At 37.1% G+C, this 72,089-nt stretch overlaps 5 protein-coding genes and 1 pseudogene across 6 annotated transcripts; all 6 read left to right on the plus strand.

The window, feature by feature from the left end:
• Positions 1-13,682: 13,682 nt before the first annotated feature.
• On the plus strand, positions 13,683-17,183 carry LOC143579486 (transcription factor bHLH130-like). The gene is made up of 6 exons (XM_077062779.1): positions 13,683-14,158; positions 15,011-15,285; positions 16,284-16,454; positions 16,557-16,622; positions 16,712-16,780; positions 16,908-17,183. Exons 1-6 carry the CDS (start codon positions 13,810-13,812, stop codon positions 16,956-16,958), a joined length of 981 nt encoding a protein of 326 aa, XP_076918894.1. The 5' UTR covers positions 13,683-13,809; the 3' UTR covers positions 16,959-17,183.
• A 6,837-nt stretch (positions 17,184-24,020) lies between these two features.
• On the plus strand, positions 24,021-27,268 carry LOC143579487 (ras-related protein RABA4d-like). Its single transcript, XM_077062780.1, has 2 exons — positions 24,021-24,770; positions 26,622-27,268. Exons 1-2 carry the CDS (start codon positions 24,544-24,546, stop codon positions 27,049-27,051), a joined length of 657 nt encoding a protein of 218 aa, XP_076918895.1. The 5' UTR covers positions 24,021-24,543; the 3' UTR covers positions 27,052-27,268.
• A 5,330-nt stretch (positions 27,269-32,598) lies between these two features.
• On the plus strand, positions 32,599-34,349 carry LOC143579488 (cytochrome P450 93A2-like). The gene is made up of 2 exons (XM_077062781.1): positions 32,599-33,536; positions 33,624-34,349. The coding sequence occupies exons 1-2, from the start codon at positions 33,042-33,044 to the stop codon at positions 34,248-34,250; spliced, it is 1,122 nt and encodes a 373-aa protein (XP_076918896.1). The 5' UTR covers positions 32,599-33,041; the 3' UTR covers positions 34,251-34,349.
• A 16,727-nt stretch (positions 34,350-51,076) lies between these two features.
• Positions 51,077-52,721, plus strand: LOC143579490 (cytochrome P450 93A3-like). The gene is made up of 2 exons (XM_077062782.1): positions 51,077-51,929; positions 52,013-52,721. Exons 1-2 carry the CDS (start codon positions 51,354-51,356, stop codon positions 52,637-52,639), a joined length of 1,203 nt encoding a protein of 400 aa, XP_076918897.1. The 5' UTR covers positions 51,077-51,353; the 3' UTR covers positions 52,640-52,721.
• Positions 52,722-62,075: 9,354 nt separating this feature from the next.
• On the plus strand, positions 62,076-64,286 carry LOC143579477 (cytochrome P450 93A3-like). Of its 2 annotated transcripts, XM_077062776.1 has the most exons (2): positions 62,076-63,247; positions 63,338-64,286. In XM_077062776.1, exons 1-2 carry the CDS (start codon positions 62,509-62,511, stop codon positions 64,030-64,032), a joined length of 1,434 nt encoding a protein of 477 aa, XP_076918891.1. In that variant the 5' UTR covers positions 62,076-62,508; the 3' UTR covers positions 64,033-64,286. The 2 variants fall into 2 exon arrangements, with proteins under 2 accessions (XP_076918891.1, XP_076918890.1); XM_077062775.1 differs by having other exon boundaries at positions 62,078-64,283.
• A 3,615-nt stretch (positions 64,287-67,901) lies between these two features.
• LOC143579491 (cytochrome P450 93A3-like) overlaps positions 67,902-72,089 on the plus strand; it is a 6,974-nt pseudogene continuing 2,786 nt past the window's right edge.

A 72,089-nucleotide genomic window follows, 5' to 3' on the forward strand; every position in this document is an offset into this window, starting at 1 on the left:
GATTACGCAAACAAATCACCGGCTCACTATTTGATAGTTTTCTTTGTCGCTGCCAAGCTTAACCTCGCCGTCGCTGCCGATAGTGCACCAACCACCGCAACAGGAAGCCCCGCACCACCATCGTTGTCGTAGTGCACCGCCGTTGCCGTAGTGCACCGCCGCTGCCCCGGAAGATCGTATACTAGCATCGTTCGCTGTACCTCGGTGTCTCAACCGGATATTTATTAACCGAGGTAAACTTAAATATTGTCGTTGTTGATTTATATTTAACTTGATTGTTTAGACTCGTACTCGTATCGTATGTAACCGGATCCTGTACGGTTTCGTTTTTGGTGATTACTCGTTTTATATACTGCTGTGTATTCATATATTAATGTGATTAACAATTATGAAACTAATTTAATTAAACCGGGTTTAATTATTAAACCGTTGACTGATCACCACTGGAACCCAACAGTGGTATCAGAGCCTTGGTTACAACATACGAGTCGAATCCGGTCTTTTCACCGGATCTACATCATAAACTTCAAACTAGTTGAAGTTTTTGATCTAGACAAGTTTTTAAGCAATCTTGTTTTGGTCAATTTTTATTTATTTTATTTGACCAAAATATTGCTCAATTTTATTTTTATCGAATATGTAAATCTGGTCCGACCTTGTTTGCTTGTTTGAATGGTTTTTGGTTTTTGGCCATATGGATGGTTCAAAAGTTGTATTTATTTTTCGGTTTTATTTTATGGTTTTTGGCCACTAATGATGGTTTAAAATTGTAATAGTTAGGGTTTGGTTTTTCATTATAGTATTTTTAATATTGTAATGAAGAAGACCCGAAGGAAAACCGAGGACGAGCTCGTGGAGTTCTTGAAGTCAGTGGGAGTTAGCAAAGATGACCGGATGCACCAGGAGTCCATCCTTGTGGTTGTTTGTGTTGTGACCCTTTGACCCGATTGGTCTTGCTAATAGGCTCTAGCAAGACCAATCACCTTTTTGGCCATTTAAGATTTACATATTCTTGTTAGCTATTGTGGTTGTTTGCTTTATTATAATAGGTCATAATACCACCGACCTAATATCAAATATATTAAAATAAATTTTAATTAACCAATAAAGTTTTTGCAAAATTAAACTAAATTTGATTTTCCAAAACCTTATAACTTAATAGTTCTCTATTAACTTAAAATTGGTTAGACGTATCGCGACAAACTTAGTTTTTAATAGGTTATTTAAAACTAAGCGTCCTGAGAGATGAAAGGGTTCATCATTTATTGTCCCGATAATAAATACAGTAAAATTTGACTTTTACTCTATCTGGTAATTATAAAATTAATCCCAATTTAAAACCAATAGTTTGTGCCAATCCTACAAGTCACACTTGAGGCATACTGCAAAATTTCGAGTGTTTGGAGCTAAAGCACCACATTTGTTTTCTAGCCTATCCCATCATGGTGAAAGCGTTTCGTTGACACATCCGACACTTTCACACGTCGCTGTACTAGGACAACTATTACTTTACTCTCATGTTACGTGCTAAAGCTGTCTGGAGACTTAAAGTAGGCAAAGATGAGGCTAAACGTATCTATACAGACAATCGTTTCCCTATAGGCCTCATAACCGATAGTTGTGCTCTATTCACAATTGACAATCGTTGTCAGTCTGCCTAACCACTTATTAATGTTGTGTGCTACAGTTGCCTTTAATAACTGGAAGCCAGATTCTCATACTCTTATTTCATTAATGTTATTGGGTCATTAATAATAGGATTACAACATCGAAAATACTAATTAAATTTACTTTTGCTTTATTAATCAGATGTCATCAAACGATAAAACACCCTACGCACTTAAGACTATCCTTGAGAAGGATAAGCTAAACGGTACCAACTTCATCGAATGGCACTGCAACTTAAGACTAGTTCTTACAATGGAAAGAGCCTGTATGTTCTCGATGGACCTGTTCCAAATGAGCCTGAAAACAACATAGCCGCTGCTCGAAAAGCTCTTGACAAGCATAGGGATGACTCGGCTGAGGTCTCCTGTATTATGCTAACCACCATGACTTCTGAGCTTGCTAAAGGCTTAGAAGACTTTGGTGCCTATGAGATGCTGGAACTACTCAAGGGCATGTTCCAGAAACAAGCCCGTCAGGAACGGTTCGATAGCATGAAACAACTCATAAGTTGCAAGATGGCAGAAGTGTCTCCCGTCAGTGCGCATGTTCTTAAGATGAAGGGGCACATCGATCAGCATAAGAAACTTGATTATCCCATGCTTGATGAGATGACATTGGATTTCATCCTCAATTCTCTCCCCAGCTCTTACGACCAGTTCGTAATGAATTTCAATATGAACGGCTGGGTAAAGACACTATCGGAGCTGCACAACATGCTCGGCTGAGATGAACATTCCTTCTAGGACCAATCAAGTTCTGATGATCCGATCTGCTGGTGTAAAGAAGCCTAAACCCAAGAATCAGGGTTATAAGGGAAAAGGCAAGAAGAAGGTTACTGTTGCTGCCAAATCTGCCACCAACACTAACAAGAAATTTGCAAAGGCACCACCGCCGCCTCCTGAGGAGCGCCAGTGCTACAAGTGCAACAAAATGGGGCACTGGATGCGTAACTGCCCCGAGCATCTAGCTGAGCTAGCAAAGAGGAAGGCCAATGGTGAAGGCTCTTCTCGAGGTATATCCATATACGTTATTAAACTTTTCACTTTCCCTAGCAACACATGGGTATTTGATACCGGATGTGGTTTCCACATTGTTAATGTCTTGCAGGAGCCTGAGAAGTGGAAGAAACTAAATAAAGGCAACATGGAACTCATCGTTGGAGATGGGAAGAGAGTACCAGTTCTGGCAACTGGAGTTTTTCATTTTACTTGTCCATCTGGCCTAGTTTTTCTTTTGAACAATTGTTTGTATGCTCCTAGTTTGACCAGAAACATCATTTCATTTTCATTGTTGCTTGAACAAGGTTTTAAGTATGTTTTTAATGGCATGGCTATTTCTGCTTACTTAAATGATATCTTTTATTTTGAGGCTAAACCTCGAAATGGTATTTATGAGATTGATGTTCAACCTGATAATAACGTATATCATCTTTCAAAACGTATCAAGACTAGCATCAATGATACTTTTCTATGGCATTGCCGACTTGGCCACATAAGCAAGGCAAGAGTTAAAAGACTCCAATCCGAAGGAATTATTGAATCCACAGGACCGGACTCGTTTGATGATTGCGAATCTTGCTTAGCTGGCAAACTCGCCAAAGACTCCTTCACTAATAAAAGTGAACGAGCAAGTGATCTGTTAGGACTCATACATTCTGATGTATGTGGACCTTTCAGAACCATGACTAGAAACCATGAAAGATACTTCGTTTCTTTTATCGACGATTATAGTCGATACGCTTATGTTTATCTTATGAAACACAAGCACGAAACTTTTGAAAGGTTCAAAGAGTTTCAAAACGAAGTGGAAAAACAACTTAGAAAAACCATTAAAATTCTTCGATCAGATCGAGGTGGAGAGTATCTCAGCTCAGAATTTATCACTCATCTAAAAAAGCATGGAATTGTTTCACAGCTCACTCCACCTGGCACACCCCAACATAATGGCGTGAGCGAGAGGAGAAATCGAACTTTGCTAAATATGGTTCGATCGATGATGTGTAGAACTAACTTGCCTCACTCCTTTTGGGATCACGCCTTTATGACCGCCGCCCGCATTATCAATGTAGCTCCAACCAAGAAGATAGACAAAACCCCATATGAGATATGACATAAGGGAAAGAAGCCCAAATTGTCTTACCTTAGCGTATGGGGATGTGATGGTTACATCTCAAGTGAGTCTGATGACAAACTTGATCCCCGTGGCGTAAAAGTTGTTTTCGTCGAATACTATAACCAAAGCGGTTAGTACTTCTTTCATCTTGATACAAATACGATTTCTATCAAGAGGAAATGCCACTTCCTTGAGAAGAAATTTCTCAATCAAGGAACTGGAGATAACATTGTCGATCTTGAAGAAATTCAAGAACCACAAACAACTGCTGAGGAAGTTGGAGCGTCTGATCAACAAGTTGTTGTTGCTGATACATCAGACGTGAACACGAGCGTTCACAGAAGTAGTAGGACTCCCGTACCAAATTCTAAATACCTATGGTATTTAGATGGTCCCGAAGTCTTATTAGTATCCAAGTCTGGCGACGAGCCTACTAACTACAAATCTGCTATCTTGGATCCAGAATCCGAGAAATGGCAATATGCCATGAACGCCGAGATGCAATCCATGCAGGATAACCAAGTTTGGAACTTGGTTGAGCTACCCCTCGATAGTCGGGCAGTAGGAGGCAAATGGATTTTCAAGAGAAAAACCGACATGCATGGAAATGTGCAAACCTATAAGGTATGGCTAGTCGCGAAAGGTTTTTACTCAAACTCAAGGTGTTGACTATGATGAAACCTTCTCGCCCATTGCTATGACTAAGTCAATAAGGATATTACTTGCCATAGCCGTGTACAATGACAAATGGATGTCAAAACCGCTTTTCTTAATGGACATCTTTCTGAAGATGTTTATATGGTTCATCCTGAAGGTTTTGTCGATCCAAAATATCCTAATAAGGTTTGCAAATTGAACAAGTCCATTTATGGACTCAAGCAAGCGTCTCGAAGCTGGAATCTTCACTTTGATGAGAAAATCAAAGAGTTTGGTTTTGTCAAAAATGAAGATGAGCCTTGTGTTTACAGAAAGGCTAGTGGGAGCACTATATCATTCCTCATCCTGTATGTGGATGATATACTGATCATTGGAAACAACATTCCTATGCTTGAGGAAGTTAAGCACTGGTTGGAATCTTGTTTTGCAATGAAGGATCTTGGTGAAGCTGCTTATATTATGGGAATCAAGATCTATCGAGATAGATCTAAGCGGCTTCTAGGGCTAAGTCAAAGTACATACATAATCAAAGTCATGACACGCTTCTCAATGGACAACTCCAAGATAGGAGCTGTTCCATTGCTATAGGAATCGTTTTAGCAAATCGCAATCTCCGACAACGGACATTGAGACAAAGCACATGCAAGCAATTCCATATGCTTCAGCGATTGGCTCTATCATGTACGCTATATTATGCACTAGACTTGACGTATCGTAAGCGTGTTTGGAGGAATGGAAGAGGAGCTCACTGTAAGGTGTTTCACTGACGCTGACTTCCAGAATGACCGAGATGTTTCTCACTCATAATCTGCTTGGATGAAGAAATTCATAGCCAACCTCGATCTGGTTCCAAATATAGGAAATTGATCGACGTGATATGTGATTACACAGGTGATATTGCTCAAGCCAAAGAGCCCAATTTTCATCACATGGCCAAGCACATTTTTAGTTCCACTATTTACGAGAAATACTGGAACAAGATGATAAGCAAAGTAGACACAGATCAAAACCTAGCAGACCCGTTCACTAAGCCGATGACTCAGGACAAGCATGGCCATCACAGGGATGCTATTGGTCTTAGATTAGCTAGTAATTTGTTTTGATTTAGTATTTGGATGTATGAACATCTAAACAGTTATACTTTTGAGTTCACTTTTGATTTAATGTTAAATGCAAACGTTGAATATTATAACTGTGTTCATTTTAATACGTTTAATCCATGAATATTGTATTCTAAATTATCCGTATTCGGTCAGACTCGTGGGAGCGATTCTGAATTAAGACTATTCTGACTTTGGACTCAAAGGGTTGACTTCCAAACTCACAGACCTCATTATGAATGACGTTGGATGTAACTCGCATCAAATCATCTTCATGGATCTTAGTCATAAGATGCATTTAATATTGGTATGCTCATTTAGTATCCTTAGACCTGAGGTACATATTAGAACTTTCGTTTACTAAAGGTATTCTTTGATCAGTGTCAACGGTTGTCGCGTAACTGCCAGTCATAAAGGCATTGGTTGGGAGTATTCTGAAGTTCAGTGGGAGTTGTATGTAATCAAGATGGGATTCTGTACTCTTACATGTTATGTAACAGTTAGACATCTTGGCGCCTTCGTTGATTCAAACTGGTAAACTGTGAGGCCTCACCCAAACTTACTGTGTGTTTGATTGGACCACTTTGACTCGAGAACGAAAACGATAATGATTGAACGCAATATGAGATTGATCTGAACTATGTCTCAATTGTTCAATTGGTGTCTTATACAGAAAGGATATATGACAACGATTACCATAAGTTCATTATCTTGCAATAGTGTATTCCAAGATGTTTTTGGTTAATGAATTTAAAATGTCATAACCTGTTAGGGGCAGCCATATGTAGCTAGAGTACCGCTGGCTGTCAGCGTTGAGAAACTTAACCGAATCCGTCCAAGTGGGAGAATGTTGGAATTATGGACCGATTCGGGTAAGTCAATGGGGGCCAACCGGGTTATGACCCGTAAGAGTTACACCTTGGTTAACGAACAATAAACCCGCTTAACTAGCTTAATCGGTAATCACGGACGATTAACGAATAAAATTACATTTATGTAATTATCTAGTATAATTATATAAATCTAATTATGACTGAAGTCACTGAACCATTATTTATAATTGTTATAAATAATATTATAAGGTTTATTTACTACTTAAATAAACTAGTTCGGGCCTTTAACGAGAGTTGAAACGAGTTGGAGTTGGGCCCAGTTAATATTTAAGATTAAGATAATTATCAAATGATATATATAAAAGAAAAAAAAAAACCTAATTCTTGGAGAACAAGCAGAGACCACCGTCCCCAGGTCCATATAGGCTCCAACATTATTGGAGTTAAAAGTGTGATTTTTGTGATTAAGCAAACAAATCACCGGCTCACTATTTGATAGTTTTCTTTGTCGCTGCCAAGCTTAACCTCGTCGTCGCTGCTGCCGATAGTGCACCGACCACCGCAACAGGAAGCCCCGCACCACCATCGTTGTCGTAGTGCACCGCCGTTGCCGTAGTGCACCTCCGCTGCCCCGGAAGATCGTATACTAGCATCGTTCGTTGTACCTCGGTGTCTCAACCGGTTATTTATTAACCGAGGTAAACTTAAATATTGTCGTTGTTGATTTATATTTAACTTGATTGTTTTGACTCGTACTCGTAACGTATGTAACCGGATCCTGTACGGTTCCGTTTTTGGTGATTACTCGTTTTATATTCCGTTGTGTATTCATATATTAATGTGATTAATAATTATGAAACTAATTTAATTAAACCGGGTTTAATTGTTAAACCGTTGACTGATCACCACTGGAACCCAACAGTTGGATGAGTCCATTGATTCTTTTACCTCCACCAACTCCATCGAGTGCCCCCCCCCCCCCCCCCAAACTCCACTGAGTGCATGACGTGCACGGATTGGAGCAACGAGAATGACAAGTTGAATGACATTTTTAACTCGTTCATGTCGTGGGATGAGCACATTGATTCCCCCCCCCCCCCCCCCAACTCCACCGAGTGCATGGTGTGCGTGGATAACAGTTTGGATGACATTTTGAACTCGTTCATGTCGTGGGATGAGCTCATCAACTCCACCGAGTGGTTCCTCTGACAATGATAACAAATGAAAAGTTTTTAAAAGTATACACCAACATAATGAAAATAGCTTATGATAAAGTATCTTACAATCATATAAACACTATGTTTAGATATAGAAATAGTTATGAGAAACCGCTAAACTTATTCTCAACAGTAATTATTTATTCTTGGTTGTTGATGAAGTACTTTTGTCATTTAAGACCATTCATTGGATGATTAAACTTGCAACCATGGCCAAACAAGCAACCACCGTTGTTTTCATAGTAATGACACATTTGTTAAACATACACGTACACTATGTTAACCTCTTTTAGTATTTTTATTTAAACTATAATTATTTTCGAATAGATGCACATGACATAAAGAAACCTGGACTACATACAAATCAAAGTTTAGAAGCCACAAAGGATTTAAATGCATATCGGTCTTAATGGTAGACCAACATCATTGAGAGTTACACACGGCTCCCTTATGGTTATGGTTACACGTTTTCGATTCCAAGCCTTACTAATTCATAAAAACACAAAGTAACTGAATTTAATGACTCAATTGGGTATTGATGTTATATGGAGTACATTTAGGTTGAGGATTAAAAAGTGTGTACATGTTTGTCATTCTAAAAAAAGACTTCCTTTCATCATCAAGTTAAAAAAAATGTGAGAAAAACTAAAAAGAAAAAAAAATAATATAATAGTGTGAATGTGTGTGTATAGTGGTATCCCTCCCCATAAGATTGAGGGTTCAAGTCATATGGTGAAAAACTCGCTCATCTATCATGAAAAGCTTAAAGGAAAAAAGATAAAAATAAGAAAAAAGTTTGTTTTAAATTGAAATTTCATTTTCCAAATTTCGTCGACTGCAAACAAAATGATCATAATTATCCAGGACAAGCAAAGAGGTTCGTAAAATGAAATCTCAAAATTGAAAACGTTAAGATTACCATGTGTTAAATTGCACGTAATACTTTGTGATATTAATCCTATGAACAATCATCATGTTATTAACGCTTTTGTGTTCTTCATTACCCTGCATTATGAAACCGATTACAAGTGAGCCTGCTATATTCGTGAAAAAATCGGAAGCTTACAATAATAAAATCCAAACGGATTTCTCTCTCAGTAATAAATCCGCACAAGATAGCAAGATTACAAGTAACGAAACAAGATCTAAAGAATGCTTACCCTGAGATGATGTTTGATCTTCTCCTTTACCATTGTCAATGAATCGTTACCATTTAGGGTTGTGGACGGCGATGGCGGCTGTTATAGATGATGCTAATAAATTGTGAAATGGTGAATTAGGTTTACAATTGTGCATAAAGTGTGATGTGATATTTAATAGTTTAGATTGTGGGCTACTAAATAAAATATATCTTTTTTGGGCTTACACGGCAAGTCCACGCTAAAAATGAATACTTACATATACAAAAAGTTAATAGGCTAAGAAGAGGGGTTCAATCCAATATCACAAAGGCCACACTGAAAAATACTTGTAATAAACAACACTACCTATCTAATAATCAAAGTACATAATAATATATCATTAATATTCCATTGTTTGTAATTTTTTGTTAGTGCGGTCCCAAATTTTTTAGGCCCAAATCCTTACTTATTTTATATTTATAACTAATAACTATCAGGTGACATCCACTATCACAAAGAGTTATGTGACGTTTAAAAATGTACTATTAATATTAACTAGTTTTCATTCGGCGCGTTGCGCCGGGCCAACTGAGATACCCATACCGAATTCGGTCGGTTTTAGTTACGCTCATTACGGTACCGGAACTAAAAAACTCGTATAGCTTACAATAGAAAAATAACATATTTAAAATGACGTTTATACGGTCGGTAAAACCTGGATGTTGTGGTGGCGACTCGACAAGAATTCAGTCGGTCTAGGTTACAACACAGTTCGAACGATGTAGGTTGGTACATTTGAGCGTTGTGGTGCGGTGGCAACTTGACACATATTTGGTTGGTCACAGTTACAACACATTTCAAACAACATTTATTCAATCGGTAAAACCTAGACATCACAAATTCAATAAGTTTTGGTTACATTCGTTACGGTACCTGAAATTAAAAAAAGTTACATATTAAAAGCAAAAAAGAGAAAAAACTTACTGCGATATAAAAAAAATCTTTTGAACGACCATTGCTAGAGTGTAGACCCATCCAAGAGAAACAAAAGCATGTAATAAAAAACAGACCAATGCTAGAGTGTAGACCCATTCAAGAGAAACAAAAAGACCCATCCAAGAGAAACAAAAACATATAACAAAAACGTATCAAAAAACATATCAGTAGTTGATGAGATTCAAACTTGAGGCGCAACTATTTTAAATAAACCCAACAACAACAACCATCAAGTCAAATATACATTTTTTTGTTTGAACATCAAGTAAGTTACTTAAATATCAACTAATTATGGATTTTAAGATTGTGGCACCAAAATGAAATATTTATCTTATATATAATATATAATTTCAAAATTCGAGAGATCACACATTCACACTCGTCCTTGCAGTCATTGTATTCGTAAGCAATTGAAAAGAAAATAATAAAGAATATAAAAATTGGTAAATTCATGTGACTTGAAGTTAATAAATTAGTAATAGAGTTTGGACCAGGAAACGAGTGACGTGAGAGAAGATAAGATAAAATGGATACTCCGTGAATCGGATGCTTTCTCTCTCAAATCTCAATCACACTCCTACTCCTCCTATTCGGTAACAAAACGGCGCCATGACGTCATCTTCCTTCCTTATCCCTTCCTTATATTGGCTTGGCTGTCCTTCACTACACCTTTTTCCTCTATGTTCGTTATACTAATATTTTACCACAAATAATATTATTATACACACATATCAAGCTAGTGAACGATATTTCATTTTACAAAGTGTAATGTTTTTCCAAAATGTAACACGTCACCTCAAAGAAGTGACGTATCACATTACGTAATCAACGTATCATAACATCAATAAATAAAATCTAAGGTTTACATATATATTGTGGAAACATTTTAATATCATGTAATTAGCAGGTTAAAATTGTGGAAACATATTTATTCGTATTAAGATGTTAGCTCTAACTAAGACATATTTAAATCATGTAACCTGAGCATGTTATGTCATATGTGTTAACTTATTTTTTTTATCTAAACAGGCTGACATGTAAATGTATGCGGTTTGTGAATAGGTTGCAAAAGAGTTGTAAACTAGTCTAAAAACGTTGGTGGCTTGACCTTACAACATATATAATTCTTTTTATTCTAGTTTATTTAAAAGATTAACCCGAACACAACTTGTTTATTAAATATGTTATATACGAAAATCCAAAGACCGGTTATCTTTATACCTTCTTCCTTTGGTGTCTATAATTATCAATCCTAGTTACAATCACTTATCATTCTATCATAAACCGGGATCCAAGAGAGAAAAAGGGGGGGGGGGGGGTTGATATCATGTGTATTATTCAAATGCAGAATAACATACGTATGAGTCATTCTTATGATGGAATGAGCCTCAATGCTCTATTTATTGTGACATCTACTCTAATTAGGATGCTTTATCCGAAAATACTTGTATTGTTCGCCTCGTGACGTATAGGAGATGGCAATTTACTATACGTCAAATTTTGTTTTCTTGTTATGTACTCTAATGAATACATGTGTTTGATCACTTACATTTGTTTGCTCATGCTTGATCACTTACATTTGTTATCGCTCATGTATGATGATCAATACACGAATTGGCCTTGTCATTAGTTGCTTTAGTGTTTATACAGAGTTACGTACAATACGTCATAACATGTCATGTGTGATGTTAAATTAAATTTTCAGATCTAAATATAATACCAAATAACTTTGGTACTCCTAAATTACATTTACAAATCATGCAGATTGTTTTACCATGTGTATAACCAGCATCAACATCCTCACAAGTCACAATTTGCGCCACTGGTTCCATTCTCCACCAAATTACAATCAAGAATATGTGAAAACATATGACATATGGAGTATATTCCAATCTCTTTTTCGCCTAATGAGCTTGTTAAATGATAATTTTAGAATTAGAAGAAGCATATAACCCTTTATTTGGCACATTCAAATTCGAGCCCACCCATCCCATCATTAGCCGACCATCAGTCCCCAACAATATTGGAATCGTGACATAAATATACTCCGTAGGTTCCGGTGTGTTAATAATCTTTTGAGCACACACGAAACCATTTACACACGTGGAAACCAATTTTTCATAGCCTTGACACATATGTAACAGTATGGAACAAAATCGACGAGCCAATACAAAACCATTTTCGGCACAACTGATTTAAAGACCACCTATTCCAACAAACCATTTACCATCAATTTAACAAAGAGGTTCATACAAACCAAGCCACTTTTAACAATATCTTTTACAGGGGCGTCTTCGAGTTTTTGAATACATCGGTCGAGTCGAAATAAAAAGGCCCGCAAGCCTTAACAAATAACGAAATATACAAAATTTTATTAACGACGATTAATGTTATAACAATAAACCTAAAAAATTTATAGCATTAATGTAACACCCTAATTTTCGAAACCCTAAAATTGAATGCTTATATGATTTGTTAATACAAAATTTTTGGGAATTAATATAGTTGATGTAATATAAACCTAATTTTTTGAACTTGTTTAAAGAATTTGGAATGTTATTGAAATAAAAGTTATTAAGTTAAGGATGAAATAAAACTAAAGCAAAACTAAAAGGACTAAGTATGTAAATAGTAGATTTAATTATGAAATATAGATGAAGAGCCATTTCTGTCATTTCTTCAAACTTGTCATCACCTTTAAATTACAATCGTAAGTTTTAAGGTGATTCCGGCAAAGGTTTACCGGTGATTCCGGCATGTTTAAAACAACAAAACTACAGAATCGACCAATGAACGATGCGAATTAACTCGGGATCCTTTACCGGAAAATCTATATACGTATATAAAAGTTTTGGCTCTCGAAAATAACGTGCCCTGGTCGGAGGTGCGGCTCGCACACCCTCCAGGCCGCCCCTGATCTTTTATAACGTTCTACTATATCAATGATATGTTGTCCAATTTTTTAGAGTGATGTGTTCAAAAGCTTCAATTTAAAAGGAGGTATTGGCTTATGTCCCATTTGAGAAAAAAAAAAAAAAAAAGAAAGTCTTAAATTAAACTATAATGTTTTGTTATCCAAAGATGAGTTTCCTCCAATAAAGATGATTGGATGGGTCAGTGATCCGAATTAGCTGTTAAAATGAAAAACGTTCTACTATTTAACATATCACCATGAGCGTAGCTTAGTTGGGGCCAGGGGTGGCCCCGGTCTCCTTTTTTCGTTCGGTAGTGTAAATTTATCTTTTTACGGTCAAAAATTTTTGTACATAGTATAAATTTACCCAATGTTGACCGAAATTTGAGTCTGGCCCCCTCCATTTTTTCGCTTGGTAGTGTAAATTTATCATTTTTCTGCCTAAAATTTGTATACATAATGTAAATTTACCCGTTTTCGATCGAAATTTTGAGCCCGGCCCCTCGGTATTTTTGCTCGGTAGTGTAAATAATTCTTTTTCGGCCGAAAATATTTATACATACTGTAAATATACTTGTTTCCAACCGAAATTTTGAACCCACCCCCTCTAGTTTATGAATTTTTTTATACATAAAGTCGGGCCCCTCGACGTGTATGTCCAAGCTTAGCCACGACATATTACGTCACACATGCCGGTATTTACCGACTTAGTTTATCGCTACTTTGACTAGACGAATCCATAAATCTTTTCTACTTTTCTGATCCTAAAATGACCCATCAACCTTCCCATAATACCCCTAACCTTAAAACAAAATCACAACACTAGCCATTCAGTCATCGTTATCAATGATAACTTCTGCTTATTAGCTTAGTTTAGTTCCATCGCAACAGAACAACATATTAGCTTAGTTTAGTTCCATCGCAACAGAACAACAACAGACAGAATCAACCAACCTCTTCAGATCTGCAAACCCATCCCCACACAAAAAAACCTCATCCATACTTATATTAATTACTTCATCCACAAGTTTCATATACCACCAAGCTTACAAACCAAGCAGTTATTCATTCCATTTCCATCATATATAAAAGTTGACAACTTCATGATTCTCAAACCATTATCTGTTGTTCCATAATAATCGCCACCCATTAATACAATTTATATATCTGGATTTGGACCATACTTCTCTAATGAATTTTGATATGAATAATAATAATAATCAGAACAATAACCGGCTGCTCAGATTCCGGTCTGCTCCGAGTTATGTTCTCCAGAGCTACGTGAACGATATCGAGAAAACGAGAGACGTGAACCATGAAATGAATTATAACTTTGTTGCTCAGAGTTTGCAAGATCTGGAACCCGAGGTGGACCTTAAATCGAATTTGATGAGTTCGCAATTGTCGGTTAATTATCCAAGGCAAAAAAGTACTACAAATCAGTTTGGAGTTGAGAATTTGGAGGCGAAATCGGGCTCGAATCTGTTCAGACAAAATAGCTCGCCTGCTGGATTGTTTGCTAATATCAATCCACCAAATGGTGAGTAACTAATTGTTATTGTTGTTGTTTTTATTACTGATTTTGTTGTTCAGTTTCAGTTTGTTTGTGTGATTGTGGTTTTGTTTGGATTTTGCTACCATTTATGGTAATAGCGGTTGGAGTACAAGTTACTATATTTGGGGGTTGTAACTGGTTTTGACTTTCTAAAAGTCAAAATTGTACTCCTAAGTTACTGATTTTAGAGTTTTTAATCAGTAATTTTTTCCATTCGTGATTTTAAACTATTCTCTTGATTTTGCAAAGTTGATACAATTTGGGTTTTGTAATAAGTTTTTTACTTATGGAAGTAAACATTTGACTCCAACTCTTGTTTCGAATTCAAGATTGATTTAGAGCTTGTGATTTTCTTTTACCATTTATGGTAAAATATCTTTTATAGTAAAAATTTCTATATATGGGGGTTGTCTTACACTCTTATGATCTGTTTTATCACCTTCAAATTGAAGTTATGTAACCGACTTTGATTTCGAAAAGTCAAAATTAGACTCTCAAGTGATATTTTACTATTATAAATCAGTAATCCTTTACACCCATGATTAGAACATGCCCTTGTTTTAAAAAAAAATCATTCGAATTAAGTTCTGTTATTTGACTTTTGAAAGTCAACATTTGACTCCAGTTTGGTCAAACGGATCGGATTAGGCGGGTTCGGAATATGATTTGGGATGAATCGATTCAAGAAAAAGGGTTAATTTGGTTCGCGTCGAAATGGTTCTAGTCAGGACGGGTTTCGGGTCAAAACGAGTTGATTTGAAAAATGATTTTTGAAACTATTGTACATTGAAGCTTTGCCTAAAAACGGTCTCATTTGTTTTGGCAACGAATATGCAGGTTATGGTGGAATGAGAGGAACAGTTGGTAATTACCGATTGGGAAATGTTGGAAACAGTGGTGAAATAAGTCAATCTTCAAGCAGATTAAAGAAACAACTAAGTTCATCATCGGGGGTCGGGATACTGCCACGAATATCAGAACTCGAGCCCGATGCCATTGACCCCGGTGTTCTCAACGAGTCATCAGATTACCCGTTTGGTTCGTGGGAACACGAACCTACTTCACAGTTTATTGACAGCTTTGCGGGACTTAAAAGGGAGCTAAACCTTCCGGTAATTGTTTATCTAAAGTATACTCGAAAATGGTGGGGTCGGTGGGTGACGGGTAAAAACGGCTTGTTTTAAAAATGGGTATGGGTCGAAACGGGCAACATGCCACTCAAAGTCATTCAACTTTCATTAGGTGTTCTAATCCTAAATATATTTTCTTATGGTGTATAAATTATAAAATAAAGTGAGGTAAATGAAATATATATAAATCTTGACTTTAATATTTTTTGTCCAATTAACTTGAAGTGGGAGGTAATAGTGAATAAAGAAAATTCACTAAATAATAACAAAGTATCATAAGTGTTAATATAACTGCCTCAGTTAAACCACTTGGGCTAGCTTAAGTGGTCAGCCAAATGATGGGTAAGAACTTGATACTGGCTGGCCTCTCATGTTCGAATCTTGATGGTGACACGAGTTTTCTATTAGAGTGTCCCTTTCCAGAGAGCTTGCTCTTGTGGGCGGACAACTCCTGTCAAGTGGCAGGGGGCTCGAAATTTTCTCGTGGAACGTCTAGCCAAACTCGGATGCCAAGCGTGGGCCCGGTTAAGACAACATAGTCTTGGCCCGAGTGGGGCGGTTGGGGCTCTCTCAGAGAGCTGTGGCTGATTATTCAACCACTATGAAAGTCACCGTTCAAAAAAAATTACTGCCTCAGTTAGTTTTAAAAAAAGTTGTCGTTAATAAAGAAATCATTGGAACACCTAATAAAAATTGAGTTTATTTAGAGGGACAAAAAAAACTTTAGTGAAACGCTTTTGGTTACTGTTGTGTGAGTTAGCCGTTTTTTATTAACAATTAGATTGTCATATTCTGAAAATGATATCATTTCAGTGAAATTTAAATTTTGTAGGAAGTCATTTATTTTTTTTGTAGTTAAATATTAAGCATAACTCGTATTGATGATCATAAGTTCTTGAGTTAACTGGCAGAAGTTGTTACTGTCTATTGTATGATATAAGTTAATGAAGTTGTTTATTTTTCATATTACTCATTTTTAGAGTGCTGATAACGCGGGAAATCAACAACCAATGTTGTCACACCACTTGAGTCTACCAAAAACCTCTGGAGAAATGGCTGCTGTCGAGAAGTTACATTTTCAAGATTCGGTCCCGTGCAAGATTCGTGCAAAACGAGGTTGTGCTACACATCCAAGAAGCATAGCCGAGAGGGTAATTTTCAAAATCTTGACTTTTTGGCTTTCGGGTCGAGTCAAAATCCTGACTTTTTGACTTTTGAGTATTGGGTCATGACCTTTATGGTGATTTCTTTAGGTTCGAAGAACACGTATAAGTGAAAGAATGAGGAAATTACAAGAACTAGTCCCGCACATGGACAAGGTATTGACTTTTCTTGATTAGTATATGCTACCTTTTGACCAAAACGGCCCGAAGCTAAATATAAACGTTCTTTTTTTTTTTTCTTACAGCAAACAAACACATCAGATATGTTGGATTTGGCTGTTGATTACATCAAAGATCTTCAAGAACAATATAAGGTATCAAATGAACAACCTTTTATAATGTTTTTAAAGCTATAAAAACTATATAGATACAATCAAAATTTAATTATCCAAGTAAACGGCTCAACATCGATCTAATTTTATGATTTTTGTTGTATCACAGGAATTAAAGGATTGTCGCGCAAACTGCATATGTTCGTCAAACGTAAGTTAGATCGGGGCTAAATTAATAGAAAACGGCTTGTTTGGCCTACGCGGAAGAAACTTTTTGTTTGTTATATCTATTTTGCTTCTATAATTCCGATTTAGTGTAGGGCGTGATCAACATTGATATGCTGATCACGTCGTGGTTGACAAGCAACCATTATACGTACTTGTTGTCAAATGGACATACGATTATATAATATAGTAGAAACAATAAAGAATTTAATTAGCTGTACAGTGGATGTAATAACCTTAATTTTTGCTATGTATACGTTTATTTCATTTAGTATCATTTAGCTGCCTATATATAGGTTACTAGTCAATTGCCCGCGCAATGCAGCGGTGTATGCGTAAACGCAACCGATGTTAGTATGTTTGTAACCTCGCAACGGTATGTGCGTAACCCGAATGTGATGCATTTAACGTGGCTTTGGACGTGTAATCAATGCTAGTAAGCGAGCCACATAATGCCTTTATGCGAGCAACCTAGTATGTATAAACAATGTCATCCAGGTAATTGATGCTTGAACGTGCGTAACTGGTGGCGACAAGCAAGAAGCAAAGATTAAATGTACAATAATTTCAAAACCCAGTCCGTTTTGACGGATCTGTTCCGACCCGAAAACATTTTGACATGAACCCTTTCGATCTGAACTCATCTCGACATGAACTAAATTAACTCTTTTTGTATTAACATGTTCCAACACCATTAGCCGAACCTGCTCAACCCGTTGTCGGTAATAACTGATCACGTAACATGTTAGTTTTATAAAAATTAATAAACTATAGCAATACTATACTCAAATTAAAGAGAACTGAATGCTCGTTTTTATGGTGTAATTTTTTACAAAGTATATTAACGTGTGAAAAAGTTACAGCCGTTAAAAAGTCGTGAGGTAGGTGATTAATAATCAAGGTTAAATGTGTAACTATTTAATATATTAATAAAACTTGATTAGAGTGGAAGGATCATTAGTGTATATTATTTTGAAATAAGTAAAGACTATTTTACTCTTATATTCTTAAAATTTTATGCATTGTTACTTGTATTTCATGAAACAAGAGTGATACATATTAAAATTTAAGAGGTCCTTCACTCCTATATTATATATAGTATAGATAACGGCTTTATCAACAACATATGATCTATCTTTTTCTTTTACCTTTTTTTACTTTAAATATAAATTTGTTTATTTTTAACCTTAATTTAAAGATGATTTTAAACAGATATTAGGATTTGTTTATTTTTATCTATGTTTTGATGAAACGTTTCACAAAATGAGTTGTATCCGACTATCGGATATACTCGTATACACCAACAAGTTTACCATTATAATCCATCTTCTAATTGAACTATTGGTGTGATGAGATACAACTTACCTATATCCAAAGGGATTAGAGTGGTGGTTTCCGTCAATAACTCAACCCGTCAAATTCTTTTACGTGTTATAGGATATTGAAATTTTTTTCATGGTTTCAATTTTTACAATTGTTTGTAGCCTGTTATATGTGGTGTGCAAATGTTCAATTTTTATTTTTGTTGGTAGCCTTGTTGGTAGCTTTGTATCTACAAATATTCGATTCGATTAATATTATATTTCTGGCATTTTATAATATAAAAGAAAATATATTAAAGGAATTTTAGAACTGTGGGGGTCAAGAATAAAACATAAGTCCCCCACATGTATATGTCACATCACTAGTAATTTGGTGGTCGTAATGGACATGAAACCACTTGCGACTGTGGTCGCAACATTAAAAGAAAAAACATGTTATTAGACATGTCCTTTTGTGGAAAAAAAAGTGAAGGCAACATATCATCACATGGGTTCCTGTTCATAATGAATGACCCCTTTCTTTTTTTTCTTTATTTTATTTTATTTTATTTTATTTTATTTTATTTTACTTCTCATTTTTATTTCTTTTTCTTTTAAAGTGATCGAAGGCTTACCATGTTTCATCGCTAGCATCTAACCTATGTCGATTTTGGTTGAATGTGCTACACCCCGGTAAACTCATGCGGTTTCAATGTGCCAAGAGGCTAATTTGTTCACAACAGGCTGTAGGACCAACATCATTCGAAGGTGGGCGATCCATCCGGTCTAGAGCAGTTGTGTTTGATGATGATTGTGGGTTTTTTTTTTCTATAGGACTAAAGAAAATAAAATTCATGCATTTCTTGAATTTCATTGTTGTATACCCTAGCTTTAATTATGACCTAAGAATGAAAAAAAAAAATAATATCTCACATCATTTTCTACACGATAAAGAAACAATAAGAGTTGTCGTAATATCATCATACTTTTGTTACTCTCACTTTCTCGAGGAGCATCAATTAATTAGTGAGAAGCTCCATTAATCTCAAATACTTTTCAAGCCTTTAGATTGGCCCAAAACCTTTGCAGTTTTTCATGTACCCTAACACTCGTTAACACACAGGCTTTCGCTTGATGCTTCCCCGCGTAATGGTGTTTAATACCTTGACGCTCCTTATATCGATAACATGTCCATGACCATTATATCACTACACTTGTGTTTCGTCTAAGCTTCGCTATTGCTATGTGCCTCATTCTCCTTCTACGTTCACAAGTTTTAGTTGCTAACCTTTCATTCCATCAATAAACTTAAAAGTCTTCAACTTAGTGCTAAGACAATTTTGAATATACGCTCATTCCATGCATCCGTTCCCTGTTTATGAATTTTGACAATCAATTTCTATAACCAAGGCCATAGATACGTATAAGAGATGCACTAAACCAATGTTACATATGTACATATAGATAAACACACACATACAAATATACTCATATACGTGCTTAATTGAGCAAACGAGAAAACCTTATTAGGGGCTTCTTGGTGTATCGAGTCACCATGAGAGTGTTCATGCAAGGTGGTTCTGTAATTATACTGAAAAACATTTTCCCTACAAATTGGACATCCTGGGTTCTTTCTTTCCAACCAATTCTTGATGCATTCTTCATGAAACCTATGTTTGCATGGTAGTGTTCCGATCATACAGTCCTCTTTGTACTCGTCCAGACAAACTGCACAAATCTCTTCATCGTCGTTGTCGTCACCATCATCTTGTTCCTTTCTAACATATGTACTTTTCTTCACCGCATCTTCAATCGCCTTCGGCAAATCATTATGCAAGACGTCACAATACAATACAAACCTTGCCATCCTCATAGCCTCTTGACGATGGGCTTCAGTCTCATCATAATCCAACTCTTGACCACTTGTATCATAGCGCACGAATCTAGAACTAACTATCGGCTCCTTATCCAATGAGAATATAAAAAAAATATATATATATATAAACCAAAAATTCTTATAAGGGGGGCCGTCCTCGAACAACTCGCTTTTAATGCCTTCATAGTAATCATGGATCTCCACTGTTCGCCGGATTTCATCAGGAGATGAGGGCGGCTTGATGTCGATTAATCTATCGATGCATTGATAACTAGATGCATTCACGATTGTGAATGTCCTTGCAATTCGGTTTACTACACCGTATGAAAAAGAAGAAGCCATAGATGATTAACAGAATTATTATTTGATTAGGGTTATGGGAATATATTTATATAAGTAGAATAGCTTGGATGTAAAGTAAATAGCTAAATTATGATTTGAATAAGGGTATAGAAATAGATTTATAAGTAGAATAGCTTGGAGGTTAAGTAAATAGCTAAATTTTATCATTAAAAGAAACAGAAAGTAAATAAATAATTAGCTAAATCTAAATCCAAACTTGGGTGGTTTGACAATTAACTAATTATAAACCAAAATAATATAATTTATATCCATTATTCTTTTTCATATTAAATTGTTTTTAAAATTTATAAACTGAAAATTAAATCCGAAAATTAAATAGATGGTATATTTACAGTTAATTTGATAATTTTACTAAAATTATAACATTGACCCAGATTTCCCATCTATAAATTGCAATAAGATTATGTTTATTGGATGACATGTCATCATAAAATCTTTCAAATCATATTTTTATTATTTTATTATTATATTTAAAAAAACAAATAGACGAACAACCAATCAACTTTCAACCCCCCCGGTACACACACACACTCACACCTTCATAGCGCTCATAGCGTCCTGGGGGAGGTGTTCTCGACACTATGGGGGCTCCATGGGGTGAGATAGCGCCCTACTACGCATGGTCTTAGTCATGTTATTAAGATACAAATTTTCCAACCTTGAGTATTTGTTATATAAAGTTACAAATAAATTAACTAAATTTAAATTTAAATCTAACCTTTGGTGCGCAATTTGGATAATAAACTAATTAGACAGAATTACAAATTTTGTCCTTTAAAATAATACGAATTACGGTTCGTGTCTTTTTCTTAGTTTCCTTGCAGGCGGTGTACTTTAAACTTTTTTTTCCTACAAGTTTTGTCATTTACGCTAACTGGGTTAAAAAAGTCAGTTAAATCCCATCACGTGAGGCGCATGTGAGGGTAGTTTTGTCCTTTCATATATCTCTGCAACTAAACCCTTTATCAATCTTCTTCTTACTCCATCTTACTCCGCCGGCAATGCTACCGGAATCCACAAACAAACCACCACCACAATAAACCACCACAATGTCACCACCAACCAAACACCCACTTGAATTAACCGGTGAATCTCAACTGGGATCATGGAAGCTATCAGCAAAATCAACATTATAATCAAACTATTAGTGGGAATATTGAGCCACTTGTTAACAACCATAGGCCACAACAACTCTACACAGCTGCAATCCCAACATTTTTCAACTTAATCTCTGATATGCAATTGGAGATCATACACACACAAACATATGTTTTGGATTATTATCCCCAAATCAATTGTGCAGTGAATGTGTGATTAGTTGTCCACTGTCTTGCGATGCCGCCTAGGGTTCATAAATGGAACCCAGCCACAACACACAAAAATCGCCCACCGACAAACAATCGCCATCTAACCCACGACCTAGAGACCGTCGTCCGTACTGCCTGCCTCTCCGCCACCGGTTCCATCGCCACCCACGTCACCACTCACCTCTCACAAACCCTAAACTCTAACTGCAATCTCTCCACCACCACTTCGCAGATCTGAAAAATCGAAATCGCAGACTGGACGGGTTTCCGGCCACCATTACGGCAGCAGCTACGGCCACCATTACGGCAGTCGTTTTTCCGGCCACCATCGCCATCGCCGGAATCACCATCGATCCCTAGACTCACCATCGCCGTCACAGTCGCCGATATGAGGGTTTCCGGCCACCATTACGGCAGCTTCTACTTCCCTAGAATCACCATCGCCGTCACAGTCGGTTTTTCGACCACCATTACGGCAGCAGCTACGGCGGCTCCGGCGAGGCTGTGGGCGGTAGATTGGTTGGTGAGATTGATGATGGCGAGGTTGTGATTCCGGTGGTGGTGGTGGTGAGTCCGGCGGGGGTGTTTAGGGTGGATTCTGTGATGGGTAATTTGTTGGTGAGATTGATGATGGTGATTGAAGAAGATGTGGTTAGTTGCAGAGATATATGAAAGGACAAAACTACCCTCACATGCGCCTCACGTGATGGGATTTAACTGACTTTTTCTAACCCAGTTAGCGTAAAGGACAAAACTTGTAGGAAAAAAAAGTTTAAAGTACACCGCCTGCAAGGAAACTAAGAAAAGGACACGAACCGTAATTCGTCTTATTTTAAAGGACAAAATTTGTAATTCTGTCAACTAATTATAAATCTCGAAAATTAATATATGATATCATTTATAACTGTTACTCTTTTTTTAACAATTATTATTCTATTTCATACTAAACTGTTTTTTTAATTCAAAAGTAAATCCCAAGAAATATTGGGGCCATTGATTTTCAGATTAGTTATAGCATAAACTAGTTTTTTACCCCGCGTGTTGCGTCGGGGTAAGTCGAAAAATACTTGGATGGTGATATTACCTAAGTGTTTTGAGAAAACCATCAATACCTCAGGAGCTGGAGGATCCAACAACATGATCCCTCCCACATCAAGACCTTCTGTCGGCGCTCCTGTTCAAAGATCTGGGTCTTTCAACACGAGGCCAGTTCTCATGTCTAACGGTGATATTATTGATGTTTTATTGCAGATGAAAGAACAAATGGAAGCTCGGAAGCAACCCAACAACTACTTGATGGGGGAGCTCCGAGATACCCGAGCGCAGGGGAGGAAGCTAGCGGAGGAATCCTTCACTTCATTGCTGCCTAGGAACCTGAACTTTGACGTACCAGGATCCCAAGGAAATCCCTGCAACGACTTCCTTCCCATGCAATCCACAACCAGGACAAGTGATTCTGTCCGGTCCATGAGAGTTACTCCTACGCGGGAATTTGGTGTTATTCCGGGATCCTCAACTGGGATTCCTGACACGAGTAATCTTAATAATTTTACTATACTTGTGACTAACCATGATGATACACAAGATTCCGGTATTAGCTCGATGGTTCTCAAGGAATTGCAAAAACTGAAGGAGCTGATATCCAACGTGCCAGGAATAGTCCAGCCGATCCCAGAGGTGGTCCTAAGCAGTCACAGAATCTTGAGATTCACACCTTCCATATGCGATGCCAAGATCCCGAAAAGATTCCAGACGCCGAGCATGAAGTTGTATGATGGAAGCACAGATCTCGAGGAGCATGTAGCCTAGTATCGTGAGAGGATGGAGATCAACCCCATACCTCAGAATCTTAAGGAAGCCTGTTTATGTAAAGGCTTCGGCTCAACCTAATCAAAGCTGCATTGAAATGGCTCCTAAGTGTCCCTCATTCCTCCATTAAATCTTTTGCCCATTTAGTTAATCTTTTTAATAACCAATTTTCTTGTAGCAGAAATTTTGAAAGATTAACTAGTGACTTGTATAGGGTCCCTCATTTCTCCATTAAATTGTTGAGGGACTTTAACGAGCAAAAACAGAAAGTATGTTGGTTTTTTATGATATTTTCCCAAACTATAATTAGTTAAAAAAACATGTATGCATAAACTTTATGGTCTGGTTCTGTTTTATACGAGCGGTTTTGGATATATGTCATAAACCAACTTGTTCATTACGGTTTGAAAGTTTCAAAGCCCACCGTCCAAACCTTATAAAAAACTAACCGTAAAACTAAACCTTTGAACCGTTTGAACGGTTTCTCAGTTATAAACTGAACCGTGAACATCCCTTCGTAAGAAATATAAAACATTGATGCATTACTTTGAAAATCCATATGTGGGCCCAACACAAACCGTTGCTCATACAAGTACAACCCCCTCCAACTGCTTTTCGATCAATAACAAGGAAGATCTACGTGCGTATACACTCCTTAATTTCTTGATCACAAACCCTAACCCTAATCCTAATCCGTAAACACTTTCCAAACGTCTAATTCTTCACATTCTCTTAAATCAATCAATCAATCAATCAATCACATTGACATTCTTATGATCACCCACATCAAGAAACTGAAAAAAATGGATCTTCTGGATCACAGTCCAAAAGATCTCTTCATGATTCATTGAAGAAACAGTTGATGTACGTAGGGATTGACTGGATAGGTTATTTATCGTATCTGGAAATTAAGGTTGATCCAGGATGTCGAATGCATTAGGAGATCTCAATGCCAAGGCGGATTATATATTCAAGGTTGTGTTGATAGGGGACTCGGCTGTTGGAAAATCTCAGCTCATTTCGCGGTTTTCAAAGAATGAATTTAGTCTCGATTCAAAAGCTACAATTGGGGTTGAGTTTCAGTCGAAAACTTTGGTTATTGATGAGAAAACGGTGAAGGCTCAGATTTGGGATACTGCTGGTCAAGAGAGGTTTGTGTTCCTTTCTTGTTATTGGTACATATATTGCTTCAATCATTTTGATTAGTTTCTTCAATCTTTGATCATTTGGAAGAAGCTAGGTTTTGATTATGAAGATTGAATTATGCAAAGTTTAGTATACTTTTACTCCATTTTGCACCAGAAGGAAACATTAAATGCATAATTGGTTCAGATTTCGGTTCATCTTCATTATCGCGTTGTACACGAACCGAACAAGGCATTGTTCATGTTTGTGCGTTAAGCTTTTATTAGACAAGCGAACGGTTATCGAAAAGCTAACCGACAAAACTTCTTGTTCATGTTTGTTCATTAACAAAATGAACTTGTCATGAACATAAACGAACGAACACGCATGAACACAAACAATGTTTTGTTTGATTTGATCAACTGAGAATAGTCAGTGTCAACGGTTCGGTCCGACTACCAAGTTTGTGCTTGTGGTTGTGTTTTATCTAACATTTATATTCATATGTTAATTATAAATATAAATTAATCACATAATAATCAAATATAATTTTGTTTTATACTCCGTAGTTAATATTGTGCTTAAATCTATACAATAAGATTAGAAAAGTCACTAAAAGTTCAAAAGTATTAAAAAACTTTTACTGAAAAAACATAAACAAACAAACATTAATGAACATAACGGACGTAAAAGAGCACATTATCGAACATTCACAAACACAATTGAATGAACATGGCCTTTGTTCATGTTCGTTCATTTATTTAATGAACCGAAAGTTAATTATCTTCCCGCCGACAGTTGTTTGGTTCATGTACGGCCATATTCATTAGTACGAATATTCAATCATGTATAGAACTTGCGTGGTAACATGAATGCCGATGTATATTCTTAAGTTGAAGCCTTTATGTTGTTACTAAAAACCATTTGGAGCCTATGGTTTTGCATATATTGGATCGACTTTACGGATTTATCACCCTTTTATGTGCATCTACAAGCTTGATTAATTAAGTAGTAGTTTAGGACTTTAGGTGGCTTCTAGTTCAAAAAACGTGTGTAAATTTGGTGAAGATTTGTCGTTAAACTCGTTCAAGAAAATACATGTAAACTCCAAGCATGACCTTTTAACTTTCAAAAATGAACTTGTAAAGTTGGAATGTGTTAAGAACATATGACATGAATACACTTCCTTAGTTCCTTCTTCCCAAGACTGAGCTCACCTTTAACTTCAAATACTTAAAACTTAGTATATGTTTCATGTTTGAAAATTGAAATCTATATGAAACATTACTACTGTTTATTTGGGAATAAGTTTTCTTTAGGCCACCAAACTGGATGGTCCTCAGTTACTTGATTAATAGATAGGTTTAGATTTTTTTTTCTTCATAAAATATCAAGTGGGTAAAAAAAAAACAGATCAAGTGTGTTATTGAGAAAAACATACTAAATTAAGAAAGTTGAATTATTTTTGCAGTAATGACCCATTTTGACTTGTTACCTGACTCATGTAAACCCATTTCACACCTTTGTCCTCTATAAAACAAACATAATAAAACATTTCTCCCATTCTTATTTATATTAATCTCCAAGTAAGACTTATAATTAAATAAAACAATCAATAATAGTAATAATAACAAGCTGTAAAACAAATAATATTAATGCTTATCTTATCAAATACTAATAAGAATTACCCAATAAAACCCCAAACTTTAAATGTGTATGAGTCAGTGAGTAATGATCTGTGCTCATTGTATGCTTTTATCTTCTTTTTGACTCATAACAAGAGCGATTTTCATTAAACTTTATATACCAGTGCATGAATGTATATTTTGATATAGCTACATGTTACTGATTCTATCGAATATCTCTCCGCATGTCAGATATAGAGCAGTTACAAGTGCATATTACAGAGGTGCAGTTGGCGCAATGTTGGTATACGACATGACAAAGCGCCAAACGTTTGAACATATGACTAGGTGGCTTGAAGAACTCAGGAGTCACACTGATAACGACATAGTCATTATGCTCGTTGGTAACAAATGTGACTTGGCAAGTCTAAGAGCAGTACCAGTTGAAGATGCTCAAGAATTCGCAGAAAGAGAAAACCTATGTTTCATGGAGACTTCAGCACTTGAGTCCACAAACGTTGAAAGCGTGTTTCTAACCGCTTTAACAGAGATATATAGGATTAAAGGTAAGAAATCTCTGAGTGCTGATAAAGATTATAAATCTGCATCCCTTAAAGGAACTGCTATACTTGTTCCTAACCAAGAGGCAAACTCAGGTGCAAAGGATGGCTGCTGTGGTTAAAACTTAAAAGTGATTCATCTATCTATTTCTAATTTTTACAACCAAATTCTCTTTTTAGTTTTTATTCTTTGATATTATTATCGTTCATCTAGGACATTTTTCACTCATGCAAGTAGAAAATTTTGTACAAAGAGATTATAGAAACTTTTTGTAGGATGATTTGAAGTAACCAAACAATGTTTTGAAGTAGAAAATTAGGCCGAGATTTCTCTCTTTTTATTTTTATTGTAACGGGCCTTTGATACCAACTTGTTAGAGAATTCTTTTGAGGGTCACTTTGCATACTACGAAGACCACAATAACCCTATCCAGTTTTTGCTGCACGTCCGAGTCTCATGAGCTTCGACAGTCTTCACTAGATCATCCTTTGGTCCTCTTCGACAGTCTTCACTAGGTCATCCTTTGGTCCTTCGGATTTTGTTTTACAACATCTTACGTACGTTCCTTTCCATTACTCTTAAATCCTTGTATAATCATTGCCATGCTCCTTTCCATTACTCTTAAATCCTTGTATAATCATTGTCATGCGTGTAGCACTTCCAAGCTACATGACTACCGTTTTCATCATATTTATCTCATAGTATGCCACATTTATGAATCATTCATCTTGGTATTTAGGCCGACTCCAATCACTTTTCGTTCTACCAGAGAGATGTTATTTAATACTCATATTCACGTATCTTCTAGGATCTATATGCTATTCAAATAAACATCATACATTCATATTTGTTCTCGTATCCACTAACTGGATGAACACATCGAATCGAATTTGGGTTATGTGTATCATTCCAATTTGAAAAGTTTAAAGCATAACTCGAATTCAAATAAAGTTTATAAAACTAATTTGAATTCCTTTCCTCCATCCATTCCATTACCTCATACCAAACAGGCCCTATAACTAATATAAAATTAATAAACTTAGATACAACTAAAAAGCTCATATTTATCTTTTTTTTTCACCATATAGTATTTAAGAATTTTGGTATCAATAGTTTTATTGGGCCATTGGGCCAACTTGGGTTTATTTTGATATTTGCCGGTAGGAATGTTGTTGCAATGGGCCTTAAGTACGTGTTTTATGATTGGAGCTCATCCACAAACCATTGTGGGCGTTCTATCATTGATGAAACTAACAATTCGAATACTTATATGGAATTAATTTGGCTTGGTCTTAGTGAAAAACTGGAAATAAGAATTTTAATACTTCGATAAAATTAATTTGGCTTGGTCTTTATGATGTTAGTTAGTCTAAGCCCTAAGGTATATCGCATTTATGATCTTTGGGCCTTCTAATTGATTGTCTTGATTGGGTTGTCATGATGTTTAGAGAAATGGACTTGGAGAGCGAAATTGGCCCTTAAATACATATTTTTTTTCATGGTTAACGAATTCTTCAAATGGGCTACTGGCTCGATTTACTGTATCGGGATACGCTTGTCTTTAGATCCAGGAAAAATCCTCACCTAAGGCCAACGCTCATGAACACTCGCCCAAAGTCACGATAATGCGGTGAGAGATAAAACCGGTTCAGTTCAAGGATCCAATTAGTAAAAGCCACATATTCGCCAAGTCTCCCATCATTACTCTAATGCCTCTGAAACTAAATGTTGTGGGCAAGAATCGAACTTGGGTCATTTGAAACACCAAGTCTCTTCTTACCACTCCACCGCTAGCTCATTGACAATTAGGCCTTATATTTGCATCCACTATATATATTTTGAAAAAATATTTATTCTTAATATTTAAACTCAATTTCTCAGTTCATTTAAGTCCATTATTAAAAAAAATCTTGCATAACCCGGTAAATCCATTTAAAAATTACATTGTTTAAGAAGACTTAAGTATTTTCTCGCATTTGGCCTAATTATATTATTATTATTATTATTATTATTATTATTATTATTATTATTATTATACAATTCTCAAGGACCTCAAAGACGGCATTTGCTTCAATATCAACATATATAAAGCGTAGGGGCATCTAACCAATCCACATCTACATTATACAACACGCATGCATCTAACCAACAATTAGACAAGCTCTTCACTATCTCTCGTACAATTTGTATTTTGAATTTATGTTGATAAGAACACTTCTTTTGTTTTAGTGGCAGACTCACACACTCGCGCTCTACTTCTCTATTTACACCATCTTACCCATAATGAGACTCGAACATTCACTATTTCAAATGAACTCCGAATTATCTAATACATAGGTACTATTGAGTTACAAGCCTTCTAATTAATTTTGTTTTCCTTTTGCTAAAGTTTGAAGAAAAAAAAACCAAGATAACCATTTATACCAACGTCGGTTATTGCTAAATCTATTTTCACCATGAAGATCCATGTTGCATAAGATTATTAAATTAGACGGGTGTCTGTTCGATGCAGCGGAAAACGTGGAATTTGGTAATCACATTACAAGTTTATGTATGTTAATTGTTCGGTTTAAAACCGTAAAATCATTCAAACCTGTCATTGGTTTGTTCTCACGGTTGATTTTTTTCTTTAACATCTGGCTAGCTATTTTCAATTTTCAATGGGGTGGTTTTGGTTTTCGACGTCAAAAAACGTTACGAACGGTTTGACTCGCGGTTTAATTTAAAAACCATGAAATTAAGACCGCAAACACCCCTATGTAAAATGTTGTTTTTAACCGGAAAAACTATAACAAAATCATACATAAATTAAAGATAATAAAATTCTTGTTTTTATGATGCAATACTTTATAAAATTATGTTATAGTTCAAATTTCATGGGGAAGTTGTCTTAAAAATGAAAATAAAAAGAGTACATAAATAAAAGATTAAGGGTCATAGTTATAAGAGCATTCTCATCCAATCAATCATCTTTAAATCCAAAATTACAGTAAAAAACACTACACTTACTCTTTCATTTTTAATTAAATAATTTTTTTTTATATCTTTATCATTACCCTTACTCTCTCTTTTACTCACAACAATTTTCAACAAATATTAAAAAAAATAAAAGATTGCTCTTTTCAACATGCTTTATATGTATTAAATTTTGTATTTTACTTAAACACACGTCTTAAAATTTTTAACTGCCAACTAAGGAAGGGGCACCCATATATATGGGTATGTTGTATGACTTCCAAACCACATAGCAACACCACCCCATCCCATGTGGGTAAGGTGCATGACTTCATTTCATGACAAACCCACAAAATTGATTCATTATTGAAAATTAGAGAATTGAAATGAATTAATAAAGTTTTAGGGTACTTATGGGTAAGTGTTGCCTGTAAGTTTATGGTTTGTAGGTAATTAAAGGTAGAAATGAAGTGGCGGTACATGGTTGACCAATGCATGGGTAATATCCATGAATATCCCTTCCCCTTTTATAAAAATACTAGCAAGGGGAGCTAGAAAAGCAACAAAGAAAAGAAAATGATTTAATCCACAGTAAACAAAACAAGTTCTATCTATATTATAATCCACCAAAACGAGTAATTTAGAATATTGTCAAATGTAAGATCTTTTGTCCTTTTTTCACCTTAGGAGAGAACATCATTTCTATATCTACAAATCAAATACCAAGTTATAAGAATAATTCTATGTTCATGAATAAGTTTTTTCATCTTAAAAGAAACAAAGACCGAATCAAGCCAATTCAAGACATCCCCCCCCCCCCCCCCACCCTTTTTATTAAGAGAGGGTCTGAATCGACGGTAAGTCTCCATTTAGTGATAGCAGCCCACACACTAGAAGCAACCTCATAAGCACCAAACAAACAATCAATAGTCTCAACCAGACTAGAACAATTCGGTCAAATTACAAAGGCACATTAACTCCATAATCCGCCAGATTAGGCTGAATGGAAACCTATTCTTGTAGGCTTGTAGCATTAATTCGTATATGGTATTTGAGATGTGTTTAAATACAATATGTAAACTTGTTTAATTTCGTATAATCGTTATCATAACTTTTATTTATATAGTTGGAAAATAGATCCTACAATTCACCGCCACAAAATAATGAGAAACCAACTTTTTTTTAGTGGAGCAACAAACAACACGGAAGAATCCGTCTTGGACAACCTTGTTACTAATGTGGATATGATACATGTTTTTATATAAAATCATTTAGCTAATTTACAAAGTTTAACTGGGAGTAATTATATTATACATGTATCTATGGATAACACCGAGAAGCATCAGGTTGACTTTAACATCTGTAAAGAAAAAAATATATATATAGGCGCCACCTAGATTAACCAGTAGTCGCCTGGTTTTAAAAAATGTGGTCACGCAATTGCTTTTGTAATAACTGGACGGAGCCATGAACCGGAGCCAGAACTTCTTAAAACTTCTAAACTTTACCAGTTTGAACACACAGAACTTCTTAGAACTTCTAAACTTTATCAGAACTTCAATACTTTTTTGAACACCCAAATCTTCTTTGAATGTATTAGAACGTTTAAAGATGTTCTTTTTTGGTCAGAACGTTTAAAGGTATTCCGTTTTGTTTCAGAATGTTTAAACATAATATTTGTACTGAACTTATAAACAACATTATTTAAAAACGTATAAACTTTTTGTACTGAACTTTTAAAGTTTAATTGATTATGTTCTGAACGTTTAAACAGAACGTATAATATGTTTAAACATAACGTATAAACAGATCGTATAAACTTAATGTTAATACATTCAATGTTAAAACCCAGAACTCAAAACTCAAAATTGATCGACGAAAGCTTTAAATTGATGATTAATTGGATCAATTTCTAGGTTAATTGATCAATTAAGCTCATCAACAATTTCAATTTCAATTTCAATTGGAAATTGCTTAACTGACCTGTGACCAACGATCAATGGTGGTGACGGACGATGGTGGTGCTCATGACAGTAGACGATGGTCGCGATGGTGGACTTTGATGGGTATGCGTTAAGTATTTTTAAGTTAATTACAACTATGCCATTAAGCAGTTTTAATTTCAATTAGAATCGGTGGTGTAGGAAGTCGCGTACCTAATGTACGATAACTGATTATTGTACAGTAACCCACCCCTATATATACATACACTAGTTTTTATCCCCTGTATTACGGGGGTTGTTTTATCTTATTTGTTAATATTTATTTATTTTTTTAATTTTTATTTTTTTTATTGTATGAAAGTTAATAATATACTTATGGTTTGATGATAAATTGTTTCATAAATAAATGAGATGTTCCGGTTTAAAAGCTATATGGGTTTGATGAGACCTAATACCCGTTTATTTTTTTACTATAAAATTGGTTTTTAAATTATAAATAATATATAACTTTTTTTAAATAAATCAGATATTAATTTTGGGGATTTTTAAATCAAATATTTGGTGAGATTAGTTTTTAATTTAATGAGATGTTATAACTCATTTAAGAAATATTTGGGTTTGATAAGACCCATGCCCGTGAATTTGGGTCAAATGCATGAGAAGCCTCCATTTAAAAATCAAACAAATCTGGTGACTCCAAAAATAAAAAGAGGGAGCGACCACATCGCGACACCTAGGATTTTTGAGTTTTCGTTTATATATATTATAGATAGATATGCCTACTAGGTTGTATTAATCTTAGAGCACAACCATGCCTGATTTCCAAGCAGGTTACTTCACCCTCTTTCTTATATGCCTGATCTCCTCTATTTTGGTATCGAACTTATACAAATCTTTTCGTGTTAAATCTCGTCTTCCTCCGGCCCCCTTTTGCCTTCCCGTTATTGGGCATCTACACCTCCTTACTCCAATCATTCATCAAGGTTCACACAAGCTTTCTAAGTGACATGGGCCAGTATTTCGACTCTTTCTAGGCTCAACACCTTGTATTGTTGTTTCTACACCAGAAATAGCAAAAGAAATCTATAAAACACATGAGGATGCCTTTTTGGATCGGCCACATAACTCAACCGTGGATTACTTTGCATACGGGGGAAATGACTTTGTCTTTGCTCCTTATGGATCTTACTGGAAGTTCTTGAAGAAGATCATCATGTCGGAGCTCATCAACGGTAAAACACTGGATCATCTCTATCCAGTGAGGTGTGACGAACTTAACTGTTTTATAAAATACTTATCACACAAGGCTATAGACGGAAAATCTGTGGAACTTGAACGAGAGCTTATGAAGTTGACGAGCAATGTGATATCAAGATTGTTTATGAGCAAGAGGTGTTCGGAGAAAGATGGTGAGTCAGATGACATAACCAAGATAGTTACAGAGATAGCAGAGATTGTTGGTAAATTTAACCTTTCGGATTATATATGGTTTTGTAAGAATCTAGACTTGCAAGGATTTGAAAAAAAATCGAAGGATATTAGGCGAAGATTTGACGCGTTGTTGGAAACGATCATTACGGATCATCTAGTGACAAGAAAGCAGGAGACAAGGGAATCCAGGGACTTGCTTGACATTTTACTCCATATATCGGAAGATGAGAGCATGGAGATAAAGTTAACTCGAGAGAACATTAAAGTTTTCATTCTAGTAATTAAATAACTTCAACATATCATATTTGAAAATTTAATTACATATAAAATATGCATCTACTAACATGTCTGGATATCATTCCAGGATATATTAGTTGCCGGAACAGACACTTCTGCTATATCCATAGAATGGGCTTTAGCAGAACTCATCAACCATCCAAACATAATGAAAAAAGCAGTAGAAGAAATCGACAAAGTCATTGGGAAAAATAGGCTTATCCAAGAATCAGACATATCAAACCTTCCATACTTACAAGCAATTGTTAAGGAATCACTACGATTGCATCCTACAGTCCCACGGATTCAAAGAATATCAAAACAAGATGGCACCGTGGGAGGTTATCATATTCCAGCAAACACTACAGCGTTGATCAACGTGTGGAGCCTTGACCGAGACCCCACACATTGGGAAAGGCCATTTGAATTCATGCCAGAAAGATTTAAAGGAACACAGTTGGATGTGAGAGGACAACACTTCCATTTATTACCATTTGGGAGTGGAAGAAGGACGTGTCCAGGGATTTCGTTAGGATTGCTGATGGTACATGTAACACTTGGTGCAATGATTCAGTGCTTTGAGTGGAAGGAGGGGGAAAATGGTAATCTGGCTACCGTTGATATGGAAGAGGGTATTGGGATCACACTTCCTAAAGCTAATCCTTTAGTTTGTGTTCCGGTTGCGCGACTAGATCCCATTCCATTGCTTGCTTAATATGTCATGAACCCAGTTTTTTATTTTAACTGAACAGTATATCTTTTTCAATAAAACCACCCAATGAACCAATCATGCCTGGATTTGTGACCTCCATATTCAATAATGTTATCCAAAAAAAGTATGAAGTTACTTCTTCCCATTGTGTGTAATCAAATGCTATTTAGCATATGTCAGCAATTGTAATGTCTTTAATTATTCCTTTATTTATAAAACTATGGTCACACAGCTTTGGACCTAGTGTCTTTGATTCTTCCTTCTTAATTATTATAAACACACGATAGTGCTTCATGGGCGGCTCGATTGTAACTAACAAAAAATAAAGCTCAAGTGGATGAGAATGTTATTTTATTGCCAATTTTAATAAAAACCGAACAGGAAACTACTTACATGAGGCCAACAACCTAAACAAAACCTAAACAAAAGGAAAAGGACAATACAAGTTACAAACACAAACATACAACCGTTTTAAGTGGATCAGCACGTACCTACGTGTAAGGCCTCGTTCCCGGTAGCCCTACTTTAACGTCGGATTTACTCATAAACACAGTTCTACAAATCAGAGTTTATTAAAAATTTCGCGGAATATAAAACATCAATCATTCATTACAAAACATTAAATCCTTTCTTTAAAACCAACTTAAAACATCATATTTTAAACACCATCGTTTCTTCCATCTTCAGATGCCAGCCGTTCAATCCATGCCATGTGTCATCCTCATATAACTCTACATTCAGCTGACCTGCGTGCATACTAAAAGTCAGCTACGCTGAGTGAGTTCTAGTTAATCAGGTAACGTATATTACATACACGTATCATACATACTTACGTATCCGAAGATACATACTCATACTTAACTAGTTACTCTTCTGTTCTACATACATACTTACTACTATCACTTACCTCAGTACACCGAGAGTATGTTCATAGTCCACCGTCTATACCTATAGTCAAGGTCGTGAACACGAAAAGGGTCCGCAGTCCTTACCTATGCTCACCTTTTATGGTCGTGCAAGGTCCGCAGTCCTTCCCTATACCATCCTACATTAACAACACGTACAAGGTCCACAGTCCCTCCCTATGTTGCAACCTAATTCATAGCACGTACGAGGTCCACAGTCCTCCCCTATGCTACCACAATACAATTACAGCACGTATAAGGTCCACAGTCCTTTCCTATGCTGACTCCTATCTAAATTACGTATAAGGCCCACAGTCCTTAACTACGTTCTCATCTATCATCTATAACACGTATAAGGCCCACAGTCCTTAACTACGCCATCACATGCCAAGTCTAAGCCCAACGGAAGTTAGAGGGATTTGCCATCCTAACTTACTGCATCAGACGTAGAACTCACATACCATTCCTGTACCTGCATACACTTACTTCGCATATACAATAATTGCATCATATCGTAAGAACACTCTAGGCGTTCTTCACATCATTCATTTAACAATCATACTCCTTGTCGGTACGTGCAATATCCGAAGATCGTTCACGCCCCGACAAGCATTCGTTCATAACGATCATACATCATCCATATATAACATTCATATCTTTATTTGCAACCTGACAGTACGTGCAATATCCGAAGATCGTTCGCGTACCTACAAACAATCATTCATATCTATCACATATGGCATACACTTATCACTTAGGATAAATGTATTAACAAACACATCGAGTATGCACACAGCCCCGAAAACATAACAAGAAATGGGGCTAGAAACTCACCTAAATGCGGTTACGTTCACCGTTAATCGTAATCCCTTTCTTGAGTTGTGCACGGCTAGCTGTATAATATTTACATGTATCAATTAACTATTACTACTCATAACGTATTTCTATCTTTATATAACCCACAACGAACGGGGGTCCGGGGGCAGCGCCCTTGGCAGCGGGGTTCTAGGGGCGGCAGCCCCTAGCAGGGTCCAAGGGGCAGAGCCCCTGGCTGGGTTGGGCTTATTTTCCATTAACATTTTAATTTATTCCCTAAGTTGGGCTTATTTGTTAAGCTTAAGATAATGGGCTTAGCATCCAGTGGACTTAGCTAAATCTGGCCCATCTGTTCATTAAGTAACTGGGCCTAATTGGCCAGGCCCAAAGTCCACCTTGAGTCACTAACTGGCCGAGAACTCAAGGACAGAGAACTCAGCCAAGAACTCGTGACCGAGAACACTTGGGACCAAGATCATTAACTGAAATCATCAACTTTGACCGAGAACTCGTATGTTGACCGAGAACCATTGTTCCTGGCCGAGAACTCTCATGTCCGAGAACCCCCTTGGCCGAGAACTCTCGTTGACCGAGATCTCCTAATGACCAGGTTCTCATGTTGACCGAAAACTCATGTCTGATGTTTTTAACTCGGATTTTCCTAACCATACACCCAGTCCAGGCTCGAGAAATGATTAATCAATCTAAAAATCACATTTTTAACTTCCTATTTCCAGTTTCCTTAACCATTTTACACCTGTTAACATCCCATTATCAAGATCTAGTCCATTTCTAGCATAAAGCTGGGATCTTTACACTTTTAACACGTTTTAGGCTAGATCTAGGGTTTCCTTCATGAAACGTATCTAGCCATGAGTATATTACGTTCATTTTAATCATCAAGTGTTAACTTGATGTTTTATCTAGATCCGATCTAGTCTACGTTCAAGTTTCATGGCTATCCATTCATAAAAACGTAAGCTTTAAGATCAAGGACATACCTTTATACGGCTAATAGGCTACGGCTTGACTTGTTTATCAACCATTATCTATTATCTAGCTTGTGTAATCAATATCTATTGGTATTCGGCTTGGATTTGGTCTTGGATCTATCTCTTTCTCTCTCGGCCGTAAATAGGGAAGGGTTTGTGTGTGTTATGGAGGTGTAGAGAGAATAAGATTGATGAAAATGGAAAGATTTAGGGTTTAAGGGGTATTTATACTCTCTTAAGCCCATGGAACTAAGACCCATATTTCCTTTTTAGTCCATGATTAATTCTCTAATTAGCCTACATCTCTTTCCCTCTTATATTATATTATTTTATAAATTATTATTATTTGAAATTTGGGATGTTACACCACGATATTTTTTTTCAACTGTTCTTCTCCAATCACAACTCTCTTAACTTTCAACTCTCAGTCTCTCAGATTTTTTATTGGAATTTTTTTATTTATCATTGTGCTTTTTTTTCATGTGCACATATATAGTTGAATTGGATTTTACATTCATTTAATTTTAATATTTTTGACAAAGAGAGCAAAGAATCAATATAATTAAAAATGTTACCATTTCGTTAACTCACTTCAACTCTATTAATGTGATCCCGTCTCTTCTAGTAATTAATCGTATAAAAATGTGTGAAATGATCATATTCAATTCTATGTGTTAGGATTGTAAGAAACCCTTTTCTTTTACGTAAAGGGTCCAGATCATAGATTCGGCTTTCGACCCAAACAAAGGTTGAGAGGGTCTTGAGTGCTTTGGCAGGCTTATTATTAAAGGCAGTCACTAATTTTTATGTTGTGTGAACACATAAAATTAAGGGAAAAAATCCTTATGGGAAATGGTTTTATTCAGTGAATAACTATCTTAATCTTTTACAACTATTTTACAACAAACTAGAATTCTTTGGTTATCAATCATTAAACTTTACTCAAAACATTACAAGGCCATAACATTACCCGTTAATTAATAACATATGGGCACCTAAGCCACAACATTATCAGTTTAGGTTATTTCGCGACAAACGTGTTATAATTATTAAAGGAAAGAGATCTATAAACTCACCTTATTGTTGTTACTCAATAGGCACCAAATTTCCTAAATCGGAACAAAGGTAACGTGTTTTGTATAAAAATTAATACGTGAAAACTTGTTACTTAATGCTAGTGTCGTAAACAGCGTTCATGACATCGTCGCTTTGACTAATGTCAGGAGAACTGTGGTCACCTAACTTTCGTTATGTCTTATGTCACGCCAACTTGAATAGGGAAACTAGATATCCTCTCTACTAGTCAGACATGGAAACTAAGTAGTTTCTTTTAACTAGTTTCTCTATTATTCTGACATGGACATTAGCTAGTTTCTCTATTATCCTGACAGAGACATTAGGCGCCAGTGTGCCTATTATCCTGACATGGACATTTGCTAGTTTCTCTATTAGGCGGCACGTAGTGGGGCAATAAAACTAGGCAATGGAGGGCGAATTTTTGGTTTCCCCCCCTCCCCCCGGCCGACAATAGGGGCGATAAAAGGGGTGGGGTGGGGGTGGGGGATGAGTAATTGTCACCATTTTTTTATTATTATTTGATTTCTGGCCTTTTGACAACAACCTAAAATTAAAAAAAAGGAAAAACAAAACAAAACAATATATATATATATATATATATACATATACCTCTTCTCCTCCAACTTCATGTCCATTTCATACAAAACATACACCATTTTCTTAAAAAAAAACATACAAAAATGAATCATAGAAACAACCCAAACCAACCATTCCCTCCTTTCGGTCAATACCATGGTTCGCAAAACCAACCGAGCGTAAACATTCAATGGTTCCTGAACACTAGAAACCAACCGAACCTAAACTATCTGTATCCTTTTCCCGACCCAAACTTAAACATGTATGGAAACTTCCTCAGGCCCCCAAACCTCATGCTGGCGTTCGGGTCTAGCCAACCGGATCCGGTGCCGGAGACTCAAACGACATGGGCCTCAGGTTCAAGCCAAAAAATGACCTGTAAACACAAAAATAAGCAACTGGGGTAGCCGATGGCGCCGCGTGATCCATACAAGAAATGGACGAGGATGAGGAACTAGCTCTCACAAAAGTTTGGATCGCCATTTCGGAGGATCCCGACGTTGGTAAATTTTTGAATATTAAGTATTTCTATAACTTTATTTAGTGTTTACTAAATATTTATATTAATTATGAAAAATTAATTTAATTTGTAGCTAACTTTCAAGCTGTCGGAATATTTTGGAGGAAAGTTTTTGAAACTTGGCTCGTACTAACGGGTAAACCGAAAGAATACCGGGGTAAAGAAGCAGTTTAAGCCCATTGAAAGGTCGTTGATGTATATAAAAATATACATCTTTTTAGAATCAAATAATCTCTAAAAACTGCAACTTCTATCGTATAATATAGTTAAAATAACTACTTATCATGTTAAAATGTATTTTCAGGTGAATCCAAGCCTCAAACGAATAAACGAATGAAAAAGCAAAGAAAAACCAAAGAAAACAGCAAAACATGGGGTTGTGCTTCAGGAAACATTGGGCTGTGCTTCAGGAAACACGGGGCTGTGCTTTTGGAAACACGTGGCTGTGCTTTTGGAAACACGGGGCTGTGCTTTTAGGAAACACGGGGTTGTGCTTTTGGAAGCACGGGGCCGTGCTTCTAGTCACTTTTCAGAAAAGACAAAATAATTTACAAGAAAAGACAAAATAGTGAACAACTTGACACGGGGCCGTGCTTTTGGAAGCACGGGGCCGTGCTTACCTCTCAGAAACGACAAAAAGAATTAGCACATGTCACTAAAAAGCACGGGGGCGTGCCTCAGGAAGCACGGGGCCGTGCCTACCTTCCAGAAACGACAAAAAGAATTAGCACATGTCACTAAAAAGCACGGGGGCGTGCCTCAGGAAGCACGAGGCCGTGCTTACCTTCCAGAAACGACAAAAAGAATCAGGCACATGTCATAAAAATGCATGGGGGCGTGCCCATCAAGCACGGGGCCGTGCCTCACACTCCAAAATGCCTATAAATAGTGGCTCATGTTGCACTCATTTGGGGTGTCTTGAAAAGATTTCTATCCGATTCTCTCTTATAAAAACACACACTAACACTCATATAGAAGGTTTAGTGAAGAGTTTGAAGGCTTGGAGGTCATCACCATCAACCATCATCAACATCATTAAGAAGGAGGCTTCATCTACATTTGGTTAGATTGTTCCAAGTTTAATCATGTATTTGTTATTATCTTCCATCTTAATGTTTATCATCATGCTCATTATGAGCTAAACTCCATTTATCATCTAAAATCTATGAAGAAGCTTTGTTTTACTTGATGATTATATAAAACATGTGGTTTAGTTTGGTAAAGTACATGGTTATCTTACAATTATCTTTTAATGAGAAATGTTTCACCATCTTAAAATACTAATTCAAAGTTGGTGATTGTCAATTATATCGGCAATCGTTCATGATCGATTCATGTTCTTGAAAGATAGAAATACTTTGATACATTATCGAAACATGGATCCTTATATTGTACTTAGAAATGATGAGATATAAGTTATGATGTATTTTTCTAAGTCTTGGTAATCCGAAAATAACTTTGCTTAGGATATCATTTTAGTTAAAGAAATCACATGTTAATGGAATGTGTAATTATAACCTACATAAATCAACCAAGGGGGAGGTTGTGTGAGTTAACTACAACCACCCAAAGTTGTTAGAATTGGTATTTGAGAAATCGAAGTCAATTCTAATCATTCTACTTTACTAACTGATTGTCTACTTAAATTGGTATTCTCGGGGTAGCATGCTATTAAGCATAGGACGAACTTGAAAATATGCATGCTATTATTCATTATGTCATAGAATGTGTTCACTCAAAAATGATGATTATAATTCTATCATATATTATTAGGACAAGTCTATCACATGTTTAACTATTAATCATCAAGGAACAATGGAGTGGATTCTAGATATTAGATGGTAACCTTCGCATAATTAAACAACTCGTTTAGAATTTCTTTTCTTGGTCACCTATATATTATATATAAGTATTTACATTTTACAAAAAGTCAAAAAATTAACCCCAAAATGATTAAAACCTCCGATTAAAGTAAAACAACGATTTATTATTAGAAATCTTTGTGTCCACGGATCGATACTTGGTTCTTACCAATACTATTTTACATATACGATAGGTACACTTTCGTATTTTGTGTGTGTTTAGTCTTTGTAGAAATCACTTTTATAAATTTAAAACACGATCTTGTGCAAAAGCAAATCATCCCATCCTCCTTTTATATTTTACGCCACGCGCAGCACACATCAGTCGTCAATTCAGAATGCCAAAAATTGGCCGGGATATGAAACCGCATGAGTGATCGCGGTTGGCGTAGCGGGCAAAAAGACGCCGACATCCAATCTCGAGCGTTAAGTGACTTTCGAACTCAAGGGCATATCGATGGACAGATCGGGAAACCATTTAAGCATTTAAGTTGTTGGGAAAAACTCAAGGTTTGCCTGAAATGGAATGGGTTACCCATCGTTCTGGTCGCTCGACGAGCCGACACATCATCACGGGCTTCAAAAAAATTCGAGGATATCGTCTTCGATAACTCCGAACACACCAACAACACCCTTCGAAGCTCGTATCTTCAACCTTGTTGACGAACATGACACGGTTAATTTAGACGACAACGACGACAACGTACAAGAGGTGGCTCGACCCCGCTAGAGAGGGAGAAAAAATAATACGAACAAGGGGAGGGTTCGTTGTCACGAGTAAATGTGGAGGACAACAAAGAAGTCGAACGTCTAACTGAGGTGTTCGGTCGTTTCGAAACCCATACCGTGGAACGTACCGCTACCTCCAAGAAACCAACAAACACCACGAAAAGATTTCCGCTATGTTTGAATTGCGGCAGATGGTTAAAGACTACTAATTCCTCGTCACGGCCGGGTTAGAAGAAGAGGTCGCATTATTGCAACAACGATGAGTTCAAAAAATACACAAATATTATGGATATTAGTTTTATGTTTTTTTTGTATTTCTATTTTAATTTTAATGAGTTCAAAAAATACACAAATATTATGGATTTTAATTTTATATGTTTAAGTTAATTATAGAAAGATAATAATAATAAAAAAAGGTGACATGACAAATGTTGAACTAAAACACCATTACACCTCAAAAACAAAAACAACTCTTTGCTAACTTGGTGCCACTTGACGCAAGTCGCCCCATTTTGTAGCTCATTCACTACACATAGCCTTAGGCTACCCGTAGTGGGGTGAATTTTGGAGGCGAATTGGGCGATTTATGTTGGTGCATGTTTTGTAACAGATGATCTTTTGTGTTTGTTAGAATTGAGAGCAACGGTCAAAGGGGAGACTGTTGGTGCATTTTGTGACCGTCGCTATGCAATTCAGACCAGCGGAACGCCACAGGCGAAGTTAGCACAACTTCGCCTTAGGCGAAGTTAGAACAACTTCGCCAACGGCGAAGTTGTAACAACTTCTGCCTTAGGCGAAGTTATCACAACTTCGCCATAGGCGAAGTTATGAACAACTTCGCCTACTGGCCCAAGCCCAAGCCCGAGAAGATGTTTTGTCTATATATATGTGTGTCTTGTTTAGGTTTTGAATCCAGAAAATAAGAGTATTGTGTTATAGTTCATTTGTCTAGAGAGTAAAAGAGAGGAAGTGTCGTGAGAGACGACCCGAGGTAGAGCTCACCTCGGGTCGGACGTGTTTCTGTTTATGTTACGGTATGTAACGTGTTTTAATTATTATTATAAAGAATCTGCAGATTTGATTATCCCGTTCTTGTATTTGTTCGTGTACGTGTTTGTGTTCTTCATCTTGTACACCATTAACGAGTCTAGGAGGATTCCGCACTCCTAGACCTCGTGCGGATCTCGTATCGTTCGGCGACGCCCCCGGGGGGACCTACATGTGGTATCAGAGCCTTAGGCTCTTATGCTATGGTTCGAGATCTGCGTTTTGGTGTTTCTGGCACGTTTCTGGCCGAACAGCGCCGCAGGCGAAGTTATTGTTCATCAGGCGAAGTTGCCGTCAGGATACGTAGGGTTTCGGCGAAGATATAAGGAGAAGCGAAGTTATTTACAACTTCGCCTACCTCCTCAACTTCGCTTATCAGTCAGGCGATGTTATGGACAGGCGAAGTTATAGCCAGGCGAAGTTATGGACTGGCGATGTTAACTTTAGGCGAAGTTAACGAGAGAAAAAAAAAAGAGTATTTTGGTGTTTTCGTCTGTATGGCCAGGTGTACACGATTATTGTGAGACCGAAGATGTTGTTCCGTCAACGAGTGATCTTGTTATCTCTTGGTCTTACGTGTGAACAAATACGTGTCAACTCTGGATATGGAGTTGAGTTTGTGAATGGGATATTGATTGAAACTGGATATTGACACATATTTGGGTGTTTGTGGGCAATGAAATTGTTGTTGTTTGAGGTTGACCAACTGAAGAAAGTCAAATTGAACTGAAGGTTTTCGTCATTACTGGATTGCGGTCAGAGCATATTATTTATGTTATTTTCAAGGTGTTCGCGAATTGGATCCTGAAACGTGATGCTTATTTATTAGAGTGAAAATTCTGGAACAAGTTGGATTTAATCGGGAACTAAAGTGTTTATGTTCTTGATCGTTATCCCTGGTGATTGAAGATGCTTCGGATTAATTAATGGTCATGTGTTAGATTCTATCAAGGTGGTTTTGTGATGAAATTGATCACTTGATGTTGAGTAGTTGAAGATTAAACCTTATCGTATGCCGACGAGTTGGTGAAGTTGTGGAGGACGCCCAACTTCACGTGTTGGTGAAGTCAGATGGACTCACGTGATTGGTTGAGATGATCTATTGGCACGAGGTTGCATGCATTTCAAAGACCTCAATCATTATAGTCGGAGAAGCTTACACTGAAGGGGAGATCTGATATGGAAGACGCTGGGTGATTGGTAGATTTGTGAAGCTACAGGACAGTTTCAGACACGACTGGTTGATGAGCAAACAGAAGATCATCAGTTAAGAGGGAGTCTGTTGGTGCATGTTTTGTAACAGATGATCTTTTGTGTTTGTTAGAATTGAGAGCAACGGTCAAAGGGGAGACTGTTGGTGCATTTTGTGACCGTCTCTATGCAATTCAGACCAGCGGAACGCCACAGGCGAAGTTAGCACAACTTCGCCTTAGGCGAAGTTAGAACAACTTCGCTAACGGCGAAGTTGTAACAACTTCTGCCTTAGGCGAAGTTATCACAACTTCGCCATAGGCGAAGTTATGAACAACTTCGCCTACTGGCCCAAGCCCAAGCCCGAGAAGATGTTTTGTCTATATATATGTGTGTCTTGTTTAGGTTTTGAATTCAGAAAATAAGAGTATTGTGTTATAGTTCATTTGTCTAGAGAGTAAAAGAGAGGAAGTGTCGTGAGAGACGACCCGAGGTAGAGCTCACCTCGGGTCGGACGTGTTTCTGTTTATGTTACGGTATGTAACGTGTTTTAATTATTATTATAAAGAATCTGCAGATTTGATTATCCCGTTCTTGTATTTGTTCGTGTATTTGTTCGTGTACGTGTTTGTGTTCTTCATCTTGTACACCATTAACGAGTCTAGGAGGATTCCGCACTCCTAGACCTCGTGCGGATCATGTCATTTATTTCTTAAATGGAAGTTTTAAAGAGTTAATTGAAAAATGTTCAAATTATAAGGTTTGATTTTGTAAATATAGGCGATGTTGTTAAACAGGCGAAGTTGTGAATAACTTCGCCTAGGCGAAGTTATCCGTAACTTCGCCTGTATAACCCAGACCCTATATAAGGATGTTCAAGAGTCAAACTGTTCATCACTTTTCAAAAACAGCGAACTTATCCGTATTCTCCGGCGAACTTACTGATTTTCCGGCGAACTTATTGTTTATTTAGATTCCGAGTTATTTTTCCCAGATTTCATTAAGATTCAAGGTTCGAGATGTCGATTTATCATATATTCCATGTTCATTCATGCTAATCAGGGGTCGTTTGGACCGATTTCGAAACCTCGGACCATCGGAATTTAAAAACCGATTTTCAAATCTTGTGTTTACGCGTTAAGAACCATTCTAATCGTCTAGAAAACCTTAAAACCATGTTTTTCGGGGTCCTTGATCTTCAAACTTAACCAAAATCCCAGATTTTCCGATGTTTGATTCAAACCTCATTGTCGCCGTTTCAGTTCAGGCGAACTTAGGGTTTCGGCGAAGTTATCCGTAACTTCGCCTGAGGCTCAACTTCGCCTGAGGCGATGTTGTGATGAGGCGAAGTTACCATTAACTTCGCCTGGATCATTTTTACTTAATATTAATTAGACGAACTTAAAGCTGAAGCGAAGTTGTTCCCAACTTCGCCTCATCTTTAACTTCGCATATACAGAGTTTATCACAACTTCGCTCATGGTAACTAGCGAACTTGTGTTATTCATTAACGTTTATCTAACTTGGTTCGTTTTGTTGCAGATATGGCTGCAGTAGCTGGTGCTGGAGGTGCAGGAGGAGACGATGGTGATAACCAACGGCAATTTTTCCCGCGTCACAATATGTACATCACCCTTGACCCGGAAGCGAGCGGCGTTGAGGATTACCGAGAGATTATTACTTTCCTCATACGCTCGAGGATTTTTCATGCTATCACGACGACTCTGCCGATATCCTTACCAAATATCGAAGACTTTTGGCAGACGGTAGAATACGATTGTCGTGTTGAGCCCCCGGTCATGCGAGCGACTGTGAACAATCAACAGGTTCAGTTCAATTCTGAACAGATTCGGGTGGCGTTACGGTTTGGAGAAGAGACGAGGGACGACCCAACTGAGTTTGTGGCTCCGTTTCGTGATGGAGGGTTTCTCCGAATGGGCTATTCTGGTCCATTAGGCGATACACAGAGACGGAAGGGTTTTCCAACTTGGTCAGTGGCGCTTCCTTATGCACGTCATGATAGTTTGCATGTCAGGAAGGAAGGCGGGCACTGACGGTATGGGTGCGACCATGCAGTCCGCAATGACTGCACTGACTTACAATAAACGCTATAGTTTTAGTCAGATGGTCTTTTACGAGATCGATAGACAGAGAAGGGCGATGGCTCGGGAGCGGTTCATTATGTATCCACGTTTCATCCAGATGATATTGAACCATGTGGCTCCGAATCTACCTCAGCGACGACCAATAAGATACGTGGAATCTGTGAGCAAGCGTATCTTCGCTCAATGCCGCACTTCGAGTGCGAGGAGCAAGCCTGAGCGGCGTCCAAGGCATACTCCACTGTTTGGGTTTTTAATCAACCCAGAGTATGTTCCTGCTGGTGGGGACGAGTTCAGAGATCCTCAACCGCGACAGGCAAGAGCAACTCAAGCTGCATCTGCTGTGCCTGTTGTGACGGCTGAGGAGAATATTGATCTTGATGAAGTATTTGGTGGTCAAGATTACTTTGATATGGACCGAGTTGATCCGCTGGAAGAGGTGCAGGTCTCTGCTGCACAGGGTTCGGGTGTGAGTGTTACTAGAGCAGCTACGTCGATGGCTGACTCAGATTTGGATGAGATCATGGATGAGGGGAGATGGTTGATGGTGTCTCGAGAGAGAACGTTTGGGAAGAGAAAGAGAACGGAGGATGATGATGAGTCAGAAGAGGAAGAAGATATACATAAGCTGATAAGACGATCAAGACGAGAAAGGACAGGTGCTGGTATGGGAGCTGGAGAGACTTCAAGGATGGTACGTTTCGCTCCGGCTGCACTGTCTGGTATGTCTATCGTTCCTACTTCTGTACAGGTTGCAAGTACAAGCGCTGCGGATGTTCCCGTGGTGGCTACATCATCTGCTGGCATTCCATCTACCACTACTATCCAGATGTCGACTCCGGAGATTGTGTCTCTACCACCTTAAACGCTTACTCAGTTGGTGGTTGCTGCACGATTTGTAGAGTCAACGGTCGTCACTACTGCAGGGTTATCAGGTATGGTACCACCTGCAGTTACGCCTGCTTCTGATGTCTCGCCTACGCCTATGTCAGACTCAGAGAGAATAGCTTCACTAGAGCGGATCGTGGCAGAGCAATCGAAGACTATTCAACGCCTAGTAGAAGCAAATCAACTACAGTCATCCCTCCTGGTTGAGCATGGGAAAATTATAGATGCCTTGAAGGAGTTCTTGGCATCTCAGGGGGAGATGAGCTGTAAGGGCGACGAGCTAAGGACGAAAAGAAGAAATGACCGAGACGATGATCCCAACGCATCGAAAGATGCAGGTGGTGAGCTGCCAAGAACTTCTCAAGCTCTTGGTACTTCCACAGCTCAGGGGGAGTCTGCCGACGCGGCTGGTGGTTCTGGTGGTGATGATGTGGTGTTGGTTGATGACGACGTGATTGATGCGTTGAGGGAACTTGACGATGATATGTTCAGTGACGATGTGTTATTTGATGAAGATGTGCTGCCGAGTGATGTGATTGAGAAGATCGGTGAGCAGATTGAGATTGAGAATGAGATTGAGGAAGGAGAGATAGTAGAGGAAAATGTCGAACATGACATTCCAGAGGTTGAGAAGGCCGATATGGGTGATCAGACGGCAGTTGAAGATACTGAATGGGAAGAGCAGCGGAGGTGGAAGGAAGGATACGCTCAATGGTTCGTCAAAACGAAAAAATCGGCAGTCCCTACCATGTTCAAAAAGAGTTACAATATTAAGGGCTATGCTGAAGCAAAGAAAGGGATTATATGCTGGATTTATGATGAGCAGTTGCGGCTCTTCGTGATTAAACGATATGATGGAGTTCAGTACCTTAGAAGAATGTTGAGATCGTTAAACACACTGCCTGAGTATGAGGTTAAAGACTTAGCCAGATTGGGGTTGATCAATCGAAGTGACGATAATATGGCTAGAGTCATAGGGAAAATCGTATGGAAAGAGAGCATAAGGGAAAAGAAGTTTGAGCTGTTGAAACCACAGAAAGGGAAACTTGTTGAAGACAAGGATAGAGGTTTGAGAGCTGATGGAAAGCCTTGGATGGTTATGAAGTATAAACCAATCTGGTGCCTTAAAGAAGTATCGATGAAGCTTATGCCCAAGGATGTGCTCAAAGACCTAAAGTGGTGGTTCGTTGATTGTGAGACAGCGGAGGCAGTGATGAAAGATGAGGATGAACAAGAGATCCTTAGAGTTTACGATCCGATGCATCTTGTTAACTTATCGCAAGCTGATCTGAAGATGCTTAACGAGAAAAAGATCTTTTATATTCCTGCTTGGAAGGATGAAGCAAGGAAATATCAAAGGGTTGTGTCGGTGTGCGTTAGAGAAGGAGTGCACGCTTGAAGTTACACGATTACGAGACAAGAGCTGAAAGATCAAGATATGAAGCTACTGCCAAGGGGGAGTCTGTTGGTGCATAAATGTCAGTAGTTCATATGTCTAGTGTCTGTAATCGAGTCTGTAATATTGTTTATGTATTTGTTTGTTTAAAGCGAAGTTGTTGACAAGTTCGCTTAGGCGAACTTGTAAACCAAGCGAAGTTATGGACAACTTCGCCTGAGGCGAAGTTGTCGTGTATTTATATAGGTTACGGCTAAGAAAAAGTAGTTGGTGTAAGTCGGTTGAAGTTGTTCGTGTGAGTCAAGTGACGTGAGGTCGAGAGTCTGTAACTGTGATTATATCACGTGTTGAGTTATTAATATAACGTGTGTTTGTTCGTATCGTATTCGTGTGTTCGTGTGTTTGTGTTCTACGTCCGTAACGATCTACACAGGGATTCCGCACCTGTGTATATCGGGATATCTCGTGTGATCCGTCCAGGGAACTTACAATTTACACCCCCCCACCCACAGCGATAATAGGGGGGATGAGTTTTTGTCGCCACTTTTTAATTATTATTTATGATTTGACCGTTGTCAAACGGTCTCAAATTAAAAAAAAATAAAACTATATATATATATATATATATATATATATATGCATATACCTCTTCTCCTCCAACTTCATCTCCATTTCATACAAAACATACACCATTTTCTTCACAAAAAAACAAACAAAAATGAATCCTAGAAACAACCCGAAACAACTATTCCCTCCTTTCGGTCAATATCATGGTTCGCAAAAACCAACCGAACCAATCTAGCGTAAACATTCAATGGTTCCCGAACACTAGAAACAAACCGAATCTAATGTCAGGCCTCGTTTCCATTGCCCTACATTGGCGATAGATTTACTCACTAACACAGTTCTAAATATCAGAGTGAATTAAAATTTTCGAGGAATAATATTAAAGTCAACCATTTATTACATAAGTCTCAATTTTAAATAATATAAAGCATGCCTTTTTGATTCAACCATAAACAACTGAGTCTTCGGATGTCAGCTTCTTTATTCATCTTGCCATGTGTCCCTCTTTAAGCTAGTTGTCTCATGCTACTCACCTGCGTGCATACTAAAAGTCAGCTACGCTGAGTGAGTTCTAGTTAATCAGGCAACATACAATACATTCATATATTTATATATACGTATCCGTAGATACATATTACATACTTAGCCTGTTATCTTTCTTTCATTCGTGCATACATACTTTCTTTCTGTCTTTCATACTATCATACATTCATATTACATACATAACTATCTTTACCATCTCAGATATTTTTAGGGTCTGGTCAATTCCTTCTCTATCTCAGATATTATTAGGGTCTGGTCCATTCCTTCTCTATCTTAGATATTATTAGGGTCTGGTTCCTTCCTTCTATATCTCAGATATTATTAGGGTCTGGTTCCTTCCTTCTCTATCTCAGATATTATTAGGGTCTGGTTCCTTCCTTCCCTATCTCAGATATTATTAGGGTCTGGTCCATTCCTTCTCTATCTAATCAACCATTCCTATGCTTCTTCATACATATTCTTACTCATTTATCATTCTTGCATCTTATATAAGACAACCTTTCCTAGCGATACGTGCAATATCCGAAGATCGTTCACGTACCGGCAAGCATACATTCATAATATTCATACATATGATCACATCAATTATCATAGCATACACTTACCATTTAAAGTAAGTGTATTAACATTCACATTTAGTATGCACACAGCCTCGAAAACATAACAAGGAAATGGGGCTAGAAACTCACCTGAATGTAGTTACGTTCACCGTTAACGGTTATTCCTTTCTTTAGATGTGGTGCGACTAATTGTATAACAATTACACGTATCAATTAACTATCACTACCCATATCGCGTTTCTGGTCTAATTATAACCCTCAACGAACGGGGTCCGGGGCAGCGCCCCTGGCAGCGGAGTTCTAGGGGCGGCAGCCCCTAGTAGGGTCCAAGGGGCAGAAACCCTGGCTGGGGTCGAGCTCCCAGGTTAGCTTGGAAAAATTTTATTTCCATTAACTGTCTTAACACATTTTTCATTAGATTTCTAATTTATTATTTTATTTGCTAACTCAAAAGGTTCGAGGGCTTCTTTGTAATTAATTCATTTTATTATAAGTCCAGGGACCTTTCTGTCATTCTTTCAAAGTTTAATTCGTTATTCTGCTCTTTAACGAATGAGGCTCATAACGAATGGACTCTCATAATGAACTGACCTTTATTACAAACTGGCCTTTATAACGAATTGGCCTTAACGAATGATCATAATGAGCCGCTGCTAATTCGTTACTTCTTCTTAACGAATGGGCATAACGAATTGCTGTTAATTCGTTATTCTTCCTTAACGAATGGGCATAACGAACTACTACTAATTCGTTATTTCTCCTTAACGAATGGGCATAACGAATTACCACTAATTCGTTATTTCTCCGTTAACAAATTAGGGTTAGGTCAGAGAATGTCAGAGATTCTCTGACATTCCCTTTAACCTCGTACACGTTTTCTGGCGCCGTCATCGCCGGAAAAGCGAGATCTCAGTCGTTTTCCATCGTTTTTCACCGTTTTTCGTCCCGTTCGATCCCGATCTGAGTTAGGGTGACCCCTAAGCTCATATTTTGATCGGTTTATACCCGATTCCATCCAGAACTCCTGGTCTCGTCTACTTTGGTATCAAACTTATGTTCCTGGTCTTGTCTATTTTGGTATCAAACTTATACAAATCTTTTCGTTTTAAATCTCGTCTTCCTCCGACCCCCTTTTGCCTTCCCGTTATTGGGCATCTACACCTCCTTACTCCAATCATTCATCAAGGTTTATACAAGCTTTCTAAGAGACATGGGCCAGTATTTTGACTCTTTCTAGGCTCAACACCTTGTATTGTTATTTCTACACCAGAAACAACAAAAGACATCTTTAAAACACATGATAATGCCTTTTCGGACCGGCCGCATAACTCAATCATGAATTACTTTGCATACGGGGATAAAGACTTTGTCTTTGCTCCTTATGGATCTTACTGGAAGTTCATGAAGAAGATCATCACGTCAGACCTCCTCAACAGTTCAACACTGGATCATCTCTATCCAGTAAGGCGTGACGAACTTAACTGTTTTATAAAATACGTATCACAAAAGGCTATAAACGGAAAATTTGTGGAACTAGAAGGAGAGCTTATGAAGTTGACAAGCAATGTGATATCCAGATTGTTTATGAACAAGAGGTGTCCAGAGGACGAGGATGGATCGCGGGACATAACCAAGATAATTACCGAGACAGCGGAGATTGTTGGTGCATTTAACCGTTCAGATCATATATGGTTCTGTAAGAATCTAGACCTGCAGAGATTTGTTAAAAAATCAAAGGACATTTGGAGAAGATTTGACGCGTTGATGGAAACAATCATTTCGGACCATGAAGTGACAATAAAGCAAGAGAGAAGAGAAGCCAAGGACTTGCTCACCATTTTACTCCGTATATTAGCAGATGAGAGCATGGAGACAAAGTTAACCCATGAGAACATTAAAGTTCTCATTCTAGTAATTAACATCACCATACCATATTTAAAATTTATTTACATTTCAAATAATGCATCTACTAACATGTCTGGATATCCTTCCAGGAGATATTAATTGCCGGAACAGACAGTTCTGCTTTAACCATAGAATGGGCTTTAGCAGAACTCATAAACCATCCAAACATAATGAAAAAAGCAGTTGAAGAAATCGATCAAGTCATCAGAAAAAATCGGATAATACAAGAATCGGATATACCAAACCTTCCGTACCTACAAGCAATTCTTAAGGAGTCACTACGCTTGCACCCTACGGTCCCACTGATTCCTAGATCATCAACACAAGATTGTACCGTGGGAGGATATCATATTCCAGCAAACACGACAACTTTGGTCAACGTTTGGAGCCTGGGCCGAGACCCCACTCACTGGGATGCCCCACTTGAATTCCGGTCCGAAAGATTTGATGGAAAGCGGTTGGATGTGAGAGGACAACACTTCCATTTATTATCATTTGGGAGTGGAAGAAGGATGTGTCCTCGGACTTCATTAGGATTGCTGATGGTACATGTGACACTTGGTGCGATGATTCAGTGTTTTGAGTGGAAGGCAGGGGAAAATGGTAATCTAGCTACCGTTGATATGGAAGAAGGCATTGGGGTCACACTTCCTAGAGCTAATCCTTTAGTTTGTGTTCCGGTTGCACGACTTGATCCCATTCCGTTGTCCGTGTAATATATCGTGTAATATGTCATTGCTCGAGTATATTTGTGCTAAGACATTGTCTAACCTCCACTTTGGAGTCTCGTTGTAATACTTAATAACACCGGTGTCACAAAATATAATATTTCATTAATTCTAATTAATCAATCTAATTTAAAAAAAAAAGTTGTATAGGATCATAACTCACTCATTTAATTAACAAATCTATATTTACACATACGGTATACAATGATGTGAACCTCACTCATTTAATTAACAAATCTATATTTACACATACGGTATACAATGATGTGAACCTAACTAGAGGTCTATAATGATACAAAAGTGATGTGAACCTAACTAGAGGTCTATAACTTTTGTCAAAATCTGAATCTCTTCTCTTTATGCATTGTCTCCTCGTGCTATATGGTTTCATTAAAACAAGTATTTTAATCAGTGTGTTTCAGCGAAGCAGATTAAATGCTTGTTCGAAAGCTACCGTGCGTCGCAGGGAAAACGCAGCTGAAAGTTAGTCGATATCGGTTCGATTGGTTTTGGTAAAAATTTTGTGGCAAAAGTTTCATTATCAAAATTGAGAGGTCATAAACTAAATATGTAAGTTGAAATTACAAACACTTTATTATCAAATTTGAGAGACCAAAAATTAAGTACGTGAAACTCAAGTTAAAGGGCTAAAAAGTATATATGTAAAACTTTTATAAAAAAAATCCTAATTAACAAAAAATATTAAATAATGTTAAGAAATCAAAAGGTAAAATTTGAAACTTATGCGATTAAGTATAAAAACTAAACCTTAAAGCATTGCTAATTCATTCTCCATCTCTATTTCTATAGTTCTATTAAAAAATCATATTTTCTCTATTTTATTTTCAATTTATTAATATTTTTTTATACTTTTATCATTATTTTTTTCCTCTCTTTCACTCACAACCACGTTTAAAAAAGATTAAAAAGTTATAAATAGTGAACAACGTATCTCCAAATTTACTTATGAACAATAACTTTTTTTCTCTCCCCTATTTATAACCATTCACAGCCACCTCTAAAATTAGGAGAACCACACTCACAAATTTTAATTAAAGGATCAATTAAGAATGCTCTTATACTTTCATTTAGACATAATAACAAAACTCGTGATTCATGCTTATGCAAATTTTCAATGATTGAATTTTATCTGTATGTTCAATAATTATCGTACGGTTTGTCCTTTTCCATAACATGGGTTAGAATTTTGCAGATAATATGGTCACATGTCATGCAAATGAAGATAAACTAGGTCTACTTACCATATTTAGTAAAAACTATTTATTATATGGGACAATACCCATAATGTTCATTGTACACACTATGTCAAAGAATTGTCCACAATTTCAATAAGTTCCCAAAATGTCCAAATAATAAAGGCGTCTTCCCCGGTTTGTTCACATGGACTACGGTTTCTAAAACGTCTAAATCACCGGTCACTTTTTTCATTGAATAAAGTGTCATTTTCATCTTTATGGTTTGACAAATAATGTGATTTTAGGCCAAAAAGTTTATTTTTTGCGTATGAACCCTCCAAGTTTACAAGTTCCTGCCAGTTACATCCAAATCACTAACCGCATTAAATTTTATCGTTAAGTCAGAGGTATACATGTATTTTCACTCTTTATGTATTATAATACTTGTTTTAGGGAACTGCGGTTTTCGTCCCTCTAGTTTGTCCAAATCTGCAGTTTTAGTCAAGTAGTTTCAAATTTGCAATTTTCTTTCATATGGTTTTATTTCACTTGCAATTAAACCCGAATTCCCTAATCTCGTTAAGTCTGGTCGTTAACCCATTTGCGTGCCCCTCATGTGACGATCAGTTTTGTCGTTTTTCTTCTCAAATAAACCTCAGTCATAAATCGCAACCCCCCTCACGTGAGGGGTTGGGGTGTATTTGGGGAAAAAGGAACAAAACTGCCCCTCACGTGAAGGGCACACTGATGGGTTTAACGACCAGACTTAACGAGATTATGGAATTCGAGTTTAATTGCAAGTGAAATAAAACCATAAGGAAGAAAAAATTGCAAATTTGAAACTACTGGACTAAAAACTGCATATTTGGACAAACCAGATGGACATAAACCGCAGTTTACTAAAATAAGTATTATAATAAAGAAAGAGTAAAAAGACATGTCTACCCCTGACTTAAAGATAAAATTTAACGGGGTTAGTGATTTGGATGTAACTGGCAGGAACTAGGAAACGTGGATGGTCCATATGCAAAAAAATAAACTTTTTTTTTTACTAAATTCGCATTATTTGCCAAACCATAAGGACGAAAATGACACTTTACTCTTTTCCATTTTACAAAGTTGTTGACTCGGTCTATCCCCGATTTCCCATACATGTTCACGAGACAACCCACTATGCTAGCCTTTGCCTTTCCACTCTCTCATCATATCTCCTTTCTCTCTCTCTAGAATACCAGCATTAACAGAAGACCACCTCAATTTGACCAGAAACACCGAACTTCTCCGAGGAATACTACCGCCCGGCCACCAATACCACCGGTGTCACTACCCAAACTATATATCTCTTCAAATTCCACACATCCAACTTTCTAGTTAACTCCTCTCTCTCTCTCATAATAATCTAATCTTAAAAATTAACACCCTATTTCTCTTACCGGAAAAGCGTTCGAAAAAAAATGTCGTTACCAGAAAATTACACGGTAACATAAACATGTCTGGCAATTGACAGGAAAGGGGAGAAAAATAACAAGGTCGCCGGAAAACATGGCAGGTTCGAGTTTGTTGCTAGAATAAAGATACCGTCGTTTGCGATGCCGACACGCTGTCTGACCGTCGTTTCCGACGGGAATATAAGGATTTTAACATGGTCTCCGCCTCACTTTTGTTAAAGCTTACCGTCGGATCCGCCGTTAATATTGACAGATGTCGTTTGGTTGTTGGCCGGAAAAAACGTTGGAAAATAAATATGGGACCACGGGTATTCTCATGGACAAATTGGAAACTTTTGCTACATGTAGACAATTCTTTGACATAAGATAGATAAATGGACAAACTAGTGATTTCCCTTATTGTATTACTCCATCTTTCTCCTTCTATCTCTCTACATTACCACCCGTCACCAATCACAACCAGACACCACACTGCCGCACACCAACCTAGTAACAAGTAACAACTAAAAAACAGTCAATAACCGTCGTCTCCTTAAGATCCACACAACATAAACTACATTCAAACCCCAAAAAAACACCATTTTGAATCGGCACCCAAAATTAACCACCTCCAGTCACTGGGCCTCTCACCATCTTAAATCACCAGCCTCGACTCGACAATCGACAAATGGTTGCAAGAACACAAATCTGAAGAGGCGGCGGGATTTGAATATACCATGTCCAGATCTGTCAACTGATTGGGACTTTGCTCGTAACTGAAACCCAAGAACCGGAATAGACGTGGCAGTGTTGCTTTCAGTGGGGGTTTTCAAGCGCCACCATCGTCGCAATTTCGGTCCAAGAACTAAGGTTCCGACGAGTTGGGTGGTGGAGTTTGCATAGGTGAAGTGGGTGAGTGTGGTGGCCGTGGCGGAGGCTTTAGAGGCGGGTGAGGTGAGATGGCGTCGTTGTTTGCAGAGGTGAAGTGGCTAACGATGGCTGGTTTGGTGTGGCGGAAGTTGTAGAGATTGCGTTATTGTTTTGTTGGTGATAGTGAGGGTGGTGATTCTATGGTGTAGTGTTGTCGGTGTTGCAAAAATCTCAACTAAATGTCGATTAATTCTCGATTTAATCGCTAGCCCTTCTCCACTGATTAGTTTTGGGCTAGTCAGCCAATTAATCGGTCAATAGTCAAATTCTTCCAACATCACGATTAATCGGACTTGGTCGACGTTTTCAGGCGAGGTTCCAACAAAATTTGGTGTTTTTGACGAGATTCTGACCAGATTCAACGGTTTCCAATGAGATTCCAGTCATTTCCGGCCGAAATGTATATGTGTATATATAAAACTGAAAAATTGCATATAAAAATATGTGTGTATATATAAAACTTAAAATTATACAGTAAAGTCTGGTCTGATTAATCCCAGTTAATCGCTAGTTCCCATCACACTACTAGACAAACAATTTTTATATCATTGAGTGCTATAGATCTAGAGGAAGAAAAGAGAGAGAACAGAGAGAGAAAGAGTGAGAGTTTTAATTTTTAAGATGTTTTTATATATACTATTTTAGTTTTAATTTTTAAAATGTTTTTAAAAATTAATGGGTGAAAGGCTAACTTTACCCTATGTGTATTTTTTGTGATTAAACTTAACGAAAAAATTTAATTGGGTTAGTACTAAAGGATATTACGTGATAAAAATTTTGAACATAAAGGACAATTTCTCATATTTTTAAAAGTAAAGGATAACCACTGAAAACGTTTGTAAACGTAAAGAACGAGTTTTGCTATTTTGTCTTTTTTATGGAATACTTCTTTTTTTAAAGCTATCTAATTTAGGTTGCATGCTAACTGTTTTTAAATAAATAATTGGACTTTGAAGTATTATTATATTCTTATCTATGCATGCATATGTATATTATTTTGAAAAATTGCATATAAAATTTCAATCTGATTAATTTCTCTAGTTTTATTCCCATCGCCCGATTAACGTCTAACGATTTCGACAATGTTGGTTTTAGCTATAATTGATCTATATGTCAAGATATATTTGAGGAGCCAACCATTTAACAACATCCAAAAAATATGAGGACCATTAAGAGGTACATGATTTCCTCGGGACGGTAGAACATTAATGGAACAATCGCAGAATTGGCTACGACGATGACGAGCAGTAGCGGATCTTGAATATATAGTATGGATGGGCCTAAAATAACAAGACCCAATTTTTTATCCAACCTCTAAATTTAGGGTTGGCAAACAATAATTCCAAGCCCAACATAGTCTCTACTTACTTTGGTTGACTGTTTGGATCAATAGATTTTACACCCACATGAGTCAGCTCCGAACCTCACAAGTCAGTAAGTCAGACAGCGACCAACACACAATGAAAACTCCGTTTGTTGTGTTTGAACATCGACTAATGGTAGGGTTGGATTTTGGGCTTAATTTTTGCTTTTTGTTTAAAATTTAGTTTGGGCGTGGTCTTATGAAGTTTCAATTCATAGTTTTTCTTTACCTTTACGTTTGTTTGGTAAACAATTTATCGTTCTTTAGCTTTATACAATTTTTTTTAAAGTTCAAGGTTGTCCCGAACTTAAATAGTATGGATGGGCCAAACTCAAATAACTTGATTGGGTCGGACTCAATATATTGTTATTGAGTTTTGATTGGTAAATGATTATTAACCTAATGACATGTTAATTCTGAAGTGACTTGTTCAAGTTCAACAGACTTTTCCGGTGTCAACTGAACTTTCCAGCCACCAGATAATCTCACCATTTTTTTCATTCCAATTCCGGCGACATGATGATTAGTTTTTGCATCAGCTTTCTTAGCAAATCATATTGTAATTCGTTTCGGTGTGTGTACACGTCATTTGGTTTAAATTGGTGTTGTGTTTGCTGCAAGTATTGGAGTGTTCATGCGCTTGAGAATACAATTGTTATTCATACATTGATTTATACGTTCATAAGCCGGTTCATATGTCAAATTGCTGAAGCAGTCTGAACATGGACCGGGTTGAACATATATAATTGTTTGTTGTTAAATGGACAACAATTTCAAAACTTCAGATTTCAAAATTTACAACCATTAGAGAAACATTTTGTGAAATTTACTTGGAGTGATGCAATTAAAAGGTTTGAGAAATAGTCAAATACCGACTTTGTTCGACAAAAATGTTTTGACCTTTGTTCATGAACATGGTTCAACATCTCAAATCGGCATCTAAATTGTAGGTCCCTAGAACGGATCAAACAATGAAGTTCTTGGATCAATCTCACTCACTAGCTAGCGGAATTCACTATGGAGGAATCGAGATCTCGGTTCTTGTTTGGTTTATGTTCTAGCCATGGGAAAGAGAAGAGAGGGAGTAGAGAGAATTGTTAGATGGATAAGATAGATAGATTAGTTTCTTCAAAAGGTTGGGGAATTCCTGGGCATGCTTCACCTTTTATAGGTGAAGCAAGCCCATTCCCTCATTCATTATAATCGGCCCATTGGACTTTAGATACATGGCCTCGGGTCCAAACATGACACAAATGAAACTACTAGACAGATTGATACATTGTGATTAATAATAACATATACAAAAGACTAATTAAACAAAACTGTTCTCTACAATCTCCCTCTAGTCTTTAGTATTTGCTCCAGCTGCTTCAATCTTCAGTCAGTTTCGTAGTCGAAGGGAGACTCATAGGCAAATAATTAATTAATAACAAGAAATCGAACAAACTTGTTGAATTTTCAACTATTTTGTCGGTGTTAACTCTCCTCGCGTCTTTGACCGTGGCCAAGGGGGAGTGATAGAGCTTCAACAGATCCTCCTTTCCTAATCTTGCTAACTCATGCTCGTTGAAGAATCTGAGTGTATGCATGGTGTCGCAATGGATTATAACTTCTCTTGTGCTGTTGTCATATTCGTAGGAGACAAAATCAAAGAGTTGGTTGGCCAGAAATTGTTCTGCGTGGTAGATCAGCTCTCCGTGGTCCTTAGGCATCTTGTACTTCCATTCCTTTCGTTTCTTTCCTGTTGAAGGATCAACTTCAGACGGATGAAGATAACCTACCCTTGTTTAGTTTGTAGTTACTATAGTCTTCCTTCCACTCACGATTCAACATTCTTTTGAAGAAACCCTCAAATTTCTTCTCTACAACACCATCACCCGCAACTCTTCTAAAGTAGTTCATGTCAAGTGAGACAATGAACGCATGTCTTGATAGCTCAGTTATGTCAGATCCCCGTTGGCACGTCTGATAGCCCATCTTTTGCTATCCATGTGCCATTTGCAGTAGAGAATAGGGGAATAATCACGAAATCTAGAGGTGCGAGTTCGAACGCTGGCCGACTTCCCAATTGTGTAAATCTTTGTTTTCTCCTTTTCTGGGATATGATCCAGAAGAGCTACCACAGTTTCATGGCCTTGAACCACCTCTTCAACAACACGAACCGGAGTGTCCGGGTTCATAGAGTAGTTTATTCCTTCTTCACTAATGGCTTCGTGAACAGGAAAGAAAGTACCTGCAAGATTAAAGACAGATGAGATTTCAGCTTCAATTTCGGCATCCATATGCCGCGTCTTTCTTGCTTGATCAGCTCCCGACGGTTCATCAATTGGAGCAGTTTGTTCATCTGTGGCATTGCCACCACCATTTCCCCCTTCATTATTTCCATCTTTATTTCCGACATCACGCGTTTCATCAAAACTGTCCCGAGGATCATCATCCTTATCATCATCATCGTCATCCGACTCATCATCCATCATCAGATTCATCATCATTGGCTTCATCATCATCTGATTCATCATCACTCGAATCATCGCCAGCACCATTTTCGCCTTCGATCACAACCGCTTCAGCAGCTTGAGAGGCTCTAGTAACGGTTTGAATAGCTGTGGTGCAAACAGGAACGTTTGTCCCCACCACAGCTGCATCACCACCTGAACCAGCACCATTACCACTTGTACCAGAGCCAACCCAAAGATTTCCTTCACCCAAGCCGGTTTTAAATTCAACAGATACAGCATCAGCAACAACCTCTTCTAGTGCAGATTTATGCTTTTTCCGCCTTTCCTCCTCCTCCTCAGAGTCTACCTAGGTTCTAAAAAAGGTCTTCAACCTTGTTTTCAAGTCCTCAACATCATCATCAGTCATTTGAAGGACTTCAACAGCTGTTAGGTAGCGATTAACCAAGCTTTCGTTCACTTTTGTTGACTTTTAGTGAATATGTCATGCTGATTAATATGGGCTCTCAACCGGTTTATTTCAGCCCGTGATAAATGTTTATTTATACATAAATCCCCAGTAGAATTTAAAGAGTTTTTATTATATTTGTATATTACTAACGTGAGTCATATTTTGTAGGCCTCGGTGGTTAAAAAGTCGAAAACGAAGAAAAACGAACTAATATAGAGAGCCGGAACGAAGTAGGATGGCTAGAGCATGAAAACCGAGGAGTCTGAGTATGTGTAGAAGGCTCGGTTATGAGCAAACATGTATGAACTTAGTTATATTATGATTGATAGGCCGACATTGAGCAATTAAAGAATGAATGTGTAATTATAAGTTATGTATGAATGTTTGAAAGATGTGATATTATTATGAATCGAATTTTATTATATGACTGAAAGATTGAAAAATAAGAACCTAATGAATAAGTAAAGTAGAACTCACTCAGCGTGTAATTGACTTTTAGTATACGTGCAGGTGTTATAGATGACGTGGCAAGCTTGGAGTGCGCACGAGGCTATCCATATTGAAGATGAAGATATTTATGTAAAAGGTTTTAGTTTCCGTTTGTAAGTGCTTCCGTTATATAAGACTAAGTTTATGAGTGAATCCAAAGTCCGGTAAGGGGTGAGCAATAACCGAAACCGAACCGAAAACCAATGAAACCGAACCGACATAACCGAAAACCGAATTAATCGAAATTAACCGAACTGAACCGAACTCTTCATTTTTTTAATATTTTCAAGCCTTTTCCCGCTATTTCATGTATTATATGTATTAATAGTTTATCACTATCATTTTCATGTATTTATATCTCCATTTCATGTACTAATAACTATTTCATATATTTATACCTTCATTTCATGTAGTTATGCATTCATTTCATGTATTTAATCATTCATTTCATGTATTTTTACGCAAAATTTTAGCCAAAGTTTGAAACTGGTTAATAACCGAAATTAACCGAACCGAAACGATAACCGATCGGTTAGGTTGGGTTAATGCTAATAACCGAACCGAACCGAGCCGTGCACACCCCTAAGGTACCCGACAGTGGCGGATCCAAGAACTTTCACAAGTGTGTGGTGGGGGGGGAATATGTTCGATATAAACACTCGGTTGTAATTGGTAACCGAAGAATAAAAGATATGTTCAACGTTTGATACATCCCCTCTAAAATATTTTTGGCTTACTATTTATATTTACGAATTTGTGTTTGTACCGTTGATACTAATTGAATTTGTGTTGGTTTGCAGCTATAACGTGCCAGGTTTTGTTGTTCTACATATGATAATTTGTTGAATCTTGTCATAGAAAGGTTTAGTTTCGATATCGTAACTTGATACAGACTAACTTCGCGTCGACGTGCAGCGATTTTATGGTTTAACGTTTTTACTTATCTTTTTTTTCGATTTAACGGTCCCGCTGCGAAGCACGGGGTCTTAAATCCTAGTTAAACATAATTCGTCGACTTCTAGTCAACTACGCAATAATTTAGAGATCAACTTGCATAAATATCACCTCAATTGGGCCATAAGTCGACGATAAATCTCACGAGTCGAAATCCAACTTGTACAATAAATCTCACCCGTCAAGCTGAATATTAGGATAAAGAGCTTGAAATATTGCATTCCTGAGATTATAAATATTTTAGTATATTTTCCTAATGTTTTAGTCTCTTGAGAGTCGAAATTTTGATTAAAAATATCTCCTTGCGGTCAAATAAAAACTGTTTCTTGTAGTTGTAGAGTCTTGGAGTTTGTAGTGGTAGTTATGAGTTGTGATATTTATAGTAAATCGCATGGTTCAGACAAAGATCGATCTAAAGTATAAATTATGGTCATGAACCTTATCTCCTTATCTAATGTTGGAACCGCAGAAAATCACACTTTTGAGTTTTGACTCCTATATCTCATATCCGAGGTCAATATTGTCAGCTAGAGCATTGATACTATATATATACATACGTGTGTATTAGATTGCATTACTCATATAATAACCATGCCAGATTTCCAAGCCGGCTACTTCACCCTCTTTCTTATATGCCTGATCTCCTCTATTTTGGTCTCCAACTTATATAAATCTTTTCGTGTTAAATCTCATCTTCCTCCAGCCCCCTTTTGCCTTCCCGTTATTGGGCATCTACACCTCCTTACTCCAATCATTCATCAAGCTTTACACAAGCTTTCTATCAAACACGGTCCATTGTTTCGACTCTTTCTAGGCTCCACACCTTGTATTGTTGTATCTTCACCAGAAATAGCCAGAGAAATCTTAAAAACACATGATTATGCCTTTTCAGATCGGTACCGTAACTCAGTCGTGAATTACTTTGCATATGGTGGCAAAGGCTTTATCTTTGCTCCTTACGGAGATTACTGGAAGTTCTTGAAGAAGATCACCATGTCGGAACTCCTCAACGCTAAAACACTGGATTATCTCCTCCCAGCGAGGCGTGACGAAATTAACCATTTTATAACATGTTTATCACAAAAAGCCAAAGATGGGAAGTGTGTTGAACTTGAGGGAGAGCTTATGAAGTTGACAAGCAATGTCATATCAAGATTGTTTATGAGTAAGAGGTGTTCGGAGAAAGATGGTGAGTCAGAGGACATAACCAAGATGGTTCAAGAGACAGCAGAGATTACAGGTAAATTTAACCTTTCAGATCATATATGGTTCTGTAAGAATCTAGACTTGCAAGGATTTGGAAAACTTTCCAAGGATGTTCATAGAAGATTTGATGCATTACTGGAAAGGATCCTGAGGGAGCGTGAAGAGTTAAGAAAACAGAAGACAGGAGAAGCGAAGGACTTGCTCAAGATTTTACTTGATATATCAGAAGATGATAGCATGGAGGTCAAGTTAACCCGGGAGAACATTAAAGCCTTCATTAAGGATATATTTTCTGCTGGAACCGACACTTCAGCGATCACCGTAGAATGGGCACTAGCGGAACTCATCAACCATCCAAACATAATGAAAAAAGTAGTAGAAGAAATCGACCAAGTCGTTGGAAAAAATAGGCTTATAGAAGAATCAGACATACCAAACCTTCCATACCTCCAAGCAATCGTTAAGGAATCACTAAGGTTGCACCCTACAGCTCCATTGATTGTAAGAATATCAACACAAGATTCCATTGTGGGAGGATATCATATTCCAGAAAACACTGCCACTTTGGTCAGCGTGTGGAGCCTTGGCCGAGACCCCAAGCACTGGGAAAGCCCACTTGAATTCAGGCCAGAAAGATTTGAAGGAACACAGTTGGATGTGAGAGGACAGCATTTTCAATTATTACCATTCGGGACTGGGAGAAGGATGTGTCCTGGGACTTCATTAGGATTGTTGATGGTACATGTAACCCTTGGTGCAATGATTCAGTGCTTTAAGTGGAACACCGGAAAAAATGGTATTCTTGCTAGCGTTGATATGGAAGAGGGTACTGGGATTACGCTTCCTAGAGCTAATCCTTTGGTTTGTGTTCCGGTTGCTCGACTTGATCCCATCCCATTGCCTGTTTAATATGTCATAAACGGAGATTTATTCATGTCAAGATATGTGACCTCTGTTTTGGAGTTTCGGGCACAATAAATTTTATCCAGAAAAGTGAGAAATTTTACTTCTTCCCATTATGTGGAATGATGCTATTAATTTTAGGTAAATGTTTATTTATTTCCTCTGTTACTAGAATGTATATTAATGTATTATTAATCTAAATAGTTTGAGTATTCTGATATATGTCTTTTCCTATTGTAAAACTACCATAATAGCCAAGTAAAAAAGAGAAAAATATAAGGAGAAAGGGATATGCTATTTCGTTGATAGGTGTATGCGTATACAAATGAGTATATAAGAGTAAGAAACCTAACCAATTTGTAACTCTAACAACCAGTTGAATAACATGATTTTTATAATTAAGATAAAACTTCTCCATAAAATTGTTGATAACCACAGAGAATTATATTAAATTCATAGCGTCTTAATATGATGGGAGATTTTTCGTTAAAAATCTTGCTAGGAAAACATTATGGGATAAACAATGGCCATAGAAAAAAAGAGTGTGAGACGCATTATACATAATTAACAACATAATTCAGGATGATCTAATATTAGGTGCTTCATGACCATAATATAAAATGATGATAGTTATGAATGATGATAGTTATGCTGCTTTATTAAAAACCTTATTGAGAAAACCCAATAGGATAAAACTTAGTGAAGGAAAAAAGAGTAACTTGTATGATACTCACCCTATTTTAATATGGTATCCTTTAAGTGATGGGTACCCATCTTAAATGAAAGTTTTATCATCTTCATGTAAGACTTTCAGTGTCTCCTCTATTAAGTTATTACCACAAGATTCATGACTATGTTGTGTTAGGTAACCTACATCTGCAAGACAAACTAAACTTGTCTAGATGGGCTAGCTAGTAAAACATAATCTCATCCCATTCCAATGTCTCCCTCTGAACATGAGCGATATCTTGTTGATAAAATGGTATATCCAGTCATGTGCATCTATCAAGAAACATTAATTCAACAACTACACTTAACTAAGATATTTCTTTACCAAGAATTTGTACTTCTTCGATATAATATGATAAGGGTCATTTTTTCTATATCAAGCACTTCATACTTAGAAGATGAGTTTTGTTCATATTAAAATTTGGGATCTTAATACATGCTTATCAACACACAGACTTACTACATTGTAAAAATACATATTCGTTTCCAAGAAAATGATTAAGTCGATTATAACACATTCGACAATACTTGGTCCATAATGACAGCTTGTTAAATATATATCTAAAGGTTTTCACTTAGATGCTCCAAGCAATATTTACACTCCATCACATACTTCTTTTCATTATTACCAACTTATTAGTGCATTTCTTCAGGATGTTTGGTACATGAACTTCATCTTTTAAAAAATTAATTGCAAAAGTAGATATATCAATTCATTTCCAATCTATATAGGACCACTCAGAAAGATATATAGTTTATTAAGATTCATAATCACAAAGTTTAGTTTCTTCCTACTTTGTTTATTGTACACAAGAATTACATTTTTAAGCTGTTCCATATAATTTTTATAGTAAATTACAAAATTTGTGCTTTATTTCTATATATATCAAATTTTAAAGATTGTCTTTTGCCTTAAAAATTAATAGGATTTGTACTCTGCGACTCTGCGTTTACAAATCTTGCACGTTACGTCCTTTTGCCATAACACCGTTAGTTTTGACCATTAAATGAGGGTGTTTGCCTTGCACATGAACATAAATTGGTCCTTTTACCCATTAATTTAGTAACAATTGATATATATTCTAAATGAATACTATGATAACATCCTTTTCATAGTTATATGAACCAGTTGTAATTATATATACGGTTTTAAGTCAGAATTAGTTGTTTGAGAGAGTTCCCGTCCTTCACCGAGCATCAAGAAGTATTCTGTCACTTTCTTCTTGGTTTTAATTTTGTATTTAGTTGTCTGTTATACAATCTGAATCTTAATCAAAGTGTAAACTTTATTGTTATTCCCTAATTCAATATGGCTGCATAACCTATCTGATCACCAACATTTGATTTCTAGGTTGCAGGGAGCGAAAAATTGGTATTGATGCAATCTACCTACATTTACAATCATTGTGTGAATTATTGCTATAACATAAGTGGCAAGATTGATAGTTCAGACAGGCTAAGTAACAAATCAATATTCAAGTCCAGACAATGATCAAATCGTTTTTGTTGACTTGGTGAATTCTTTTTGTTTGTAACAGTCTGTAAGGTTGTATGCCTACAAATCGCCTTTGGGTCACTTTAACCAGTTCGACTGTTCAAAACAACTGTTATGGAATTTCGTGATACGGGTCAAATGGATTATCATGGAACATATTAAGATTGTTTTCACATTTCCGCGTTACTGTTCCCATCCATTGGACGTGTAGATTACTAGTTACCTAGGTGACTAATGCATTTGCTTTTCAATAGGCCAGGGTCCTCAACCAAATTTCTCAACTACCCCACCATGTGAAATTGTGAAAATGACATATATATATATATACACACACGAAGAAATTAAAAAGGTTTGCATTACGGATTTTATTATACTAATTTAATCCATATTGTATTCATTAATACTCTCTGATTTTATTTTACTAATTTTATTTTGCTTTCGATGTATGACGACGATTGATCATCATTTACAATTTGTTCAATTATAACAAATGTTTGATGTTCGTTCACACCCTATCTCGTTGCATCTCCTGCTTAATTTCCTCCAATTATGGTCTCAAAAAGTTATGTAAAGAATGCAAGATGTCAGCAATTCGTGTTACTCTCTAGCCGATTAATAATTGAAAAGATAGCTCAATTTTGATTTTTAGAAGAAATGACAATCAGTCACAGAACAAAATGTATATATACTGAAAATTCATTAAAAAAATACTCTACTAATAAGACCTGAAAGCCAACGTTAGAAAGATAAGAATATGTTACTGGCAGATGTGCACTAATACTTGTTATGTATTTTATACTTAAACATCATTACTACTTATTTGAGTTTCTCTATTTCTTGTAATCTGGACATTCAACTTTCAATAATATCAAAACCCTAAGAGCCTTTCCTGATCATTTGTCAATTCATTTACGTTTCTTGTTTGATGTTTAAGCTCTTATGCCAACAAAGTTCAAGGTTTGTAAAAAAAGGAAACATAATCATCCTTGCGTAATAAATAAGAAGGAAACATAGTCCTCTCAATTGCGCAAAGCTAAAAGGAGATAAGTTTGAAAGAGAGATTGGGAAATAATTTTGAATTCCAATAAAAGTCACATCCCATTAAACATCCGTCGATTATTCTAGCAAACCACCAAATAATTTAGAGCTCAACTTGCATAATGTTCACCTATTCTAGCAAACCACCCAATACTTTAGAGCTCAACTTGCATTATGTCACCTCAATTGGACCTTAAATCGACAATAAATCTCACGAGTCAAAATCAGTATCCGAGTAAACTTGTACAATAAATCTCACGAGCCAAGCTGAATATTAGTATATTTATTTTACTATTTTAGTACATTTTCCCAATCTTCTAGTCTCTTGAGAGTTAAGAGATTTTGAATAAAACTTTCTCCTGGCGGTCAAATAAAAAATTGTTTCCAGTAGTCTTAAGAGTTTGTAATTGTATTTATGAGTTGAGATATTTATCGTGAATCGCGCAGTTCAGATAAAAAAGGATATTTTATTTTTGTTTCCTTATGATCATATAACCATCGGAGCCAGTCATTTAAATTTATGGTCAATAACCTTATCCAGTTATCTAAAGTCAGAACTGCAGAAATTCACACTTTTGATCAAAATTGTCTGCTGGAGCATCACGACTATATATATGTGTGTGTATTAGATTGTAATAATCATATAATATAACCATGCCTGATTTCCAAGCAGGCTACTTCAGTACCCTCTTTCTTATATGCCTGATCTCGTCTATTTTGGTCTCGAATTTATCCAAATCTTTTCGTTTTAAATCTCATCTTCCTCCAACCCCCTATTGCCTTCCTGTTATTGGGCATCTACACCTCCTTACTCCAATCATTCATCAAGCTTTACACAAGCTTTCTATCAAACAAGGTCCATTGTTTCGACTCTTTCTAGGCTCCACGCCTTTTGTTGTTGTAACTTCACCAGAAATAGCCAAAGAAATCTTAAAAACACATGATTATGCTTTTTTAGATCGGTACCGTAACTCAGTCGTGAATTACTTTGCATATGGTGGCAAAGGCTTTATCTTTGCTCCTTACGGAGATTACTGGAAGTTCTTGAAGAAGATCACCAAGTCGGAACTCCTCAACGCTAAAACACTGGATTATCTCCTCCCAGCGAGGCGTGACGAAATTAACCATTTTATAACATGTTTATCACAAAAAGCCAAAGATGGGAAGTGTGTTGAACTTGAGGGAGAGCTTATGAAGTTGACAAGCAATGTCATATCAAGATTGTTTATGAGTAAGAGGTGTTCGGAGAAAGATGGTGAGTCAGAGGACACAACCAAGATGGTTCAAGAGACAGCAGAGATTACTGTTGGATCAGAGACCGATTGAGGTAGGGTTTTAAGATTGTATCAGTGATTAGAAGGCTTGAGATGTAAAAAGATAAGAATGTTATTGTGATAGAGATAATGAAAGAGATAAAAACTGCATACTTTTATTGAGATACCAAATGGGCTTTTATAGCCAACACTTACAACGTTCAAGAAGGAATACTTCAACAATTAATAATAACGTAAACTACCAACTGAATGCTATAAACTTGGTCCAAGGTATGACCTGGTTTAAGCTTATTTAACACATGCATAATAATTTAAATAATAACTAGATTTGAATTATAAACTAACACCCTTGCTTAATTCAAATCTTGACAATTCCCATCCTTGCTCTCAAATACTCAAATTGTTCCGTGCCCAGCTGTTTAGTCAATCCGTCTGCAACTTGATCTTCCTTGTAACACGACTTGATGCTTACTTCCTTTGCTTCAACCAAACTCCTTATGTAATGATATTTGATATCTATGTGCTTACTCCTACTATGCATGGCTGAATTTTTTGTTAGAAACACGGCTGACATATTATCACAATATATGTCAGTTGCTTCCTTTTGTTTGTGATCCAAATCAGCCAATAACTTCCGTAACCACATTGCTTGACAGGCTGCTTCGTTAGCTGAGACATATTCTGCTTCCGTTGAAGATAAAGCCACAACGCGCTGCTTCTTTGAACTCCAAGTCACCACACTTGAACCAACAGTAAACACATTAGCTGAAATACTCTTTCGATCATCAAATGATCCGGCCCAATCACTGTCGGTATACCCTTCTAACTTCACTTCCTTTCCATTTTCATACCAAAGCCCATACTCATAGGTACCAGCTATATACCTTAAAATTCTCTTTGCTACCCCATAGTGATACTCAGTAGGACTTTGCATGTGCCTTGAAATTAACCCAACAGCAAATGTAATATCTGGTCTAGTGTGGGTCAGGTACAGCAGCCCACCGACCATGCTTCTGAACTTGAACGCATCACAACTAATGTTTCCATCCACTTCATTCTGCAACTTTTCACCAACCTTCATGGGAGTAGAAACCGACTTGCATTTCCACATTCCAAATCTTTTTACCAGATCAGTAGCATACTTTTTCTGTGACACAAAAATACCATTGTGCCCCTGCTGAATTTCTAACCCGAGAAAATAATGCAAGTCCCCAAGATCAGACATATCAAACTCTTTAATCATTTTTCTTTTAAACTCATCAAGTAACTCATTAGATGAACTAGTGTAAATTATGTCATCAACATACAAACAAACAATAATAAGTTCATCTGTTACCTTTCTCACGTACACGGTAGGCTCACTAGTGGTTCGTTGGTACCCGTGCTTCTGTAAATATGAGTCAATCCGCTCATACCAAGCCCTTGGAGCTTGTTTAAGCCCGTACAAAGCCTTATGCAGCTTATAAACCTTCTCTTCTTCTCCTTTTCTTTCAAAGCCTGGAGGTTGCATGACAAAAACTTCTTCTTGCAAGGGTCCATTTAAGAAGGCAGATTTCACATCAAATTGTGAAATCTTCCAACCCTTCTGAGCTGCAAGAGAAAGAATGACCCGGATGGTTTCGAATCTAGCAATCGGAGAGAAGGTCTCTTCATAATCTACCCCATACTCTTGTGCATATCCGTTGGCAACAATTCTGGCTTTATATTTCTGTATTTCCCATCCACACTTACTTTTACTTTGTATACCCATTTCAAACCGATCGCTTTCTTTTCCTTGGGCAAATCCACCAAGGTCCAAGTGTGATGATCTTTCAATGCTTGCAATTCACTTTCCATCGCCTTAACCCATTCCTCATGTCCCACCGCCTCCTTGAATGAGACGGGTTCCATCAAGGAAAGAGCAAATTGACAAGCATCGAAATCTGGTGGATCAATAGGATGGGTATTATCGTATAAATCTTGTATTGACCATACCTTAGGAGTTCGGCTCGCTGATTCTTCATAACCTTTAATAATCTGAGGCACTGGAGTGCTTGATCCTTGTGGATCATCATTAACTTCACGGGTTTGAACCACATTAGCACCTTCATTCACGTTTGCAACTGGTTCTGGGATAAGTACTAAATCGGCAGGTAAACCATACTTTTCATCAGCCTTGTTACTCCATCTTGCTTCTTCATCAAACACAACATCCCTGCTGGTGATCACCTTCCTTTTAACTGGATCATAAAGTCGATAGGCTTTAGAAGATGTTAAGTATCCAATGAACACACACTTACTTGCTTTGGGATCCAACTTCTTTCTTTGTTGCTTTGGTGTTAATCCATACGCCAAACTGCCAAAAACCTTCAAGTGATGAACTGCCGGTTTTTGTTTGTATTAAATCTGGTACGGTGTGGCTCCACTAACGACCTTAGTGGGAGACCGATTTAGAAGATAAACCGCCGTCGCAACAGCTTCACCCCAGAAACAAGGACTTAACTGTTTTTCATGAACCATGCTCAAGGCCATCTCCATTACCGTTCTGTTCTTACGTTCCGAGACCCCGTTTTGCTCGGGTGTATATCGAACCATTTTGCTCGTTCTCGACAGAAGCCTGTAAATTCTCGAGAAGTATATTCGCCACCATTATCACTCCTTAGAGTAATGACCTTCATTCCTGTTTCATTTTCAACTTGAGCCTTCCAAACTTTAAACTTCTCGAAGACTTCATCTTTAGTTTGAAGGAAGTATACCCATGTCATACGACTAAAGTCATTTGTGAACAACACAAAGTAAATACTACCTCCTAGTGACTTGGTTGGCATGGGTCCGCATACATCAGAGTGCACGTATTCTAAGACCTTTGATGACCGCCACGCTTGATCTGGAAACGGCTTCCAAGTTTGCTTTCCCAAACTACACCCTTGACATACTGACCACGCCCCTACTTTTGGTAACCCATGGACCAGTTCTTTATCACTTAAGATTTTCAACCCTTTTTCATGTAAGTGGCCATACCGTAAATGCCACAACATTGATTCGTTGCTTACCGCAGCCAACACCGTTTCTTGGTCTTTCACTTTTAAAGGAAACGTGTTGTTCTTTGACATGGGAATTTTACACACAATCTCCCCTGACTTTTTATGCGTCATCACACAAGCATTATCATCAAATAATAGGGAGTATCTGTTGGTTATTTTAGTGTTATTGGATTAACTTGTCGATCGAGGAAATAACGTTAGAGATTAAACGAGTTAGGTGACGCGGGAGTGCGGGCTTGTTTAACAATAATGTTATTTGGGTTTTGTTATTTGGTTTTATACTTGGGCTTAAGTATAATGATATATGGGCTTCTAATTAAATATTTGGGCTTATGTGGGATAAGAGATATGGAAATCATATTTATATACGATGGTTTTATTATCTGGCATTCCTAACTTGATCGTATATACAGAACAGAGAGACGGTTACTTCTCTGTGGTTCTTCATCATCACATAGAATCATTAAAATTCAATTCCAACTACAGAAAATCTTTGTCTTATCC

This window comes from Bidens hawaiensis, unplaced genomic scaffold (assembly GCF_021521415.1).
Source record: "Bidens hawaiensis isolate Kalapana, Puna unplaced genomic scaffold, B.hawaiensis_p1.1 tig00029860_1, whole genome shotgun sequence".
Taxonomy (NCBI): Eukaryota; Viridiplantae; Streptophyta; class Magnoliopsida; order Asterales; family Asteraceae; genus Bidens; species Bidens hawaiensis.

Coding starts and splice junctions, on each gene's coding strand:
- LOC143579486 (XM_077062779.1), top strand. CDS start 13,810: ATGAATTTTGATATGAATAATAATAATAATCAGAACAATAACCGGCTG. Junction 15,286..16,283: donor AAAGGGAGCTAAACCTTCCG/GTAATTGTTTAT, acceptor ACTCATTTTTAG/AGTGCTGATAACGCGGGAAA. Junction 16,781..16,907: donor ATCTTCAAGAACAATATAAG/GTATCAAATGAA, acceptor GTTGTATCACAG/GAATTAAAGGATTGTCGCGC.
- LOC143579487 (XM_077062780.1), top strand. CDS start 24,544: ATGTCGAATGCATTAGGAGATCTCAATGCCAAGGCGGATTATATATTC. Junction 24,771..26,621: donor GATACTGCTGGTCAAGAGAG/GTTTGTGTTCCT, acceptor TCCGCATGTCAG/ATATAGAGCAGTTACAAGTG.
- LOC143579488 (XM_077062781.1), top strand. CDS start 33,042: ATGTCGGAGCTCATCAACGGTAAAACACTGGATCATCTCTATCCAGTG. Junction 33,537..33,623: donor ACATTAAAGTTTTCATTCTA/GTAATTAAATAA, acceptor ATATCATTCCAG/GATATATTAGTTGCCGGAAC.
- LOC143579490 (XM_077062782.1), top strand. CDS start 51,354: ATGAATTACTTTGCATACGGGGATAAAGACTTTGTCTTTGCTCCTTAT. Junction 51,930..52,012: donor ACATTAAAGTTCTCATTCTA/GTAATTAACATC, acceptor ATATCCTTCCAG/GAGATATTAATTGCCGGAAC.
- LOC143579477 (XM_077062775.1), top strand. CDS start 62,509: ATGCCAGATTTCCAAGCCGGCTACTTCACCCTCTTTCTTATATGCCTG.